At 32.5% G+C, this 59,794-nt stretch overlaps 3 protein-coding genes across 4 annotated transcripts; 2 read left to right on the forward strand and 1 right to left on the reverse strand.

The window, feature by feature from the left end:
• The first annotated feature begins 687 nt into the window (after positions 1-687).
• LOC134700221 (uncharacterized) lies at positions 688-57,797 on the forward strand. The gene is made up of 18 exons (XM_063561580.1): positions 688-797; positions 3,501-3,669; positions 7,975-8,132; positions 10,307-10,436; positions 10,949-11,100; positions 14,319-14,463; positions 14,838-15,004; positions 16,673-16,832; positions 19,057-19,211; positions 19,883-20,167; positions 21,662-21,949; positions 23,035-23,316; positions 50,460-50,588; positions 51,119-51,247; positions 52,398-52,538; positions 53,604-53,732; positions 55,880-55,981; positions 57,532-57,797. The coding sequence occupies exons 4-18, from the start codon at positions 10,351-10,353 to the stop codon at positions 57,738-57,740; spliced, it is 2,559 nt and encodes an 852-aa protein (XP_063417650.1). The 5' UTR covers positions 688-797; positions 3,501-3,669; positions 7,975-8,132; positions 10,307-10,350; the 3' UTR covers positions 57,741-57,797.
• LOC134700262 (uncharacterized) lies at positions 32,668-34,311 on the forward strand. The gene has a single exon (XM_063561622.1). The coding sequence runs from the start codon at positions 32,761-32,763 to the stop codon at positions 34,309-34,311; it is 1,551 nt and encodes a 516-aa protein (XP_063417692.1). The 5' UTR covers positions 32,668-32,760.
• LOC134700219 (uncharacterized) lies at positions 38,291-41,717 on the reverse strand. 2 transcript variants are annotated; one of them, XM_063561577.1, is made up of 2 exons: positions 41,557-41,717; positions 38,291-40,817 (listed from the first exon to the last, which is right to left on the reverse strand). In XM_063561577.1, exon 2 carries the CDS (start codon positions 40,797-40,799, stop codon positions 39,960-39,962), a length of 840 nt encoding a protein of 279 aa, XP_063417647.1. In that variant the 5' UTR covers positions 40,800-40,817; positions 41,557-41,717; the 3' UTR covers positions 38,291-39,959. The 2 variants fall into 2 exon arrangements, with proteins under 2 accessions (XP_063417647.1, XP_063417648.1); XM_063561578.1 differs by having other exon boundaries at positions 38,291-38,963; positions 40,512-41,717.
• Positions 57,798-59,794: the final 1,997 nt, after the last annotated feature.

Raw genomic sequence — 59,794 nt, forward strand, 5'->3', positions numbered from 1 at the left:
CATTTTGGGGAATTTTGATTTTTTCAACCTATTTCAACTGCTATGCTGATATTTCCTTCGAACTGCTTTAATTCATGACCGCAGGTAAGTCTTATAAAACGCTTACTCTGTTTTAGTTTGTAACCCACATTTGTTTTCACTCAGCGAATGATGACTTCTGAACAGCGGTATACTACTGTTGCCGTTATTTACTAGGCGTGCTAGTTAAAAAGCTTGATACCTTCTTGTTAATGAAAGGGTAAGACTATTCCACCAAGGAGGTCATCATTACCGCTGGTTTAAAAGAGACAAACGTATTGAATACTGTGGTCAAAACTAAATCTAAACTAAGCACAAACATGTACTAAAAGTACTTTGATCAGTACGAATACACGCCCCATGCCCCTTTTGACTCTAACCCTCGTCGTTCTGCAGTTTCCCGAGTTTTTGTATAATGAAAACAAAGTAGGTATCGCATGTTTAGTCTGAAACTTAGTGACTTGGTATTATCTTTCTATGTTTTTATTTAAAAAAGTAATCACGAAATTTTCCTGCATTATGTTTATATTTGGTTGTTGGTTTTAAAGGTTAGTGATACTGTATTCAACACTCTTGATACACATGTCATGTGAATACTTCGTTTTTAATTGTTTCAATGGGATAATTATTACATATGACCACTTAACTGACAGTTATGTATGTGAAACTAAATTGTTCTATTATTATCTTAGCTGATCATTGTTAAGACGTCTCTCCAACAGAGATGGTCTGGATTATATTATGTATTGTCTTTTATTGTTTAACTAAACAAGGAGCAGGTAATGTTTTGATTATTTAAATGTCTTGTATACGAATTTTATTAAGTATTTATTATATGTGAAAGAGCAGCTTTAAAACCCATTTTGGCGAAAGAAAATTAGGTTTTTGAGAACAATTCAGAACAATCTTGTAATGTGAAAAATTCCTAAAATCAACCAATTCAAATTTGATATTAACAGCATGTATGTTAAAACGTCATTATTGTATGCAAATATTCCAATCAGATATAATTGTTTTGTACATCCATACTTTTCCAAACCACGATATACCGACAATTGATACAAAAAAAGCCCCAAAAACATAATCAACATATAATTATTTCACCTATTTGTTTTATCATGCTAACTCGTCATATGTGAAATCTTTTTATATTAAGAACTATCTATATATCTAATTATATCATCGGGCAAATTTATGTCGTGTATTGTGACTTTACATTTGCACATACGATTGGCCCAGATATTGACAGCCTCAGGCCTTTGTTAGTCTTGTTACGGGGGGGGGGGGGGGGGTATAACTTCGATGGTTTTTTGGTAGGGGTGTGCCATTTTTTCCTTTAAAAAACGTACCCATTTTAATATAACATTCACTGAATTTCAATACCTATAGTTATATAAAAATTTAAGAAAGAATGACCTATACTTATATATAATATTAAAAATATGACCCATGCTTAAACATGTTATATAAGCACTAACTCATCATCACTCATAATTCATAAATATACCAGCTTCCCTTAAGGTATCCGACCCACAATAGACCACGTGACTAAAATTAGTCGAAGTCTTCCGAGGTCGATCTTATCTTTTCACCTCGGTATTTTCCGGCGATTTCAATAATTTTATTTTTTACATTTAAAAAAATAGACAAATACAAATATTCTTTCAGTTTCCATATTAAATTGATTTATTTAGTTGAAATATCTAATTTTAGGTGCGAATATGTGTTTTGGAAGTAACGTAATAATCATATCCAATGTAAACAATTACACAAAATGGCCGACTCGGTCGTCTGTCGCGAAAAACGAGGGAGGTTTTCAAAGATACTACAAGAAACAAGTGAACCTGAAGGTACAGAAAACATTGAAATTGACCACAATTATGGTGTGGGGCACTTGTGTATAGCCGGAGCAGCTTGACAGGCTGTGCAGTTTGTAAGATTCTCAATTAAGCACATTTATATATGATATGTAGATCATACCCCAAATTAATATAAAGTTATCAAACGTAAATACATTTTAATATAGGATGTCATTAAAAAGGAGGGTCATTCTTATATAAAATGTCGCCAAATTATGACCCATATTTTTGGCACATCCCCGTTTACCCAATAATAGGAAGTTGACCCCCCGTGAGTCTTGTACGGTTTTTAATTCTAGTTTCTTTTGTTTATTTCGCATTTCGGTTTGACGTCCATTATCACTGAACTAGTATACATTTTTGTTAATGGGTCAACTGAAGCACGCCTCCTGGTGCAGGAGTTTTCTGATGCATTGATGACCCATTGGTGGCCTTCGAATGTTGTCTACTCTTTTGTCGGGTTGTTGTCTATTTGACACATTCCCCATCTCCATTCTCAATTTAATTATTGCCCTTTATTCTGTGTATGGGGTTGATATTGTTATATTGGTGTTGGATTATAATGTAATCAACTGATACACTATTACAGAGCTTGTGTCAGCTATCATGAAACATAAGATAAAAGGTTGTTGCTTAAAAAGCATGTTTTGAATACTTGCTAGAACGATTTTACCATTTGAAATGTTTTATGGACGGGATCATAATTTGTTTGATATTAGAAATATCTGTGCCACATATGACCGAGGATTTGTCTTGTCGTAAATTAATTCTATGTTTTTCTTGCTAATAAACTAAACATTATGGGCGTTATATGTGTTTGTTATATTCTGCTTCTTCATAACGTTTACTTATGCCTAATGAGCATCAAACAATTTTGAAATAATGAAATATTGAAACACATTGGTGTTCATTACAAAAAAAAAGTAAATAACAAAACGACCAAATAACGGAAGAAAATTAAAAACGGTTAGTCCCTAATATAATCGAATGGCGATTTAAAAAGCTCAAACACATTAAACGACTCAATTGCAACTGTCATATTCATGTCTAGCTAAAGGCATTTTCTTATGTTGAAACTTGTGGTTTGAACCTGGTATTAAAGCTAGCTAGCATTTTCTTATTGTAACAGACAGTTCGATGAACTTTATTAGTTTTTACCCACATATATGAACTGTGGTGGATTGTTCTCTCATAGGAAGTTTTTAATACATTTTCTAAATCTTTGATACAGATTTCATTTTACATACTAAAACACTGTTATATAAATCATTGAACTCAGATAATGTATTTATGACTTATCCTACGTTATAAAAATGTTGACAGACAGACAGACGTGATTAAATTAATACGTTGCACCACTGATAAATATTCATGGTATTATTACAGAAGTTGAGAAAATGGCAATGAACTCTCAATTCTCTCTTCATATTTTTTTAGTCCGTAACATGACTGGAAAAATATTTACAAGCCAAATACAATGTTTTTATGGGAGTTGCAAATAGTTCCAATTAGCACTCAACTAGTAACGCGCGAAATTGATACATGTTCTACCAATTTCAAAGTAAAAAATACCACCCAGAATTTTTCTATTGGTTTAAAATCAAAGACAAATATGATTTTCAGATGCATCAAAAGTTAGACTTGTGGATGGTTATTCCCGTCACGAAAATGGCGTTGATATCATTGAAGGACGCTTAGAGGTGTACAACCAATACGAATGGGGCAATGTCTGCGATGATGAGTTCACAAATTTGTCCGCTAGAGTGGTTTGTCGAATGTTGGGGTTCGACGGGTAAGCATAAATATCATATTTATCATATTTTAATATATATTTGTAATATAATTTTATCACTTCTGTGCATTTTATTATCTTTGTGAAACGTATTATTGTGTTTAAATATTTTCAAGAGCAGTAGTCAACTGCCTGTTCTAAACCAGATTTAGAATATAAACAAAGAACGTTTGGAAAATTGATTATTTTCTTAGTATGAACCGGGATGTTAATCAAATTCGCTTGTTCCAATAATTCCCAATGTCCATATATAGCTGATTGCCAAAGATGCTATCGAGCAATGTGAGTTTCTCCCCATAAAACACATTCTACACTCTTTTTGGCAAACATTTTCTGCTCTTATATACTAGTAAACGTTGATAAGTTCATATATAACCCATTTCCCCCATATAAATGCAGTGTTATTTTTCATCTATTAAGGGAAATTAATGTTTTATTCTTATGTAGACGAAACGCGCGTCTGGCGTAATAAGTTATAAAACTGGTACATTTGATAACTATTATTCAGCTGCCTATACTTTATTTTTACTTCTGAACATAAGATATTAGTTCACATAATTGTTTTCTGATCGTTTTTTTTATAACTAAATACAACATACACACAATGATGATTAGTATCGATTAAAAATTAATTATTCAAGAATTTCGGTTTTCAGATCTAAAATATTTTTTTTAAAACGAAATTACATTACTAAAAATTTTTGAATTAATTGTAAAAGCACGTAACCTTACTAAAGTCAGTAACAAACACAAGTTGACGTTCAGAAATACGTCATTTGTGTCTGAGGATTCTCGTATGCACAATAAAGATAGATTCTTTTTGTAAGATATTGATTGCCCTGAAAAAAACCGTTTATTAGATTATAATCGGAACAAGATGCTAGTCCAAAGCCCTATTTATTCTTCTCTCGATCAATAGGCTTTCTGTAACTAGAACGTTGCTATCTTGTTACTTTTTTACCTCTGTGGCGTCATTTTCATGGGTGCAAATCAAGATAAAAAGGTTGTTCTCCTGTGAATAATAGGGTTATTCAACGCTGGTGAAAATTTTAAGGGTTATTCGTTCTTCCTTGCAATTAAATGAAAATTAACTGATTTATTCCATGTCACGTGATAATGTTTTGCCCAATAAAATTGTTTTTAATACATGTTAGGTATTATTATATACAATTATGGCCAGTTGAAGAGGTGAATATCCACAATTGTCAACAAGAGAAGGTTATTTCGTTGAGGGCGCAGCCCGAAGTGAAATAACTTTTGAGGGTTGACAAATTGGGATATTGTAGTTCTGTGTAATAAATTTGGATAATGTAGTTCTGTGTAATAGAACGAGGATCTGAAATTGCAAAGTGGTTAATTCCGTATATGATACTCTCTCTCGTTGTGACATTTCGGTATCTATGTAAATGTAAGAAGTGTAATTGCAGTCTGGAGCTTTCATGTCAGTTAACTGCTAGTAGTCTGTTGTTATTTATGTATTATTGTCATTTTGTTTATTTTCTTTGGTTTCATCATCTTACATCAAACTCTGGAACTGAATTTTAAATGTGCGTATTTTTATGTGTTTACTTTTGTACATTGGCTAGAGGTATAGGGGGAGGGTTGAGGTCTCATAAATATATCTAAATATATTTTTGCACCTGTCCCAAATCATCACTAAACTAGTATATATTTGCTAAGGGGCCAGCTGAAGGACGCCTCCGGGTGGGAATTTCTCGCTACATTGGAGACCTGTTGGGGACCTTCTGCTGTTGTTCTTTCTATGGTTGGGTTGTTGTCTCCTTGACACATTCCCCTTTTCCATTCTAAATTTTATTGGTTAAAAACGCCCACGTGGAGATTGTGTATATTCCATTTTAGGTTAGTAGGGAGACGGAGCTTATTTCAATACACAGTAAGTAGTGGAGTTACGACTTTGACATTATTTAGTTATTGCTAATATGGAAAGTTCTGTTTAGAATTCTTATATCGAGGTTTTTGATATTGAATTGTTATTGTTGACATTAGGTCTTTTCTGCAGACCAATGGAAGTAGGTTCGTAAAATTGAACACGTGAACACTTAGATGTAAAAATAAGAAGATGTCGCATGATTGCAAATATAGTCTTAATTCAACAAATATAGATAGCCAGTAACAAAAAATAGTTACACATTGTGCTAGTGACCCTATACGATGTACTTGTATACGGGATCTCTAACCCCATATGGAATATACTGACCCCGTATATAATGTATTAGGTCACTAACACAGTATGTAACTTATAATATTAAATTATTGTAATGTTACTTGTACAACTTTTGGAATGTTTAAAATTTAAAACACATTTGTTGCTGAGTGGTACTATCCTACAAAATATTTCTGGTTCATAGGTATCTTAGTTTAGGATAGAATCCCGTTGGTTGCATATATTAGTATAATAAGAAGCAACGTGTTTCGTTCGTCACTGATGAACCTTATGTAGACAAAACGCGCGTCTGACGTATTTAATTATAATCCATGTACATTTGATAACTATTCACACCACTCGGTCGATGACACTGCTGGTGGACGTTTCGTCCCCGATGGTATCACCAGCCAAGTAGACAGCACTTCGGTATTGACACGAATATCAATTTTATGGTCATTTTTATAAATTTCCTGTTTACAAAACATTTATTTTTTCGAAAAACAATGTTCTTATCCCTGGCATAGATTACCTTAGCTGTGTTGGGTAAAACTTTTGAAATTTTGGGTCATCAATGCTCTTCAACTTTGTACTCTATTTGGCTTTATAACTATTTTGATCTGAGCATCATAAATAAGTCTGTGTAGACGAAACGCGCGTTTGATATATTAATTTGTAATCCTGGAACCTTTGATAACTATGAAGTAAGAAATTGTAAGATTAAGATAACAAACAATAAGTTTTCTTTTACGTTTTAGCATCTGCATAATTATCGTAATGATATATAGATAAAAATCTGTAGTAGAGAATTTCAATGTAGTTAGTAAAAGGAAGATAGGCATAACTAATAGTCTTATACATATTGCATATTTTGATTCTGCTAACCATTTTGTTAGTCTATACATAACTGTTTCGCATGGAAAATTGGAAGTAATTTCCGTTGACACTTCTACTTACCTCATAGTAGTTATTTATGTATACTTCAAGGTACCAAGCCGTCCGTATCTAATACTGTTAGAAAATAATCAATATATTAAGGCACATGTGAGATCTCCTACTCCTCCTGACAAAAACTATGTTTTACCAAAGTTGACTTATATCATAAAACCAGGTTCAACCTAACATGTTTTCTTGAATGTCTTGTACCACTTTCAGGAATATTGCAGTGGTTATCAAAAAAGTTCTTTTCTATGTATGTTGCATTATCGTTTGTTTTTGTTTCACGTCAGTGTTTCTGTTGCTACGTTAATTGTTTTCCTCTCATAGTTGATGTGTTTCTCTCAGATTTATTTTGTAACCCAGATTTGTTTTCTCACAATCGATTTTTAACGTTTGAACAGCGGTATACTATTGTTACCTTAATTTATACAGAATTCAAATGAACTCCTGGTAATAGCTGTGATAACTATCTTGATGTTTATTACCAAGACTTGTTTGACTATTTATCAAACCGAATTGATTCATACAACAAGTTTATAAAACGTGTAAAGTGTAAAAGTACAAATATAAATCAGCGTCTAAACTGTGTAAGGTAGTTCCAACTGGGACGTTTATTTGTCTTATAAAAAATACACTCTGCGAGAAAAAAAAAACAAGGTGCATATACTGCACATTTCTACATAGGTACTTTGTAATACTAAAACTTATAAATGTATCGAAAATACTTTGTTCAGCATATTCTGTTTTAATATACTAAAAAAAGTGCAATAGAAATACATGTACATCATTCAAGCATGACATTACCGGAAGTCTAATTCTTATCTTTTTTTTTGTATTGGTAAAAACTTTAGTTTTTTATTTTCTGTGTTCGTATACTTCTTTTTTAAAATGAGATAATGAACCTTTGACCTTTTTTAATACCATCTTATAGTGAGCAAGATTTATAAACCAGTAAATTCAAACAATAGATAATCATCTGAACACCATACAATAAGCAGACTCTATACGAATGCAAATAAACCATTGCTTCATAGCTCCTGCCAGTATCATTGTTATTTAATACTCCCGATATAAAAACATAATCCTCTTCATTTGAACTTTGGTGGATAGTTGTCTCATTTGCAATCATACCACATCTCCTTTTTATATGATGTATGAAGGGTTTCAATCTTTTATTTGTGCTGTATGTCTTTATTTTCCAGTGATGCGATGGTGATGTTAACTTACCGTAAAGGAAAATTGCCTATAGTTCTTGACCAGGTTCAATGTATTGGATCGGAGAAGGACATAATGGATTGTCCACGTGAAAACTGGCGAGAACATGACTGCAGTCATGACGAGGACGTTGGCGTTCGATGTGGTAAAATTCAAGTGTTCTGTTTTTGTCTTTATAATATTGACAAAAAAATTCGTTTAATTGTATTGAAAATAAACTCATCAAGGACTTAATTTTGTATATGTTACAGTAAATAGGTGAAATTAGGAATTACATGTTATTACTTAAATTTAGTACTTACATATAATCCCCGATGTACTTAGTAAATACAAGTAATTCCTGAAACGGCTTAGTTATTACCAGTAATTACTAATTTTAAAATGAATTTTTACACCTATTAACTAACTGTTAAAACAATGTTTTAATATGGTCAGCTGATTAAAAGTTATGATATTACTAAATATAGAAGATCAGTGAGTACTCTTAAAAAGTGATTAGCCTAAAATGTACCTTTTTGTTATATGAGCATTAGCTAAGAGATATAAAAAAAAATGATTTGTTTTTGTTAAATCATTAATGAAAATGATATAGTGAAATTATAATTCACTTTTAGCAGTCAATCTTGTTCTATTTTACTAAAATAAGCTGACAAACCTGGTTGATGAGTTGTGCACTTGCAAGTGAATAATTGGAGTTCATTGAATACGTATTCATGTGACCTTTAATTCAACCCCTATAGCTAAAGATAGGTCACTGATGTATTCAGATTTAGAACTGTAAGGGTTTCTAGGAACGCAGTCCGTTATAAGGATTATACGAAAAATAATTTTGTTTTTACAAACTTTACTTCTGGATATTATCTTATGATCATACACGTTACAAGCTTCTGTCCAAGTTTGGTAGAAATGAAGGATATTTTGAGAAAGTTATTAAAATTTAAAAAAAACTTTAACCACAGTGTGAATGTAAAGTTAACTGGCATAAAAACTAATTCCAATTATAAGTAAGATACTGAAACACTTGATTTTTATTTTTACAAAATTCGCTACTTGAAAATTATCTTATGATCATATAAGAACAAGCTTCTGTTCTAGTTTTGTAGAAATTCAGGATATTTTAAGAAAGTTATAAAAATTCAAAGAACTTTAACCACATAGTGAATATTTGTGGATGCTGCTGAGGACAGAAAGGTTTGCTATATCTTGCTTTTGTGATAAAAGTTGCAGGCGCTACAAAAAGAAACAGAATGACAAAATTAAAAGTAAAACAAAAGGTTAAGACCATTAAGTTGACTTATTCAATCAACACAAAAGATGATTCTTATACAAGTAAAAACGATGATAACATTTTGTTGCAGGTATATAAGCTTAAAATTTGGGGTCTGGAAAAACTCATAAAAATATGAAATGTGACTCGTAACATCATCAAATTGTAAACACAACAGTCTGACAAAAAAATTTGTTAATAAACCCATTTTGTAAAATGAATTTAACTGATGTCATTTGGGCAAGTTTATGTGCAAATCATGCCTGATGGAGATTTTTATTTTAAGAAATTATGAGATTTTAAAAGGAATTATCAAGATTATTCAACCAAATTTGGCATTATTGAATGTCTATCACCAAAAAGATGTGGCGAAGTTGCCTATAAACTTCTCACAAAAGTATTTCTCAATTTTAAATTAATATCATTGTCTTGCATGATGAAAATGTTTTAGGGAGTTTCAAAACTTTTTAAACATCGTACTATTTTCCAGTTTCAATTCACAAACACTTAAGAGTATACACCTTTGATGTGCCTTATATTCCTTAATCTCTAATGAACTAAGAGCTAAACTACCTACCCTTTTACTTTGTTATTTGGTATCTTGAATTATTTATTTAATTTTGAAACAAAAATATCAAGTTAGTACATGAGTAAATAGCTGGAAAAATGACAAAAAAAATCAGTGTATAGCAGTAATCACTGAAACCATCAGTAAATACATGTAATTACTAAATTGGCTAGTAATTACAGGTATTTACTGATCTGTTTAGTAATTACGTGTAATTCCTAATGTCACCTATTTACTGTAACATATATACGACAGACGCGCGTTTTGTCTACAAAAGACTCATCAGTGACGCTCGAATCCAAAAAAGTTAAAAAGGCCAAATACAGATACAGCTAAGGTAACGTATATATCTTATTCACAATTTTTTGTTATATAAGTTTTCGTAATAGGGAGGTTTAAAGACCCATAACCTCTGGTAAGACTTTTATCTTTAAGGGTTATCTCAGCCTTGTAATGATTATCTGTAATCAAATTTATTTTACAGAGCAGATGTGGAGTATACGCAGGTTTTAGGAAGATTATGTTATTATGTTTAACATAAGTAACTCATATCTACAAGTGTGCAACATAAATATTGCTGAAGAAAATATTTGCCAAATGCTTGGTTTTGAAAGGTAATCAATATCATTCAAGTTAACTGAATTTCGAAGACAAATGTGATATTATGGGGAAAAGGTTGGATAATGATAAAACATTTCCGTTTTCTATAAACTATTACAAAACTAATTGTATGGATTTAAAATTTGTTTAGAAAACGATAACGAAGTAACTTTAAAAAAAATCAGCATGTTACAGACATAATTGTAACAAACGGTAAACATATTAGTTGTCAAAATAAAAGTACGTTTGTAAAAAAAACAGATTTGATATCAAAAATGTATTTTGATCTTGAACATGGTAAATGGTATCGTATATATATGTATGGCATTAGTTTTACTAGAAAGACATGCACTATTTTTTTTCTTCAATTGCATTCCAATATAAAATCATATTCTTTCAAACAAACAATGTGAATGCGAGATTTGGTTTCCTTAAATTCTCTTTTACAGCATTTCACGACGATAGTATTTGAATCATTCGATAAGGTTATATTTTCAATTATTCAATAATTTCAACCTTTTTTCAGCAAATTAATTGTCGCTGATGACATTCCCTCATCCCAGGAAACAGAAGGTTTTATGGATATAAACTGTAGCGGAAACGAACAGCTGTTATCAGAGTGCACAAGAACGTATACTTCATATGGGGATTGTATGGCCAAATGGACTGCTTTTAGATGTGAGAAAAATTGTTTTGTATTTTCTTAATGCATTTAAAAGATTTCAATATCCGAAAACTTCTATGGCCTCTTATTGGAAATGCCTATTCAAGTACGCAACAAGTGATCTTATACTAATAGTAAATACAGCTTAAGTTATCTTTAATTATAAATAAAACATTACTTCATTTAGATACCAAATGACAAAAAAAGCTTTACTATATAATATTGCATAAAATCATAGTAAAAAGTAAAAAAAACAAAAAAACAAAAAAAAAAACTCCGAGGAAAAGTCAAAACAGAAAGACCCTCTTCAAATGGCAAAATGAAAAGCTCAAACAAATCAAACGAATGGATAAAAAGAGTGACGAAACATACCAGAGGAACAGTCAAACTCATAAATCGAAAATAAACTGACAACGCCATGGCTAAAAATGAAAAGGACAAACAGACAAACAATAGTACACATGACACAACATAGAAAATTAAAAAATAAACAACACGAACACCACCAAAAAACAGGGTTGATCTAAGGTGTGCTCCGGAGGGGTAAGCAGATTCTGCTCCAATGTGACATCCGTCGTGTTCCTTATGAGATAACAAATCCGGTAAATAGTCTAATTCGTAAGGTCATTTTTATGAAAGGGAAGGGAATTGTAGTTACGACATAAGGAACATATCCGATATCATTTGTGAAACGGTAATTCCATAAAGGTCAATCAACTCGTGATGGCATCCGTAAAATTTACGAAGAGAGGATTTCAACTTTACCATTTGGAACTCTTGATTTAATTGCTTCTTTGTGAGCAACAATCCTCTTTCAAGAAAATTATGATAGGAAATGCAATCACGGGAATATCGTATCAATTTGGAGATATTTACACTGTAATAGCTGTCAAAATCATGACTTCATACAGGCATTTTCTGACTAAGGTGGATAAAACCTGTTTTTTCAGTTTAGTTAAGTAATACATATTGCACATATTTAGGTGGAACATAACACTACAGGGACATAACTCTTAAAATTCAATCAGCTGAACATTTTAATTACGTTCTATTGTTTAGAAAATATAAAACTTCTCAATGATCAAAATTGGTGTTATTCGAACTGCTATCGTTATCAAAAGTACAAGGATTATGATTTTAAACGCCAGACGCGCGTTTCGTCTACATAAGACTCATCAGTGACGCTCTGATCAAAATAGTTAAAAAGCCAAACATATACAAAGTTGAAGAGCATTGAGGACCCCAAATTCAAAAAAAGTTGTGCCAAATACGGCTAAGGTAATCTACTCCTGGGGTCAAAAAATCCTTATTTTTTTCGAAAAATTAAAGTTTTGTAAACAGAAAATTTATAAAAATGACCATATAATTGATATTCATGTCAACACCAAAGTGCTGACTACTGGTCCGAGACCACCATTGTCGTCCCTTGATTTTCGTTGTTCACAAATATAGTCCCTAGTGTTGACAGTGGGTTACTTGCCATTAATTTTTATACCCCTTCCAAATTTATTTCTCCATGTTCAATGCCTCAAATTGCAAGTAGGGGGATGAAATTACACTTTAAAAAAAATTGGGTCCAGAATTTTTCAAGGAAAGTAGTGATTTGGTCCAGCTGAAAAAGGCTGAAAATGAGCACTTCGGAAGCTGTCAAAACATTTCAAGACGCCCTAAACATAAAATTGTCCATATTTTCAGTCAGAGGCGATGAAGTTTTCTATAAATTTGATATAATTTGTCCCAAAAGTAGTACAACACACTGTAAAAGTTTCTTTGAGAAAGCGCAGGTGGGATTTTTTTTATTTTCATTTACGTTCTCAAAGAAATGCACTACGAATTAATTGTGTTCTCGGACCTACTGGGCTGGTGATACCCTCATATATGTGTCCAACGAATATTTTCCGAAAAAGTGTGTTTCTTATAATTTTGATTTTTTTTATCATAAGCCAAATTAATTTTAGTAAAGGTGTTTGGTACCATTTAACCTTTAATTTGTTCAGATGTATGATTTCATGCGTATATTGCATTTTGATATGTAGTTAATTATATACATTTGAAAATCTAACGAAATTTGGACAACAAATGTCAAACTAAAAGGAGACAATACTAATTAATTTACTTTGGTGTTAGTAATGACATCAAAAGGTATTTCAGTAATATGTTTTGATTAAAGTTTATGTCCCTTTAGTATCGTAAACCTCTTGTACTAGTATGTGGCATCGATAAATGTCAGCTTGATCAACGATCGATATAAACAATTGTGAAATACAATTGAGGATAAATGATACTTATTCGTAGGTTACTACAATGAATAACCAAAACTCCGATATAAATCTATGAAACAATTTTAAGGATACAGTGAATTCTATCTTGCAACAAAACTCTCTTATTTAGAAATCTTAGAAATCTATGATTTGCTTTTCTCCTGCACCGTTATAACTTATAGAAGAGGTTAAATATTTTACAATTTTAATACTATTTGTCGATATTTCCATCTATCTTAAAAAATTACAGCCGCAATTTTCTCAGAAAAATACATCAAAGCTTCCTAAAATTAGTTATATGGTATGACAGCATGCTGTACAGTGCGATGCATTTTCAGATTAACTGTGCAACAAAAAGTGTTTAACGAACATGTTTTCAAAATAATGGCCGTGTATGAAATTTCATTGAACATATTAGCTATGCATATAAAATACACTTCCTTGAAATTTAATGGAAAAACTGCAGCATGCTAAACCATATGACACGTTTTCAATTTCATCGTTCATCATCTTCTTCCTTCTATGTTCCTATGCACTAATTTTTGTCATTTTTCTTCTCGGAAATGACAAATTTAAGTTTATTCAAATACTTTGGACTCATTATTGTTCGTTGGATACCAATTTTTGTGGGTTTCTTGGTTACAGATGAACCACGAATTCAAATGTTCAACAAATATCATATTTTCAATAGGCTTTGTATATAGAGATTGGCAAACCACGAAATTAAAGATCCACAAATATGCAAGTTTTCAGCAATCCACAAAAATTGATACCTACGAACATAAATGAATCCACAGTATGTTTTCAGGCTTCATGTGAACATGTATCATTTTTAATATCTTTTCATTTTTTTTTCTTTCAGATGAATACAGAAAAGCATGTATCATAAAAGTGTGTAAATGCAAACTGTTCTACCTGTTTTTTCTAGTATAATGAAGATATTTGTCATTTTGATATTTAATTACTTTCAGGTTTTGGTCAGATACTGTCACACGGAAACACACCTTACAATGGACGATTAGAGATTTATCATGGCGGACAAAGGGGAACTGTTTGTGATGACGGATTTGGCGATATCGAGGCATCAGTAGTTTGCAGATATTTAGAATTATCTTGGTTAGTAAAGTTCTTGATTTATCGTGTAGAAGCATAAAACTGTCTTAAAAAATGTTTTGAAATACTTTTAATGAAGTTGATCTGCTGATTTCACTTTACAAAAATGACTACTTCGTTCGGCCATCTCTAAACATAGTATTTGGTGTAATTGTATTGCTTGTATTTGTGCTTTTCTACAATAATTTTTTATCAATATGGATTTTTATAGTATGATGTGTTTGCAACAATTATGTTATTTTTCAAATTATCGATTTTAAAGCAGGTTTGAGATTCGAAAATGATAGCACAATAATTTGAAACGATATAATAATCTATTTGGCTAAGAACTTTATAGTAGTACTGGTACTCTAAATAAATGCTTTGAAATACTTCAGGAATGGACGTTTTTCCTACGAGTTTAAAGATTTGAGTGACGGTTCAAACTATATACTAGACGACATTGTCTGTACCGGAAGGGAGTCAAGTATAGTAAATTGCAGACACACTTCCTGGAATACTCACAACTGTGACACCAAACACAGAGAAGATGTTGGTATTCAATGTAAGCGCACACATTTGTAATCAATTTTCTAAACATGGAACAGATTTGCTCTATATACAGTTCATCATTGAACATTCACAGTCGTATTTCTCGTGGTTCACATAATTGTTATTACACGTTTCGATTTCATTTAAAGCATATATAAAATCAAATATTTGGAATAGCGAAAAAGATAAATGGGGATTTTGATTAGTATTGAGGATTAGTTTAGTTTCACAAACCCAAGCAAACAACGAGAAATAACATTACACTAAGTTGTTTTCATTCATTGATTTTAGAAAAAAAATTATTAGTTTTTTTTTCAACTAATTGCGAATTTAAAAGTCATACTTGATTATGTAATAACAGACAAAGGACAATATAAAATATCATCTTTCATATATATCTTAATTTTCGTAGATCCAATACAGCAATCAACTATACTATAACAATAATTTTCTTTATGGTAACAATCAAGTTGTTCTCATAACATAAGGTAAAGGAAATTTGGTTTTGAGCATCTGCTAAAAGCTTAGTTTCTTTTTAACAAAAGATTATAAATAGATATTAATAAATGGATAATGTGAAGATATATCTTTAGAAGTTTTACGGACGCCACCACAATGAATATAACATTTAAGAAATAAATTCTTCTTTTTGTAACTTCATTGGGGTGTAAAAGCGTTGACCGAAGTGCATTTTGTATGAAGCGCGGACGCGCTTCATTCTAAAAATGTGTACACGGTCAACGATTTTACAACCCTATGAAGTTACAAAAAAAGCATTCAATACTTATAATCACATTTTTCAGCTAGGATCATGAAAACACGAATCTTATCAATTTTTTGTTTAATTTACCTGTGCACTTTATTGTCGGACCTCGTGTTATCACGAATGATAAGTTTTATTATTCATCAATAAGGTTAAAGGTCAATGATCATAAAGTTTTAATCTTTAGAAACAAACCGGACAAAAACTGTACACTTTCCGTAATCATGAAACAATATAGTTTGGAAAATGTATGTAATAACCATGAACTGTAAGCCTAACAAACTACAGCATCTATAAATATGAATTCACTGAATAAATTCCCTGGTTATCCAGTGACTAATTCACAGGGATACTCGGACAACTGCTGTAGTTCGAGTAATTTGTAACAACAGCAAAGAAAAGTGCAATAAAGATATTATTTGATAAAAACAAATAAAAAAAAAAAATTATTGAGTAATGCAATTGCTAAAGGAATAACACGTGATGTGCAGTTAGCCAATCACAATAACGTATTATAATGAAACATACATCCAATGTAATTATTCCATAATAAATCTACTGTCTGCTTAATTGCTGGTTTCGCCTTAATCTAGTTATGTAGCGTTTTCAGTTTATTTTCAATTTATAAGTTTGAATTGTCCTTTGGTATCTTTTGCCTCTCGTTATGTTTTCCTCATTTTTTCTTAAAGTCTTTTTTTCCTAGTAAAATTTTTATCTTTCAATGAATATCTAAAAGTTTCTTGTATATGCATTCGCAACTCATTGTTTTGGGGTTAAAAAGGGGGAGGGTAAATTACACTATTATTATTGTTTTTAAACCTCTTGATTTCTTATTCTTCTGTGTCCCTTCGTTTTGTTTAATTGACGAAAAATCGTGATTTAATTATATTTCTATTTTCAACCGTTAAAATAATAAAGGCTCACCAGATGAAATGGCTCTCACACTTGGAGGTGGAAATAAACCTAATGAAGGTATCGCTCAGATTATGCTTGGGAAGCAGAGAACCAATATATGCAGCCTAGAATTCGACAAAAGAGATGGCATCGTCTTCTGTCGAGAACTAAACGGTAATTACCGGTACGTAAATTAAGTCATTTGTCAATTAGCCAACATATTGCTTGAAATCTACAACAGAAACAAAACATGTAATCTCCTTAAACACAAAAATAGTCTACAATATATATGTTTCAGAAATTTTTAAATTTGCAGATCAATTTTATAGAAGATTCTTTATTCAGCTTTTTTTATTATATTATTTCTTAAACGATTAACTGAATTAGAAAATGGCATATTGCTTTATTCTAAACATTTTAGGTAATACAGTATTGTATTAAATTCAATAAGCTTCGGACAATAGTAATGCATTGAAACAATAACCAAGTCCTCATGCAGGTTGGGAGAACACTTTGTCTTTGAATCTTTTCTCATAATGTCCTGTCGGGACCTTTTAAAAAGCATTATCTAGCATATTAATCTATTGCAATAAAAAATCATAATATTTAATAAAATTTGTAGATTTAGCTAACTAAGTCCTTATATTTGAATAAAGTAACATTTGTTTATAGAGGAAAATTGTTTTAAGGTTGAATAAGCTACAATTAAAAATTGCTCGCCGGTCCCTTTCTGTGATTACCATTAGATAACGCTGGTTCATTTGCCAATCAATCCATCATTAAGAGAAGATAATTTATACAATTTTCGTTCATAGTCTTTTTCAAAAGTGATGAACGGTTCTTTATATTGGTATGTAATCATTTTAAACGTTTCAAATTTATGAAATTATATTCGTACATCAATGTTTTTGATACACCAATAACAAAAACTGAAATATATTGAATGTATACATTTTGTAATTATTCAAAATTATACCAGAAACGTAAACTTAATCATAAAATAATTAACCTGTTAAGGGGAGAGAATACTCGCATAACTTTTTCGAATTGGCACATAATACAACGGAATGTCACTCTTGCATACAAATGGCACATCAATAAAATTAATTAACTGCGCAATCGTGCTCCACCTTCAATGATGATTCTAAATTATAAATATAACCAAAAGTTGTTAATCTATAGATAGTGAAGACTAATGAAAGCTAACCCACTGTAAAAATATTTCTTTGCAATTTTTTAAAACTATCTCAGGAAAATGATCGAGTCACTTGACTTTCAAAGCTCAAAATTAATGTTTTTACACAATATTTGAATAAAGTAGTTAAAGATTATTCGCTTCTCAAAGCGTAAGACGCAATAAAAATCGTATGCTTGCACCATCCTACCGAAATACGGATTTAATTAAGCCCTTAACATTTCGACATTTCTCCGTATATTTATAACAAAACCGGTTTAACCAAATCACAAGTACGTGTTAAGATCTGACTAAATACCTATTTCCAAATATGGTAAGGTAAAATTGCTACATTATCGATAAAAAGTATAACAAAAGTACCGCCGCCGTGAAAAGAGGTTGTCCATTTAAACTGACTAAATCAAATTTTGCACTTAATCAACCAAAAGAATGATTGAAAAATAACGTATTATAATATTCCTTACTTGCAATTTGTACATACATTTTTCAAGGAAAATGATGAATTTAACCACGTAATATAGATAGCTAAACTTCCCAAATATATGAAAGATGTTCTGAGTATTCTTGCATTTATTTGTTTTTATTCCTGTAACGCAATATGGTCATTTAAGCGGTGTTCGCTACATTTCCATGTTAGCCGGAAGTTTAGTTAGTCATAAAACTAGGTTCAAAACATCATTTTTTTCATAGAACTACCTGTGCCAAATGAGGAATATGATAGTTGTTTTAAATAGTTCATTTATATGTATGTTGGTTTTCTTTTTTAGTAGTTCATCGTTTCTGTTGTTGGGTTTATCTTCTTATAGTTCATTTGTTTATTTCGGTTTTGGTTTGTGACCCTGATTTGTTTTCGCTTAATCGATTTGACCATTGCCTAAATTTATAGTATTAGATTTTTTCTGTGCGTGTCACTTCACATGTTTAATAATTTCTTGCGTCCGAAACGCTTTTGAATTTAACTTCGTCAGGAAGAAGAGCTATATGTCAAAAATACATAAAATAAATAGCCAAAGCCATCTAAAGCTAACTTTGCCTGAGAGAGTTTAACTATCTAATTGATGTGGAGAACTTACTAGTATATCAAATCAATTGTTTTCGACATTGAAATTGCTTAATTCTTGATCCTATGCATGTTCTACCTTCAGTGATTGTTCAAAGAAGCCGATTGACAGTTTAATTTCAGGTTCATACATTATTCTTTTGTCTAATGAAGACATGTTGTAGTATTATCAAGGCACACATACAATACATCATCAAATGACATCTACCAAGAAACTTTCCACTGTACTGGTAATGAAACAAAGCTTGTACACTGTCCTCGCTACTCTGTAAGATGTCCAAATGACTCGATGGCAGCTATCGTTTGTGGTATAGTATATATGTTATATCTTGTCTGTTTTACTAGGTCAAATATATTCATCTATATTATCACTAGCCTATTCACACTGAGGTTAAGAGTTTAAAACCTGCACTTCGTTTGTGCCTTAGAATCCACTCTTACAATCGTAATTGACTATGATTTTCATTACGCTTGCTTCTGGCTTTCTAAACCAATCAAACAGTTGATCCAACAATGTCGTGATGACATTATATATATAGCTACCTGGAGCTAAAAAAAACTATACCAAACTTTAATAATTCCCTTTATGAACACAATTGGTTAATGACTTCATTTGTTCTTCACTAGTCTTAACTATGTTATCCTTCGTCTGTTTTCAATTGTGATGCCTTTTGTCATGCAATTTACATTTTTCCACAAAGATTCTTGTATCTTGTTTATATTTAAGAAAAAAGAAAAAAAAAGAGAGGAAAATATGATAAATGTGATACGGGGAAAACATCTTCTATTTAATTTAATTACTTTATCATTTTATTACATGCTTTAGATAAATGCCTTTTTGTTATCCTAACGACTTAAAACCGATTACGAGGTTTCAGAAATATGTCAATTAGGATGGTTCTTATAACTTTTTCATGCATTTGTTTGTGTACAATGTAGATGCTGTATACACATTAATTGTAAAACTATATATCCTTAGATCCAACACCTTCTTCAATGAAATTAGAAGTACCATCCCCTATGCTAGTTAATGAACTGGTGAATATATCATGCTCTGCCTCCGGCGGAAGTCCAGTGCCTGACATATGGTGGAACTGTTGTAATCAGGACAACGCTACTGTGATATTATCTGAGAATCAGGTTATTTCAGTTTTAGAATTTATGCCTTCGAGGGAGTGTAATGCAGAAACATGTACATGCATTGTTCATCATAATGAGACGACGTTTCCCGAAATACAAAAAACAGAAATCCTTGTAGTTTATTGTAAGTTTTTAGATGAATCATAGATTTTATAAAGTTCAGATGGAAATATGCTTTAAACATGTTATACATTTAGGAAAAAGTAAGTTGTGTATACACAGGGGCGTCATTTTTCTTATAAATATAAAATATGAATAAAAAGAGTTTAAGGGTTAGTGTAACCAAATTACATCTTGTGATCAAACAAGACATACTTTCCATAAACAGGCGTCTATAACTTATGTCACGAAATAGTGTAAATGTGATTAACCTATACACTCTGTCATAGTAAACCGAAGTCTATATAGCATATATACAAAATTCAATCCTTGTATCTATGATTAGCGTATGTATACACACACTAAAGTATATTTATTGTCTCTATATATCATTTAAATCATGAAAATTATTTACATGGTTGCGTTTATTTGTCATTAACGCGTATCAAGGCGTATAGTCGCATTGTTAATCATTAAGATATAGGAAATAACCAAATTTATTTGCATTCAAACGCTAAAGGACTACCAAAACTACTCTTTGAAATCAATATTTGATTTCATTATAACCAACGATTGCTTTTATATTGGTCTTACAATATGCGAAAGAGTTATGTATAGCCTACAAAATAGTTAGCAGAATCAATATATGCAATATGTATAAGACTTTAAGTTATATCTATCTTTCTTTTACTTATGGGATACCTACATTGAAATTCTCTACTACAAATGTGTTGTCTATATATTATTACAATAATTATGCAGATGCTAAAATATAAAAGCAAAACATATTGAAAGTTATCTTAATCTTACAGTTTCTTATTTGATAGTTATCAAATGTACCAGAATTATAAATTAATACGTCAGACACGCGTTTCGTCTACATATACTCATTAGTGACGCTCAGATCAAAGTAGTTATGAAGCCAAAATGAATACAAAGTTGAAGACAATTGATGACCCAAAATTACAAAAGGTTTTACCCAATACGGCTATGGTAATCTCTGCCGGGGATAAGAAAGTCCTTAGTTTTTCGAAAAAAATCAATATTTTGTAAACAAGAAATTTATAAAAATGACCATATAATTGATATACCGAAGTGCTGACTACTTGGTAATACCATCGGGGAGGATCGTCCACCAGTAGTGACATCGACCGAGTGGTGTAAATAGTTACCTGGATTATAATTAAAAACGTCAGACGCGCGTTTCGTCTACATAAGGCTCATAAGTGATGCACGAAACACGTTGCTTCTTATTAGACTAATAAATGCAACCAAAGGGATTCTATCCTAAACTAATATACCTACCAACTATGAACCAGAAATAGTTTGTAGGATAGTGCCAACTCAGCAACAAATGTGTTCTAAATTTTAAACATTCCAAAAGTTGTACAAGACAAATTAAAGTCATTAAAAGTAATTAACAGTACAATAATTTTCATATTATTAGTTACATACTGTGTTAGTGACCTAATACATTACATACGGGTTAGTATATAAATGCGACTTAATCTATTTACAGATCCAGTAAGAGATGATTTAAATGTAACAGTACCAATTCTTATTGAACATCAACCAGACATTTTGACATGTGAGGTTTCTGACGGCAATCCCTTGCCAGGCGTTTGGTGGACATGCAGTGGAATACCATATGATAATGTTACATCGATTGTCACACATAACACATCTACTTCAATCTTGCATATAACGCCAACTGCCGATTACCACAACAAAACGTGTACCTGCATCGGGAAGCAAAATAACACAACGTTTGAAGAAATTTCCAAAACATCAGTGTTGCATGTGTTATGTGAGTAAATGTTTTTTGTGCTTTTTGTGTACATATACAGTTTTTAAGGTGGTATATTATTGCTTATATATTCATGACATTTGAATTTTAATGGATAGTTTTCAAGGTGGCAATCAAACCGCATCATATTTTGAAATCTTAGGATGTATATGGTCTCTCATAATGTTTAACGCCCTCTAAAATAGAGGCGTGTTTTTGCATTTGTTTGAAATAATTATTTGAAGTATACAAATATTAATTATATCCAAATTGCTATCAACTAATGTAGTACAGTTTCAGTTCTAGTTAAGCCTCTGAGTCCAACATACAACTATGCAAAATGATTTAGAAAAAATATCAAGGGTCATATAGAAATATACTTATTACTCTCATTTTAGAAATACTCTTTGACAACTGAGATTTTCAATTTATAAGTTAGGTTCGCTTTATGTTTTGCAGAAAATATTATTGCATGTTCAGCACAAGAAAATATGACACTAAATAAGGAAAAACTGAGAGGGTTCGTAATCAAATGGTCGAAAAATCGGATTCCTCGACTAGGAAAAAGTTAGGTTAATGATTAATGCAGAGCTCTGTAAACTTTGTATGCGTAGTGCAAACCAGACAAACCATAAACTAATAATGATGTATGAAAGCTCATCGGTTATAACTTTACAAATACTTTAAACATATTACTCAATATGTAATATGAGAAGACAAGTGTCGTGTTCTTTTATAAAACAAGAGGTTGGCGATAAATGAACATCTTTTCAATACCAGTTCGTTGCTAGTTTGAACAATTTTGTAACTTAGTTGTTTTATCAGTTGCTTTGCAATCATTTTTATTTGGATAACATTTAAAATTAGCAGGAAATCTTTTTCATTGTTTTGTATTTATATCAGCAGGATAGTATTTTATAATGAATACTAGTATCAAAGCTTCCTAAAAGTCACGAAAAAGAAATAGTCGCATGTAGTAGCAGGCTTGTCTACAAATCCGATGAACATGTTTTTTCAATTAAATCTTTCCACAGTTCCGTCGAGGGATCTTTTAATATATAATAATGCAATATGGCTACACATCTTATTACTTTTCTGTATTACAGATTCAGTAAGTCAGATGACAGTGTCTTCCACTGACCTTTTGGCTGGACTCCGATCTTATCTCATATGCCGGGTCGCAGGTGGTAATCCAAGACCAGATGCAAAATGGTTTTGCAATGGCGAATTGCAAACATATTTTTCAATTAGATCACCAGATGCCGTCTTTGCACTAATGTCATTTATTCCAACTGCAGCGCATAAAGGCAAGCGATGTACATGTATTGTAAGCCAGCCTGGAACAAATTTCCACGAAATGTCAGAATCATTGGTTCTACGTGTAACACGTAAGTTATCTTATACATTCTATTTCTACATTGATATAAAGTATATACTGTAAACCAACTTAGAGTTGAAAAATAACGCGCATTTAAATCATTTCGTATATTTAAAAAAAATGACATATTCTAAACGAGGTCAATTTAATTGACAATAAGTATGATTGAATTATGTTCAGATATTGTCACGAAGTCTACTGAAAAGAGTGAAATATGAAAAAAAATATCTGCGAAAATGAGGTGGCTTACAGTATTACCAATATGCATGTCTGGTAGTGAGGTGCGATAATTTTAATTCCCATCGTTTAAAGTCGTTGGCAAAATTTTAAGGAATTTTGGTCCTCAATGCTCTTGAACTTCGTACTTTGTTTGGCCTTTTTAACTTTTTTTTAGATTCGAGCGTCACTGATGAGTCTTTTGTAGACGAAACGCGCGTCTGGTGTATATACAAAATTTAGTCCTGGTATCTATGATGAGTTTATTGAATATTGCAATATTCTAAACGAGATCAATTTAATTGACAATTAGTATTATTGAATTATGTTCAGATATTGTCACGAAGTCTACTGAAAAGAGTGAAATATGAAAAAAATATCTGCGAAAATGAGGTAGCTTACAGTATTACCAATATGCATGTCTGCTAGTGTCGTGCGATAATTTTAATTCCCATCGTTTAAAGTCGTTGGCAAAATTTTTAGGAATTTTGGTCCTCAATGCTCTTCAACTTCGTACTCTGTTTGGCCTTTTTAACTTTTTATTAGATTCGAGCGTCACTGATGAGTCTTTTGTAGACGAAAAGCGCGTCTGGTGTATATACAAAATTTTGTCCTGGTATGTATGATGAGTTTATTGAATATTGCAATATTCTAAACGAGGTCAATTTAATTGACAATTAGTATTATTGAATTATGTTCAGATATTGTCACGAAGTCTACTGAAAAGAGTGAAATATGAAAAAAATATCTACGAAAATGAGGTAGCTTACAGTATTACCAATATGCATGTCTGCTAGTGTCGTGCGATAATTTTAATTCCCATCGTTTAAAGTCGTTGGCAAAATTTTTAGGAATTTTGTTCCTCAATGCTCTTCAACTTCGTACTTTGTTTGGCCTTTTTAACTTTTTTTTTAGATTCGAGCGTCACTGATGAGTCTTTTGTAGACGAAACGCGCGTCTGGTGTATATACAAAATTTAGTCCTGGTATCTATGATGAGTTTATTGAATATTGCAGTGCTGAAAGTGATAATTTTTTTTATCGACATGAACTGTTTTCAGGATTAAGACATGACATACATTTACAATACAAAGAGGATCAGTTTTATTGGCTATGGGTTTGACTGTCCCTCTGGTATCTTTTATCCCTCTTTTATGGTTTATATGTTTTGTGAATTTGTAATAGGTTAGCAAAGTGTTTGTCAGATTGGTTGATAATTGTTTTTCTTCATGTAGAATGATTGCTCAGTTTGTGTAAGTAACATAATACCGGAGTTGTTACTCTTTATATACCCCCCTCAAACATCGTTACTCTCAGTAAGAAAATTCATAAAATGTTTTAAAAAAAAACACAAAAAACCACCATAACGTTCGAGTACATTTTTTTATATTGAAAACGTCGTATCAGATAATAATTGAATCACAATACTTAATAGATATAATCCAATATCATTAAATGATTATTCCTTAGTATTTTTGTTTCATTAATTTTTATTTTTCCAGATGATTCAACGAGCACAGGGGGATGAATGCATCAAGCAAATCGTGATAAAAATTAAACTATCATAGATTGAATTTGTTACATAGAGGACAATTAGCAAAGAAACATTTAATGTGAAATTTTATGCATTCAAATGTTATTGTTGTTTTATTGTCAAATGTACTGTATGAAAAATGAGAAGGTTTATTAAGGCTATCTTCTTGGGTTCTTGGTAAAAAAAATTAAAGAAATATTATACTTATATCATAATATAGGGTTATTGCATGAATATTGGGGAATATTGTCCCGAGTAGAATTTTATATTGCACGAGCTTGCGAGTGCAATATATGTTTTACGAGGTACAATAATTCCCAATATTCATGTAATAACCCTTTTGTTGTATAGCAATATAATATTTGAAAGTAAAAATTGGTTTAAACTAAAATTTAAACGTTGCTGACGGCATGAATTTCAAAGATTTATTGCACTAGTGCAATATTAGAATTTATTGCACGCTCACTTTTGGTTACGTTCTGTGGGAAATATTATATTGCTATACAATAATATATCATACTTATATCTTGTATATCTTATTACGTCTTATCTGGTCTTACATTCATCTGTTCACAACAGACATTGGGTCAATAACATGAACTGGCAATTGGTTACATTTCAATTACTTCCTTATTTTCAAAATTTTGAAATATTATTATGTTCCAAATTACATGCCAGTTAAATTTGTGCTAAGGACTTTTTAAAGTCATATCTTATCCTACGGAAGCCCTGGAGTGCCATGCAAAAAAAAAAATTCAACTTGTGCGCACAAGTTACCAACTTGCGCGCACAAGTTACAAACTTGCGCGCACAAGTTACTATCTTGTGCGCACAAGTTACACAACTTGTGCGCACGAGTTACACAACTTGTGCGCACGAGTTACTATCTTGTGCGCACAAGTTACTATCTTGTGCGCACAAGTTACACAACTTGTGCGCACGAGTTACACAACTTGTGCGCACGAGTTACACAACTTGTGCGCACGAGTTACTATCTTGTGCGCACAAGTTACACAACTTGCGCGCACAAGTTACTATCTTGTGCGCACAAGTTACACAACTTGTGCGCACGAGTTACTATCTTGTGCACACGAGTTATTTAATATGTGCGCACGATTATTTGAGCCCTTATTGACATGCGCGTGATTTGTACATTGCGGATTTCTTGCTTGGATGAAGTTTATGAAGAAAGGTTAGTTTAATGATATTTAATCAATGTGACATAATGCATGGATGTTAAATGTCTGCATTTGTGAACACAATCTATGTAGCCACCGTTAGGAGCCGCGGTCTGAGACTTATACTTTTCAACAACCATACTAATTCATGCTTTTTTCGTTATTGGAGATAAAAATGTTTTAAGAACGGTCAAATCATAAACCACAACCTTATTAACCCGAATAATCCAGTCGTTATATTACGATCACTACGACCACTCCATTACCTCTGAGCACAATGATCATAAGGGTGCGTTGTTATTATTCAAGTTACAACCTTATTACAAATTCAACAATTATGGGCTTAAGCTGACAAAATAACATTTTCCAAGTATTTGGTCCAATCGCATTCTTGTCGATTTCACATTGACAAAAAAAAACTAATGCATTAGAGAAATAATGACCCGGGAAAAGTGAGCATAAACTGAATGTCCGAAACGTATTTGGTATGTATAATACTTCTAAAATCATTTCAGGTTATGAGAGTTTACCTCTTACTCTAACCTCAAAAATCATATTTAATCTATGTTTAAACTGTTAAAACGGGTACATATAAAATAAGAGTGGAAATCGAAACCAAAACAAACAAAACGCAACGAAACAAAAAGAAAGGGAAAATGAAGAAACGAAATACAACCGAAATCAAAACTATAGATTAAAATTTTAACCCAATAGCACTTTAAGAATCCAACCCTTTAGTTTTATGCAATCATTCAATTGTGTGGTGTCCTTGATAGTTTTCATTGTTACAACTACGTTAAAACAGTAGGCTGTATATTTAAGGAAATATCCCTATTATCTCTTATTTGATGGTCTCTAAATTGATGATTGCAAATGCATTTACACTTTTCTACAAAACTGTGTGGATGTGCAGTACGTGTAACGTACAATATAACATTTGATATTCAAGAATACTTTTTACGGACTTTGTCTTTGATCCTATCGGCTATCCTTATATGGGTAAATTTGAAGCGTGAGAAAAAAGTTCATGTCTTTGAAGTTTTCTAAAATGTATTCAGCACCAGGTGTTGCACGAGCCTCAGCCGGGTATACATGTATATAAAAGAGATATTATTGTTCAAATGTTATAACTCAAAATAGAGCCAACTGAGAAGGAAAAGGTAATGTACGTACATTTTAGAATTATTTGACGGTGTTTTACACATTTTGATGTTGCGTTATTTCCAGTTTCAGTAGCAAACAAGCTGATATTTGAATGGCTAAATAAATAGAAGATTTTAGTAGTCCGGGTCAATATATATAAATTAACCTAGAATACTTTATAAGTATATTGTTCAAGAAAAGTATGATAAAATCATAATTCATAAATATCGACAAATAATAACAGTGCAAAACTTTACCTTTATATACCTTATATACTTATTTTATAAATGCATTTAATTTAAAACCGATTATCCCAATTTTAACCAACTTGACTCTAACTCTTAACTTAAAACAATTATAGATCCCAAGTATAAATTTTTTTATGTCCCATTTATGGACATTATGTTTTCTTGTCTCTGCGCCCGTCTGTTCGTTCATCTGTCTGTCCGTTCGTCCGTCTGTCCCGCTTCAGGTTAAAGTTTTTGGTCGAGGTAGTTTTTGATGAAGTTGAAGTCCAATCAACTTGAAACTTAGTAAACATGTTCCCTATGATACGATCTTAATAATTTTAATTTCAATGCCAAATTAGAGATTTCCCCCCATTTTCAGGGTCCACTGAACAAAGAAAATGATAGTGCGGATGGGACATCCGTGTACTGGGGACACATTCTTGTTTTCTATATAAAGAAAAATAATGGAATTGCGAACATAAGGTCCACATTGGTCAATTATCTATTGTCTATATAATTATATCTTGGGGAATACCCCGTTATTCTGATACCCCAGTAGTCCGACACCCCAATAGTTAGACACCTTATTGGCCCGACACCCCACAAGTCCGAAACCCCTTTATCACGAATGTGACCTACCGATTTCGACTATTTACCCCTATTTGTAGCATTTTTACTTTTGTGTCTGTTTGTTTTGTTTACGCCTCATTATCAATATTATAATATTTGACTATTGATTATGTACCTAGCCTAGCTGCTTAATAGATCTAGGTAGCAGCTAGGCTAGATACACGTTCATCAGTCAAAAATCTACGTAGCCCTATGTAGCTGTTACGATATTGCACGGCACGCAACCCCGTTAAAAACATGCGGCAGTTTAAAAGGTGTTCCGTTCGAACTAGTTAGTGTCTAGAATCGATAACGAAACAATAAGCGACGACGAGCTTGAACACGGTTGTCGTCCCTTAATTTTCGTTATCCTCGAAAATATTTTCCTTGGTGTGGACAGTGTTACTTACCAATTTATTTCATACCCTTTCACAATTCATTTCTTCACCCCTTCAACATACAATTGTCCATATTGTGAGTTAGATCTGATGAGGTTTTGGATAATTTTGATATAATTTGTCTAAATTTTCTAATTGTCTAAAAGAAATGCACCACGGAATAACTTCTGTTCTCGGGCCATATATAAGGTAGACCCTCTTGCAAAATGGATTACTGTTTTAAAATGGTTCTTTAATATTCTCTGCAAATGTGCAGGTTGATTTCGATTTAATATGCATTTCTTATGTTTCAAAATTGGTATCCGAAATATTTATTTTAAAATATTTATGAACAAAGAATGTACTTGCGTAGAAATTCGATATCAATAAGATTCCCCACCATTTAAGATGAGGGGCAGCTGTTTTAGGTCCGTGATTTTGTTAAATTTTTCGAACCATTTGTTATTATTGAAATTAAAAGAACGGTGAGTAATTTGGATCAAGATTTAGATTTAAAAAAAAACAGTTCTATGGAAACTGGTTAGTAAATTACTAATTGATTATCGTTAGCTTTCACTTCTATAAAATTGGGTAAAACAGACTTCTTTGAGTTTCCTTTCCGAAGTAGGGAGCTTCATTGCTGACAGGTGAACAACAATACTTCAATTATAAATTTATTTTTTTATGTTATTTCAGATGTCTGAACCTGACCTTTATGACTTCATGAGAAGTCGCAATATTAAAGATGATATTATAAGAACATTGATAGAGGAAAAGGTAAACTTATTCATCAAAATGATTTTTTATTTAGTCCTTACATTTTATGCCTGATGGAGAGTTGTCTCATTGGAAATCATACAACATTTGCATCAATAGAGGGCATAACATCCTGATTTTATGTTTGTTTAATCTTAATTTTAGAGACATTTCGCTTTTGTTATACATCGACATATCTCTTTTTTAGTTCAGTTTTAAAAGTCCATCAACGACAAACATATTTGGGATACCTTTGATTGTCTATGTCAATTTCTAACACAAGACGATTTTTGTCTCGCTTGTGTTGAAAGTCTATTATTCGAGACACCAGGACTACTAAACAGTGATGGTGTAAACTATTTTTATAAATCTTTTTTTTCCCCATGGTGCCTCACATTGTAGGATGGTGAGATCGAATTACCGTCTGCTATATGTCCATTCACGGTCTTTGATTTAATTTCATTGTTCATAGTTAAATGCTAAGTTTTTTTGTGTTTTGGTCTGTTTATCATTTACTTAATCTTTAAGCTAGCAATAGGTGAGCTATACTTTTGATATATGGGATTATTGAATGATGTACCTGTTTGTCTGGAAGGTATCATATCTTCCTCATTTTTATGGTTCATTGTTCAATGTTAAGTTTATGTGTTATGGTTTGTTTTTTCAGTACTTTAAGGAGAAGTTCAACTATGAACATATCTGTCTGGCAGATATCAACCTTGGCCTCATTTTCATGGTTCATTGGTCAATGTTAAATTATTGGTTTCGGTTTGTTTTTCAGTTACCAATTAAAGTAATAGGTGGGCTATATTTGGTGTATGGAATAGTTGTAGGGTGTACACTTGGCCTCATTGTCATGGATCTTTACAAATTACAAACGTAACGGTTAATGTAATACTTATTTAAGAAATTTGCACGAGAACTGTATGTTTTAATGCAGTGTCTGTGCGTACCAGCATGCAGGTACTAATAGTCAGATTGCCGTTCGTAGGCTAAACTGGACCCCTGTTGTGTTCACTTATCGCTACACTGACAACAGGTATGGCCTAAATCCCGTGGTCACAATTCTGACCACGGGATTTGATAATTCGAGGAGACTAGTGCATCATGTGCTATGTTTATTATGTGTTATATAGTCTGGGGTCCTGGCTAATCTTGTCAGTATACGACGCGCAGCTAGATTGGGCCGGATCCCAGGCAAGAAACAAGAAATTATCACATTTATAACCCTACTGAGATGTTAAGGGAATAAAAGATACCGGTTCAGTTTTTCAAGAACATGTTAACATGCTTGTTGGTCATTTATCTGCACCACCACCATGGGGATACCAGATACTTATTTATTTTGCGGCATCACAGTAATAACATTTCACGGAGGTCAATTTCCTATCATTATAATTGGTCAATTTTATTAGCGAATCGATGAATTTTTAAAACTCGTCCAATTAATGCCAATGTGACAATGGCACACCAACCTGTTCCTTCGGTGCAAAGCTATAGATGGAACGGCGGACCAGTTTATTCGTAGGCTACGCGTACCCACATCCGGTTATATAATAAAAATGCTATCGGATCGGAAATAAAACGTGAAATATGATTAAATTTATACGGAATTTGTCGTAATTAGAGAATAGATTACAACTAATCATATATATATATATATATATATATATATATATATATAACTCGTCTAAACATCAACCCAACAATGTTAGATCTGTAAATTTGCTTTCGCAAATTTTTGGTTCTTCCCTCGTCGGGATTCGAACCCATGCTACTGTGATATCGTGACACCAAATCGCCTGCACTGCAGCCGTCCCGCTAGACCACACGACCACCTGGGCTCTCAAAAAAAAGAGCTTTCGGTGGGCATGTGTTACCTTTCCACGTCAGTTTTAATCTAGCGGCGTACTACAGTACATGATATATAAGGCATGAAGATGTTATTGTTACAGATCAGCTAAATTATCTATAGTAGAGGATCCTACAAATTAATGTAAGATACAATCACAGAAAATAATTATATTCATAAGTACGTCTGAGTCAGTGACAACCCTACAACAGATGTATCCATCGGATATATATATAGGTACGTGAACAGTTTTTTCTCAGTTAATAAAAATTCTTTAAATGGAAGAGTGTGATATACATGTGGGGAAGACATTTCGTAGTTAGTTTTGAACAAAAACTATCAGTCGATTAATTTTATACAATTATATATAAAAAAAAAACCTCGGGAGTCAATTGCAGTTGCAGAGAAGAGAAGAACGGGAAAATAAATAAATAAAAAGGATTTAAAGTTTAACAGATTTAAATTGTAATGTGTATCAAATGTCAGAAAACCTCAGTTCACGATAAGGACTCTTTGTCCTGTGATTGTTGTTAGGACTGGCAACACTTGAAATGTGCAGGGTTCGGAAAAATGTGCCAAAACAATCCTATTGGATATGATGGTAAAATTTGTTCCAAATCTTAATTAGTTACATGAATCTTTTAAAATTGGTTTATTTTGACACTATTACTTGCTTCTTTAATTCTTATATAGACATCCAAGCTTTAATTTTAGTAGTATAAGATATTTCAAAATTTCAGTTTCTGTTTTACATTTTACTAAAATCTCATATGGGTATTTTTAAAATTCAGATATATATAATTCTTTAAATTCTTTTCATTTACAGGGACTGTACAGTTTCATTTACCATCAGTGTGCATTTAATTTGCAATGTATTATTACCTGATAAATACAATTTGAATTATATTTTTCATACTCTTCACTCGTTCTACACGAAATCGATAATCGAAATCCACATATCATCGATAATTTCCGTTTATATTTCACGTTTCATTCCCGATCCGATAGCATTTTATTATAAAAACGGATGTTGGTACGCGTAGCCTACGATCGACTTTTTGACTATTCGAAAAAACCGACCGTACCCGCATGCGGATACGCGCAGACACTGCCATGTTTTAAACTTGATTATAAACCATCAATTTTGCATACCAATATTTTTATGCTCTTTGTCCATTTCAGATAGATTCCCAAACTATCATTCACATGTCAGAAGAGGAATTGACAAAGTTTGTGCCGCTGTATGGGGATCGCAAAGCAATAATAGCGTTTAGCAGGGACAGAAAAGACACGTCTTGTGAAAAGAAAAAGAAGACAAAGACGTCGTTAATGAAAAAACTTCGGGCAAAAGTGAATGCAATAAAGGGAGGGGCCTCTTATAGTAGTGGAGATGAGGATGAGGATGAAAAAGAGGTACGTAGTTCTTTGAGTAAGAAACTGAAAGGCAACAAGAAGGCAGAAAAAAAGAAACGTCTTGTGGATCTAAGCTGTTTCCATAATGACGGTGATGCATATCATCAGATACGAGGAAACAAGGGCGGTGGCCCTAAGTCGTTTGACATGGAAAAATTTGATACGATGGGACAAGTATTAGACCTTGCCAAACAGCTGTATTTTCCAAATGGACACAACGCAGTGAGAGGTAAAATCACGGAATATGAGATAAAATTAACTGACACATATTTTCAAAACATCGACTTACAGTCTACCGTGGAGTCCTGTTATAATCGTTTAAAGATGAGACAATTGAGGTTCAACTTCTGCACAGAAGGCACTACTAGTACAATTGAGAGTGACGAGTTGCCACCTTTATCAATTCCAAAGAATAGGAATGCAACTGCTCAGAGTGGAGTTATTGAAGTAATGGAAATTATTGACTTGCCTCCAACCTGTTTAAGCAAACCTGAAAAATCAAATGACATTTTTGTCACTAATGATTTTTATAATGCAGAACTTCCGGATATCCAAACAAACTTTGATATTGCTGATTTTTCGTTCGACGGTGATATTGCATTTGGTCCTAATGTACGGGCAAGCAATGTAAGCTTAGACTCGACATTACCATTAGAGAGTGGAAGTGGTGATACTTTGGACAGACCATTAGAATTTGGAAATGCTGGTACAGTGGAGAGAAAAATTATTCGTATACATAGGGCTTCAGCTTTAATGGATATGATAATTCATTTTAAAGATCCAAACATCATGACTGTAGACATTGATGCCATCATGGTATTAGACAATGGTAAGGAAGAAGCCGGAGAAGGAGATGGTGTTTTCAGAGATTGTATAACCCAGTTTTGGGATGAATTCTATGAACAATGCACAGAGGGTCGTATTTTCAAGGTACCTGTACTTAGGCATGATTTCCAAAAGGAGGAATGGAAAGCTGTTAGTAGAATAATAAGAAAGGGGTTTGAAGTCAGTGGTTACTGGCCCATTTCAATTATGCCTGCTATATTCGAAGAGTGCATTCATGGAAGCATTGAATCAAGTCTGATTGAATTGTTTTCAGATTACTTACCTGAAATGGAAAGTCAGATTGTTAAAAAAGCTATTTCCAATTTCAATGATGTGGATCAAGATGACTTCCTTAAATTCCTTGATAGTCATTCTTGTAGAAAATTGGTGAATTCTGAAAATGTCCTGCCAATTATTGGAGAGTTGGCACATAAAGAGTTGATTCAACAACCACGCTACGTGATCGAATGTTTCCGTTCAGAATTACGACAGTTACAAGTCACTCCAGGCAAACTACAACAAATTTATCAAGAAATGAAACCAACATCGAAGGAAATTTTGAAATCCTTGAGTGTACCGGAAAACATGAAAGAAGCGGAAAGGCTATGTGCAGGCTTTTTAAAAAGATATATCAAAGATCTAGATGGAGAAAAACAAAAGGCTTTCTTGAGGTTCTGCACAGGTTCAGATGTCCTGCTGGGAATGAAAATAACGATTGAGTTTTTTGAATCTAAAGGGTTCACACGGTCACCAATAGCTCATACATGTGGGCGAGTATTACAAATTCCATCAACTTATGACACATATCCTTCTTTTAGGTCTGAGTTCAATTATCTGTTGAACAGTAAGGTTTGGGTAATGGACATAGTTTAGAGTTCATATAGTGTAATAGTGCTGGCATTCCAGGATGTTCCGATGAAAATGGACATTAACTCAATGTATGAGTACAGTTCTAAATGATTCAAGTATTCTTTGTTTAATAATTCATGTTTAAAGGAGGTTGTGTAATGATTTTGTGTAATGATTTTATGTCGTGAGTTCGGCAGAGGGAGTTTTTTTCAAGTTTTTTTTTTTAAGTGTTCACAGTGTTGAACAGAAAAGCATTTCAGATTTATGTGAACAATTTGTTCTGTGTTTGTTTATGTCCATTACCCAAACCTTACTGTTCAACAGTTTTGAGAGAAACACAAGCTGCATTAAAGTTTTGCCATAAAGGCAAGCCACTTGATTTTATTGTATTATTGTCAATATTGTTATGTTAAAATGATTTCAGTCAAATAGCAGTAGGTATTACTTTTTATTTACCTTGTCATTAACTATTTTGTTGTTTTATTTCAATTACAAGTTTCAGTGAATCTATTTCATTTAATTGTTAATTCCTCTTGCCATTAACGATTTTTTTCTCACTTTCTTCGGTCTTTGTTTCCCATTATTTTGATTCATGCGTAATCCTAAACATTTTTGAAGATCTTTTCTTACGCTTTAAGATTGATTTGGATCAAACTTGTAAATAATTATCCTCAGTTTATAATAGAAGAAAAGTATAATATACATAGTTATATCACAATATTGTATTGTTATCAGGCAAAAAATAGATAAATTTTCATCGATAAAATGATTTCCTTCTTATGCCTTTTCAGACCTGATTGGCGACCATTACTGAAATAAAATGTTCATCAGAATACACCATGTATCGTAAAAATTGATAGGAGCTATTTAATTCAGGTCTTCGATTGAAATTTTGCTTAGATCAAATGTTTTAAAAGATGTTATTCGATAGTGGACATGACTTTGATACTTTATTGAAAAACATAGAATATAAAAAAGAAGATGGGGTATGATTGCCAATGAGACAACTATCCACAAAAGACCAAAATGACACAAACATTAACAACTTCAGGTCACCATACGGCCTTCAACAATGAGCAAAGCCCATACCGCATAGTCAGCTATAAAAGGCCCCGATAAGACCATGTAAAACAATTCAAACGAGAAAGACTAAAGTTAGTGTTCATTTAGTGTATTTAAGAGCTTCCAAATGAGATAAAAATAAATCTCTCCTTAATTAAGAAGAATTCCTAGCGTAAAGCTTCCTAGCTTAAAACGTATAGTGATATACCTGTATCAACTTGATGAAGTTGCAAAGTTGTGATGCACAATTAACTGGTTACTATCAGAAGATTGGAAGTTATACAAACCCTATCGCTTTTTTATGTTGGTTTAGACAAAGCTTCTTTATGTTGGTTTAGACAGAGATTGTCATTGTTTACATGTATGGTAGAATAAATATATGTCTCTCGTTTAGGGGTACGAAGGGGGACCTTCTTCTGTCATAGGTTTCCTCCTCCTTCTTTCCAATAATTGACCTTTTACAATTAACACTGGTTAGAGGCAACCTAAATTCGACCCATTTCTTCTTTTTATTTTAAGCTTATTTGCGTAGTGCTGTCCTTTGTTTGGTGTCTTGCTTTATTGTTACCAGTTGTGTTTTTGTCCCCGGTTTACTTTTGACACTTTGGTTTTCGCGTACTTCTTTACAATATCTGTTACAAGAAAATCTTTGGTATCGAGCCTTTCAATTTATCAGACAACAAAGACGCATTGCTTCATTTTTAGAAACGACATCAACTGGTACAGTGAAACCTGGTTAAACCGAATCCTGTATAACCGAAAACCTGTATTAACCAAACATGCTCTTAAGCTCTATCGTATCAAATTGTATGCGTTAAGAACCTGACATCAACCAAAACCGAACCACATATTAAGTCCCGAAGAGGTTCTTTTTAAACAGGTTTCACTGTTCTAAGAATTATGTATTTACAGCACAACACAGAAAGGGTTAAACAGATTACCCCTTTGGAAAGGGCACCTGGCCTAAAAGGTCCAGAGAGCTTTGCTATCACTTCAGTATGTGTCGTCGTCCGTTGTTACCGTTTCTGAGATATCTGCAAGTTTAATAGGTACTTCTAGTAATGTGGCATTGCTGTGTAATAAAAGTTGCATTACTTCTAGTTTGAAGACTATGTTGAGGCCCTGCTCCTAGGGCATGATCCAGCGACTTTGAATGAACTACATTTTGCAAGTTACTTTTTCGGCTAACAGTAAAGGTAAAGGTAATATGTTTGGCTAGCTGAACCGTGAAGTCATTATGTTAGATATATCATCCTTCTTTCTGAGTAGTCTAGTCCTACAGACGGATAAATTGGTTTTTTGTCGGACTAGTCGTTTAAGTAAACTTAACTTAATGATGACTTAACGGTTCAGCTAGCAATCAAGCTAACCAAATACAAGTATATAACTTACACACTCGAATGTTTTGCTGTTAGTTAGTTTGATAGAAACTACTAAGATTTGCTATCAAGTTACAACATCACGGTTTGTACATCTCAATTTTTTTAACAGTTTGAGGCTCGAGATTATAGTCTAGTGACTTTGAATTAATAAGCAATAATCCTGTTCATCAGATTGGTGTTTTTTTTTCGAAACATATATCAGTGTCAACAATTTATCTTTAACGTCGAGCTAGAGCTGATGACCAAATATACAATAATTCCAGGCAGAAGTTTAACGGAAGGAGAAGGTGAATGTAATATAGCCACATATTGAGGAAAAAACTACAAAATTACGTTTAATGGTCTGGCAATTAATGATTAATCCTCAAAATCAATCACAACCTTCGGTTTCTTTTTAATATGGAACCTTGTATAATATCATAAAAATGCATAGACTAATACAAAAGTTATTGCCCGGATACCAGAAATTCCTTTTTGTTGACCCCTATTACCTAAACTGTTTGGACCATAACCCCCGAATACAGTCCCATCTGGTTAGTATTGCCGAACTGATGGTACAAATTAATACAAATCCATACACTTATATATACTCAAGTTTGACTACATTACATTCGCCTTCTCCGTCCGCTGCCCCGCAAATATTACCGTTACACTTTTCCATGAAACTTCTGTATGAAATTACTATAGGTCATGGGGATTTTCACATTCAACCTTTTATAGTAATATTCTTTACAAAGCACAAAAATGTCGGCATTAACCTTAAAAGCTATCAAAACCTGTAAACAAGACTTTTTCTATTTTTCTATAGTACAGTTACGATACTGTTGTCGGGTAATTATGGATGGTATATTTTGGCTTTGCTATTCTTTCACTTATAGGGTCTTTGCATTGGAAATAAACAGTTATGTTCTTAAGCCAGCTTTTGACCTGCTACGGGTTGTGTTCTTCTTAAATATTTTATGATGGTATGATACTAAACAAAAAAAAGGGAAGAATTGAGCTTGATATTCATTTGGTGAAAACATAATCTTTCAATCATTTTAATTGAGGTCTAGAGCTGGCATGTCAGTAACTGCTAGTAGTCATTTATGTATAATTGTTATTTTGTTTTCTGCTCTTTGGCCAGGTTATTGTCTCTTTGTCAGATTCCCCATTTCCATTCTCAGTTTTATCAAGATATAGCCTGGGAATCCAAATGAATTCGGACGACTATGACGACACGGTCGTTACATTAAGTCAATTAATGACTTAAATTGTAAATTCATCCCTTATTGGAGTAATTGTCATTAACAGATGCTGTTTACCGAATGTTGCGGTTTTTTGGGGGCAAAAACTGTGATGATTGTAATCATAAAACGGCATGTCGCATAGTAAGAGTATTACTAGTAATTCTATTCTTTAATACTTTGAGCAAATGATGCTCATCAGTACAATGTGCTTTAGGTATCATATATCACAGCATCACTGATGAAAGATATACACACCTAAAATTACGGGTCTTATCTTAATAAAAAAAATACTATTCCGGCTTCTTGTAATTTCAATTGACAAATATCACGAAGATGTCTAAACAATACTTAATTCAGGAAATGAGAAAAAAAATCGAAAGCTTGTAGTCAATTTCATATTATAATACTGTTGATTTTGGAATTTGGTAAAACTTTAATACATTCTTTTCGGTGTCGGGTACGTCATGTGATGTGGTATATAATCTTAATCCGTGTCACCAGATGACCCCATTTTTTTTCATGTTCTATGCTATTGCATGGAACGTTGCCTCATTGACGCATGCCAAATAATCCGATTGTCTGTTCATGCTAAAACATTTTTCAAGTTGTATATGTTTAATGTAGAGAGATTTATTTTAGTAAATTTATAAATAAATATAATATTAATAAAACCAATATTGAATTATAAATTTTGTTTTATTATATCCCTCATTTGTAAATAAAGTGTGGCTCTGTCATAGGGATCTCTTGTTTTTGTCCAGCTGTTTTCCTCCATTAATATGTCAGCCAGGTCCAAAATGTCATTGTCACAGTCTGAATCGTCGAAGTCACACTCCTCGGCACAAGCATTTAGTTCGACATTGTCCAAAGGTAGTGAATAATCCTCGGTGCCTTTCAAGAAAGGTGCCTGGTATAAGACCATTGGACGCCCGTTTATGTCGCAATGCTTCGATTTGCGAATTCGGTGTGCATTCCATGTTTCAACGACATTTTCAAGCTCTTTCTGAAATAGAAATAACTTGATAAAAGTGGTGTTAAAATGCATTCTCTTCGATTAAAATCTAATTTGTTTAATGAAGACACGTGCAGTTAATAGAGACACATCTGGATGTAACTTGATGAAAAAGAAATAAATTACAGAAATAGCAATTGCGGATTTTATGATCGCCAAAAAATGTGTGGTCGTTTTGGTAGTACTTTGAGGCGTTTTTTTCTACATGGCACCGTGAAGTAACTGTATTTCTTCTTCACGGACCTACCTGAAATTATATCAGAATGCATTTATTTTGTTTGTATGACGATTTTGGGATTAATGAAATTAGTGGGATTATTTTCTAATAAGTAGATGTGTATGTTGTTATGACGCGTCATGCGCTTCTTGAAAAATTCCAATGTCATCTAAGATTACAATCATTGAGTTCCTTAACTTGTTTGCACACAAGTTACCCACAGTCAGACGCCAAAGACTGTCTTATAGATAGGTGTTTTTTTCTGGCATGGAACCTTTTTTTCATGAAATTTACGTTTGCCTTTTTTTCTATTCATTTCACAATAACTTTTAAGCAAGTAGATTTAAGCTCGCGCTATATCTTTTTTTGCGAGATAAAAAGGGGATTGGGGTAAATTAGAACAATGCTGTTTATAATTTGAGAACTTATAGTTAAAGTCAGATTTAGATGGGATTATTTTTTGCGATAAGAATCCTTATGAAATTCCTGTTTAAATTTCATTTAACCGTTCTAACATAGCTTTTTTTTGTTTGTTTCAGAGATAAAAGGGTCAAAAGATAATTACAAGGGCCAGTGGTTGCAAATTTTTGGAAGAAAACATTGCCAGTTTAAGTCTTTATGTCTTTACGACTTTTTTTTATATAAAATGTCTCTTTCAAGTACGTTTTTATACTGAAACATATAACATGTTAAACGTTTATCAAATTAAGCGTTTGGAATAGTTCTTCGTTGTTTCGTTTTGATTTAAGATGATATTTATATATCATATTCTATCTTACTCTGATAATATCCATGAAAAAGTATTGTATCAGACTTTTATCGATGAAGTCGCCTGTGAAGTAGCCGTCTTGCTTCATCTGTTCAAAGAATTCCATCCAAAATTGTACACATTCTTTTCTAAGTATTCCCCACCAGCTCTCTATACGTTGATTGTGTTGACTTGTTCCATAGAGAAAAGCTGTTCTGCTTCCGGGACCATTCCTCCTTAAGAATGACTGCATTTCAGCAATATAACTGTTTTCGGTTCCCATGTCTGATCGTATTGAATGTGGTACCCTTTCTAAAGAAGTCAAAGCTTCTACATAAAATCCCGCTACAATTCGTGGGTTATTATTGCTTCTACCAACACGTAACCAAATTATAAACCTTGAAAACCCATCTATACATCCGTTGACACAAATTCCATACGGTTTTAACTTATCATATGAGTCAAGGTGCCATATGTAGTTGGGACCCTTGGATCTATAGTGCCTTCTTTTTAGTTTGCGCTTAACTCTCGCAGCAACGCCAGAAGGATCCAATATGCCTAATAGGATTCTTACCATCTCCTTTTGGACAATAAAACCATTCTGTAAGCATCTCGAATGCATCCAACGGTATCCATGGAGACAACCAGATGACTTTAGTTGTTCGAAGATAAACATAGCAACTTGGAAAATATCCGAAAAATTCTTTCGTCTGTACAATCCATACGAAGCTAAGCGTCTTTTCAAAGTTCTCATAGATAAAATAACATTATGTCTTTGAGCCAACAAACCAATAATTTCTTCATATTGCAAACCTAGGCTAAAGTAGGTTGAAATAATGATAGCTAAATCATTTGTGGTCATGATTATTTGATCTGACACCTGTAATAAAGTAAGCTGTTTAAAATGTGACTACTTCAATTCAAAGATTTGTAAACTAGTATTACTATCGAGCATCGTGGGTCGAATGTTAATCCTAAATGAGTATAATTGATCACAGTGACTAATGACTGGCGATAAGTATCGCTAAAGAAACGAAACTTTGATGTGTCGTCATAGTAATAATCTATTTGTTACGGGTGTGGACCCCCCTTTTTAAAATGTCTGAATCCGCCCCTAGGATAAAATTTGGTATCAATGCCAGACGGCCGTTTCGTCTAAATTGTGGCTAGTTTATACAGCCATAACTAACATGACTAAGGCCATAAACATAGTATTGACTAGTTTTGGTACTCGATGAACATCGTTTCAATATCCTCTCAGTGACGTCGATGGTAATAAGATATACCGCCTATCTAATACACCAAAATGTTAAATGTTTATATGTATCAAGTTAAGCAGCAAATAAGGAACGGTGTAATATGATACCCGTAGCCCATTCACGACACAATAATTTACACGACAGAAATAACATAACTTGAGTGTCAGTGCATTAAAACAAACTAAGTGTACCCCGGGGGGCCCTCTTACGAACAAATAACCCGTTTACATTGGAATTCATAAAAAAGGAATAAGAATTATAAGTTTCTTATTGAATAGTAACTTCGTTTTACACACTGTTCCTAATTACTTTTCTCTGAATTAATACAGTCAGTAAAATTCTACCTATGTTAAAAATTACCTTAATTTATAGAATGTTTGTCCGGCAGGATCGCCTTCCATAAAGCATAGTGTGCCCATGCTATAAACACGTGTAACTATTGATTACAATATACTAACTACGAGTTACTAACTTGTGCGCGCAAGTTACTATCTTGTGCGCACAAGTTGGTAACTCGTGCGCACAAGTTGTGTAACTCGTGCGCACAAGTTGTGTAACTTGTGCGCACAAGATAGTAACTTGCGCGCACAAGTTAGTAACTCGTGCGCGCAAGTTTGTAACTCGTGCGCGCAAGTTATGTAACTTGTGCGCACAAGATAGTAACTCGTGCGCGCAAGTTGTGTAACTCGTGCGCACAAGATAGTAACTTGTGCGCGCAAGTTGGTAACTTGTGCGCACAAGTTGAATTTTTTTTTTTGCATGGCACTCCAGGGCTTCCGTATTATCCAACTAGTATTATAGTTTTTTGCAATAAATTAGTTGTTTATAATCTGATATTTTTTTTTAAATGTAAAGACGAAAATAAAAAGATAACCGCACATTTTATTATTTTTAAATTGCAACAATTAGTAAAATAACATTTGATTGCCTTAAACAATAATTATGTTCAATTGAAGTATGAGAGAGGTCATTGTATCAAGTGAATTCTGAATGGAAAAAAATATAGTTTACATAATAAACTCATCATATAGATACCAGGATTAAAATTTTATATACAAGTAAACGCCAGACGAGCGTTTTGTCTAGCAAATACTCATCAGTGACGCTCGATACAAAAGAATGTTAAAAAGGCCAAATAAAATACGAAGTTGAAGAGCATTGAGGACTGAAAACTCCTAAAAGTTTTGCCAAATACAGCTAAGGTAATTTATTCCTGAAGAAGAAAACCTATAGTGTTTCAAAAATTCAAAGTTTTGTTAACAGTTAGTTTATAATTATGAACATATCAATGATAACTCAAGGCAACACAGAAGTTCTGACTACTGGGTTGGTGATATCTCAGGGAATTAAATCTCCACCAGCAGTGGCATCGACCCAGTGGTTGCAAATAAACTCATCATAGATACCAGGATTAAAATTTTATATGTATGCCAGACGCGTCTACAAAAGACTTATCCGTGTCGCTCGATACAAAAAGTGTTAAAAAGGCCAAATAAAGTACGAATTTGAAGAGCATTGAGGACCGAAAACTCCTAAACGTTTTCCAAGTACAGCTAAGGTTATCTATTCCTGAGGTAAAAAAAGGCTTAGTATTTCAAAAATTCAAAGTTTTGTAAACAGTTAATTTATATTTATTAACATATCAATTGAGTGTAAGATAATAAGAGAAGCAAGTCATACATTTAACTTCAAAAACAAATACTCTACAATTTATTTGAAAGTCAGAAAAAGGTAAAGCGCCATTCCACAAAAAAAAAAAAACTCATTACTTTAAATACCTTGTAAATGAAATATGACCATTTACAATTTTTATAATTACTATTTTACCTGAGATTAATGAAAGGAATTTCATTTCAATGAACCACATATCTTGTTCATAAGGTATAAGTTGGTCATTCATGATATATGTTTACTTATCGTTGTTGCTTCTTGTACATATTTGCTGTAGAGTGTTGAACTTCAATTTATAACTATGTATGTGCCTTTCCCAAGTCAGGTGCCTGTAATTTAGTGGTTGTCGTTTGTTAATGTGTTACATATTTGTTTTTCGTTCATTTTTTTTCATAAATAAGGCCGTTAGTTTTCTCGTTTGAAATGTTTTACATTATCTTATCGTGGCCTTTATAGCTGACTACGCGGTATGGGCTTTGCTCATTGTTGAAGACAGTACGGTGACCTATAGTTGTTAATGTCTGTGTCATTTTATTTTTTGGGGATAGTTGTCTCATTGGCAATCATACCACATCTTCTTTTTTATAAAACAGAGGGAAACGTAGCAAATATAAGAGATCTCCGACGACACAACAGAAACACAACATTAAAATGTAACATACACAGAAACGAACTTTAATATAACAATGGCCATTTTCCTTACTTGGGACAGGGCATTTTAAGAAGAAAAAAATGGTGAAGAAATATATTTTTATGTATGGCATAGATCCATTTTTGTTTTTGTCATAAACTAATGCGAATATTGTTTTATGAGGTACAGATGTGACTGTTATAACATTACAATGAATAATTAAGCTCTAAAAACTCAAAAATAAATTTTAGTTGAATACATACTGTGAATTCATTTATGTTGATCGGTATAAATTTACGATGATTGAGGAAAAAGTGCATCTTCGTGGATATTTAATTACGTGGTTTTGGCAAAGTTTTCATTCAAGCCTTTAGAAAGTATGTAATTCTTTAAACATGTAAATTCGTGCTTCCCCTGTATCCACGAATTCAACGAAAATTGGTATCCAACGAATATTTATGAATCCACCGTAGCATGATTATTGAAGGAATGAAAATTTCATAACTATTCTATTTTAAAAGTGGGTTCTATAGACAACGAAATAAAACATCATTGACCTAGGTTACCTTGCCATATGAATCTGCTATTGAAACATTTTCTGATGCTTATCAAAATCCTATCCATATGAAATAAAACAAAAACAATCATTTTAATCACATTGACCTAATATCATCTTATTTCATCGTCACTAAATGTCCATCATTTTCTACAGCAGGAAATACCTGTACATAGTCAGAAATGTAACTGTTTTTTTTTAACCGTTTGCTTTGTTTAGGCTTATGATTGTTCTTTGGTAAAGGATTTTCTCTTTTGATTTCCTGAGTTCTGTATTTTTCCTTTTCAGCTTTTTAGCTCATATGGCCAAAAGGGCCAAGTGAACTTTTATCATCACTTCATGCACTTGGCGTCCGTCGTCTATCGTTGTCGTTAACTTTTGCAAAAATCTTATAATCTGAAACATTTAGGCCAAATTTTATTAAACTTGGTCACAATCATCATCTAGTTTAGCGCTATAAAACCAGGTTCAATCCACCATATTTTACATTTGAAAATACCTGTACAAAGTCAGAAATATGACAGTTGTCCATTCGTTTGATGTGTTTTATCCTGTGATTTTGCCATTTGATTAGGGACTTTCCGTTTCGAATTTTCCTCGAAGTTCAGTATTTGTGTGATTTTTCTTTTTAAAAAATGCGCCCGACGACCCTACCAACCAACCAGGATGGCCGTCATGGCTTAAATTAGAACGTAGGGATACAATGTAGATTTTGGCTTATATCTTTGAAACCAAAGCATTTAGATCAAATCTGACATAGGGATAAATTTGTTTATCAGGTCAAGATCTATCTGTTCTGAAATTGTCAGACGAATTGGACAAACTTTTGTTGGGTTGATGACCCTGATTTGGTAATTTTGAGTAAATTTGCAGATTTTGGTAATTATTTTGAACAATATTAAAGATTGCGATAATCTGTAAACCGCAATAATGTTCAGCAAAGTAAGATCTACAAATAAGCCAAACATGACCAAAATGATCAACTGACCCTGTAGGACGTTATTGTCAGTAATATTGCTTTTTAAAAAAAAAATGTATTTTTTTGTTATCTTAAAAAAATCTTTTCTTCTGAAACTACGATAGGGTGTGAATGTTTTTGTCTGATATCTCTCAAACTAATGCATTTAGAGCAAATCTGACGTAGATAGAAGTGTTCATCAGGTTAAGATATATTTGTCCTGAAATTGTCAGCGGAATCAAACTGTTGTTAGGTTTCTGCCCCTGAATTAGAAATGTTTAAGGACATTTTGTTGTTTTTGGCTATTTTTTTAATATTATTAAAGATAGAGATAATTTGTAAACGACACTTGTGTTCAGCAAAGTAAGATCCACAAATAAGTCAACTTGACCAAAATGGTCAATTGACCCCATAAGGAGTTTTTTTTACCTCCAAAGCCAAAAAAAAATTTAACCAAACTTTGCCACAACTAATCATTAGGGTATATAGTTGGGTTTTTTTTGCGAACCATGCAACATGACGGACATGGAAAACGGTGGGAAAATGGAGTTTTTTGACATGTATCTATGAAACTAGAGCCAAAGTATAATGGTTGCATTATTTCATGCATCAATTGTAAATTAAAATATCATGTGAGCGACACAGGCTTTACACGTCGTAGAAGCCCTTTAAAAGAGTAAATTGTTCTCCTCAAAATAGAGACTAAAGTTACCAGTGGAACAGTCAAAACTCACAAATCGAAAATAAACTGATCACGCCATGGCTTAAAATAGAAAAGACAAACAGACAAACAATAGTACACATGACGCAACATATAAAACTACATAATAAGCAACATGAACCCCAACAAAAGGCTGGGGTGATCTCAGGTGCTCCGGGAGGGTGGGCAGATATTGCTGTACATGTGGCACCCGCCTTGTTGCTCATTTTTTTTTAACAAATCCGGTAATAGTCTAATTCAAATATGTCCTCAAAATAGATTTGAGACATGTAAAATAAATTTGTAATTTAGAATGTGCTTGTGTATAAATTTTGCTGTAAACAGCTCATACTAACTGTTTGTTTTGAAATATAAACATTACAAGCTCATGGTATTTTCATTTATAACAATGATTTACTTGTTAACCAATTGACAGTTGCAGTCTTGTGGTGTATTTTTATGTCTGGCCGTAATATATGTTGTTTCAGTCATTTTATTAAAGTTTTAAACTCAAATGGAAAATACAAGTCAACTTAACCTACTAGTATACGTTTTACTTGACCTTAACTCTAGATGTAAGGAATAACTGCATCAGATTTGCCTTTGGACAAATGGTGTCTCATAAATGATTTGTTATGCCAATTATTTTTTTAATCAAAACCCTTATTTTGCAAATTTTGACAGTCCAAAAACGATCCCAGAAAGGGAATTGATAGATTTGCTTCAAGATCTGTAAGCTTTAATTGAAAAAAATTCCGTATATGTTTGTAAGCACCGAGGTACAAAGTGCTTTGTTGATAAATCTTTTGGGATCTGAAATCTGTCAGTTGAGGTTAAAACACATTTGTAGTATCAAAATTTACTGCATCAATGTAACTGCACCAGATGTTCATTTCGACAAATTTATGTCTTGTTAGAGATGTGCGGTGCAAACATTTTGAAAGTTCGAAACCATAATCCTATTGTATATATATTATTTGCATATCTTCATCAAAATGTTACGCTTTTGCATGTTCACACTATACTTCCTCTTAGTGAATGTGCAACAGCAAGTAATAAAACATCGACAAAAGGTCTAACCCGTAGTAAAATCAGTATGAATTGAAGTCCCCATAAATTATTTACATTATAATAGAACAATACGGCAATTCTTTTGAAAGCGCTATACATGAATGCAATAGTTGCCGTTCCGGTAAATAAACGCACTATTACATTAACGTAGATAACAGGGCAATCTGAATTAGTACCATGCTCAAACTATTGACAATAACATATAAAATAAGAAAAGTTTTGATAAATTCAAATAAAAGTCCTCAAATGTGCCAAAAAAAATTCATCATCTTTTGTTAACGTCAACTTGTTGTGATAATTTTAGGTTTCAGAATAGAGCATTGTCAGTTTAAAGAAACAAAATGATACATTCAGTATAAGTTGTATTTGAATAGTTATTGTTAAGGAAATGTAGCTTAAAAACGGCTTTAATAGATTATGATTATCACTGTTCTTTAAAATACCAGTTGTCTGAATTTGAAAATCAAACGTCTTATACGCTCAGGTAGTTCACATCTAATATTTTATTGTTATATTTTTACCAAAGCACAAAAATGTCGGTAATTACATCAAAACTTACAAAACTGTTAAAAAGACTGATTGATAACGTATCTATTAACTATACTGTTGTCAGATCATTAAAGATGGCATATTTTGGCTTTCATATTGATTTAATTATAGAGTCTATGCATCGGAAATAAACACATTTATTCTAAAAACATTTGTGAGCTTAATGCCGTTTATGTTCTTCTCATGTATTTTATAATGGTATGGGAGGGATGTTACTTGATATTCAAATGATGAAGACATAATCTTGGAATCAGTTTAATTAAAGTATTTAACTGGCATTTCAGTAACTGGTAATAACCCTTTGATAATGTATGGATCATTGATAGTGTCATTGTGTTAAGTTTCTTTTGTTACCTTTTCTAACATCAGACTTGGTCTTATTTTAATCGTATTGCTGTGTTTTTCTCTCTCTAAAATTGCTAGAGGTAAAGTGGGAAGTTTAGATCTCAAAAACATGTTTAACCACAAAATACCATTATAAAACATTGTTAGACCGACACGATGTTTTAGGGTTTCAACAATCTTATCCCTTCTAATACAATATACAAAGTAAAAACGCTTCCGTTTTTGTATCTTCAACTAACTTATATGTTAATTACGTATAAGATAAAATACAAAGGTAACAAAGAAACAGGCCAGTAACAACCGTTGCCAGATAGTTTTTCTGCACGAGTAGTCAGGTCAAAGTCCGAGGCGCCAACCGAGGACCTTGACCTGACTACAAGTGCAGAAAAACTATTCGGCTGGTTGTTCCCGGCCTGTTTCTTTTGTTACTTTTGTTTTTTATCTGACTTGTACGACGTTTCAAGAAGGTAATAATACATGTTGCAAGACTAAACATTTGAGAAACTTAGATAGCCATAAAGCAGTAAATGTAAGTTATAGTATAAACACATTTTTTTTTCATTTCCCTTCAACCGAGATTTTTTTTCAAAAAAATAAATCAGGAATCTTATAATTTGATAAAAAAAGAACCATTTCAATTAAAAGATGAATGTTGTACACATTCTTTAAGACTTTTTAGAATGCAACTTCGTAAAAAAGTAATATAGAAATATTTTAATGGAAAGTATGATAACGTTTGTTTTTCTATGGATGAAACGGAAAGCGGGGAGAGGGGGGGGGGGCTAATTTATTTTAAAATAAAAAGGCTTTGATCTTAATTTTTGATGAAAAAATGCAGGATGTGCCCAATCACCCCTTAAAAAAATCGTAAAAATCGCGCGTTTGTTGCCAAATACATGAATTTAACATTCAGTGATGGGGGTCCCAGGGGTAGGAACAACCCTCTTTTTGATGATCAATACATTTAAATGGGGACATAAAGTTGGACCCCCCTCCCGTGTTTTGTCCTGGATTTGGACCTGGATCCGCCACTGATATAAATTTGATGAAAATATAAATGTATGAATTTCCTACTTCATTAGTGAATGGAATACTTATGAAAAAATGTTTTTTTTTCTATAAATTCAGGCATATACTTTATTTTTTTTTAAATTCATGCTCGTCTCTAGATCTGCATGTGTTGATCGGGATTAATCACGTTTTACATTAGTATGATCCAACCGCAGCTTACCGCCCACAATTGTTGACATAAGTTGAATGATTTTCTTCTAGATTTGCTGCTTATTTGGACGTGTATTACATAAACACTTTTTGTTTATAGGATCAATCGTGCATTTTTTAGTTGATAGGGATTTTATCTTTTGATAGGATTTGATTTTTATTTACTTATTTCCTGTCTAATTTTATTGATATACAAATCAGTATCATCATTTCTTTACTGTCAACTTGCTTGACCATAATATTTTTTTTCTCATAAAATTTGGGATCGAAATATCTTTTAGGAGAAAGCCGTCCCCCCTTTTTTTTTAAAGTTAAATGTCTAACCCCTTAGTGTACTGATATGAATAGTATTTTACTGGAAATGTCCGAAAAAAGATATCGATGCTAACATAAACATTTTGTTCAATAAAAAGACAGAAAATAAGTCTGTGAACCAAAAAGTTTAAATCTAATTTAAAAAAGTTAAAGTGCCCATGAACTCACTGATCATGCACCGGAGTGATTATATTTGTAAAAAAGTGTCCGTGTAACAACTGAGAAGAGTCCGTGTATAATCGGAAAGAGTCCATGTAACACCCGTTAATGTACTGTTTTCTATAGCTCAGCGGGGGGTAAAGTCGTACAATTTTTATTGTAAGTTAGGTTGTGTGTGTTGTTTGGTCTTTTTATCTCAATGACTCTTACATAATATCTCTTGTATATGTACTTTCCAAATAGATTGTCATGCGCAAACCGTTCTTAAAAAACTCATCTTTATAGTTACTAGGATTATACTTTTACATTTGCGCCAGACGCAGGTTTCGTCTACAAAAAACTCGTCAGTGACGCTCGAATTAAAACATGTGTTAAAGGCCAAAAAGAGTACCAAGTTGAAGAGCATAAGGGCCAAAGAAATCCTAAAAGTTTTGCCAAATATAGCTGAGGTAATCTATTCCTGAGGTAGAAAAGCCTTATTTTTTCAAAAGTTCTAAGTTTTGTTAACATTTAATTTATAATTATGAACATATCAAAGATAAATCCAGTCAACACAGAAGTGCTGAATACTGGGCTGGTGATACCATCGGGAAAATAAATCTCCACCAGCAGTACTGACGACCCAGTGGTTGCAAATAAACTCATCATAGATACCAGGATTATAATTTTATATTTACCGCAGACGCATGTTTCGTCTACAAATGACTCATCAGTGATGCTCGAATCAAAACATGTTAAAAAGGCCAAATTTTATATTTTATATTTGTAAAGAAGCCAATAATGTGTTCAGTTCAATGTTGGAATATAACTTACTATTCCAAGTCGATGAGTAAATACCAAATACAATGTATAAATGAACTGTATAAAAATATATCGGATCTTTCTTTATTCGTTATAAAAAGTTCTACCCCCGTATTTACTTGAAAATGCAAGTTAGCTAACTTTACTAACGTTCTATACAATGAAAACCCCTCATTTCAGATACAATACTGGGACATATAATATATTGACTTTGCATTATTTAAAAAACGTTCCTTCTATGTAATTCATCAAAAATATATTAAAATGATAAGTTGACCTTTTATAGGAGTAAACAATGAAACAACAGATCAATATGTGAAAGAGGAATCAAGCACTCTCGAGGAAACGACAGCTCACCAAAAATATACTTCAAATGATGAGATAATAACCAGATCTGTAACTGAAGGCTATCAAGGTGAATTTACTGAAACAGAAGATATTTTTGACATGTTGAAATATGACGGCATTTTAGAATTGAGCTTAATTTATAACAACAATCATGTTCAGTTACCACAACCCGTATATTTTAACAGTAACTTCATCTAGCAAAAGATCAAAAGATGAGGCAGTTCGTAGTAACAAACATCATATAAGGGAATGTTGTTTTATTATTATCTGTTTTATGTCTTATTTTGATAATTGATTGATTATTAAAGATTTACAGAAAAAACCTTTCAATTGGTTAAAATATTTCTAGTCTCTATTTTTCTCGGTCTGTGTATCTTTAATTACACTACGCCATTTATTCATAGTTTTTGAACATTTTGAGAGGCTCCAAGCGATAATTTTGTGAATTTATCAGTAACTCTGAGGATTATCACTAATTTTACAATGACGAAGTCTGGATGGTAGACTGTGTGCTTGTTTGTTTCAAATCATAGGAATTAAACTTTTTTTTATGATATTAGTTGATGATATATAAAACATTGAAATTATCTCATTAAGGATTAAGCAATGAAACAAAAGATCATTCTACAGAAGATGGATATAACACTGTAAAGCAAACGACAACTTTTCAAACGTATACCATGAATGAAGACACAAAAGCCAAATCTGCGACTGAAGGATATACAGGTAAATGACAGGAAAAAATAAACCATGCATGTGACTTTCTGTACTCTCATTTTTTACCGTTAGTATACATTTTTTTAGTTTACAATCAAAGTAAGCAACTTCTGCTTTGCATGTATAACCCGCCAAGATGTCCACACTCGGTTAAAATGTAAACTCGGAAAAAAATCCAGATTAAAAGATTATTTTGTTATCTAAATGGAACTGTAATGAATTGCCAATAGTGATTCGACACACATACAAACTCGTGTGGGTATCTGTTAAACGTATGAAGTGGTGAGTTCGGTCGCTCTGACGTCATCGGAGCTCCATTAAATATTGTTGTTACACGACTCATGTATGACCTCAATATTGTAGGAACATATTTGAGCATTTCATATCAATTGAGTTATGTAAACACCATACAATTTAGCAGCAGGGATTTATCTAATGTGAAATGGAACGTTGACAATTAGAAATGCGAAATAATCAAGTTAGTCGTATATTGTAGTTATCCATCTATGACAATCTGTGCCAATTTCAAGTACAAAATCCAAGTAAGGAACATCATACGGAGATATGTAACGAAATACTCAGTTTCTTATTTTTCTTCTTTGTTAGATTTGTAGCTGTTAAGTTTAAGTTATGTGCATCTTTGCTAGACACGGCTTTTCTTACCCAAGTTGGTATATAAATTGGCACATTGTTAAGAAACCGGTATTATGCTGAATCTGGAGGTCGACCTTCTGTTGACTTTTTGTTTTTCTTTAATATTTGGTAAATGTATCAATGACAAGTGTCCAAATAACTTACAAATATCATTATCTATCCACCGTTGACGTCTGAATGAGAGTCTGTGATTCATCGGTCATTTTCAAATTTCAAATAATTTCGTAATCAGATATTGGCTTATATTATGAAGTTAACTTTATGTGATATATCTATTAAAAGGATTGATCATTGGTATTATGTGCCAACTAGAACAGAGTTTGTCAAATATCTCACATTTTTTCATAGAGAGAAAGACAATAAAATGTTAAAAAAGAGGAAAGATATAATTTGGGATAAAATACCGACACCATAATTGAGGAATGCTTCATTTATTAAAAAACCTAGACATTTCCTTTATTCTGTAAGTCTATGATATAAACAAGAACTTATTTATCTTATTAAGGATTCATCAATGAAACAAAAGACCAGTCTACAGAAAGTGAATTATACACTGCCAATGGAACAACAGTTCACCAAATAAATACTACAAATGAAAACACTACAGTAGAATATGTGACTGAAAACTATAGAAGTGACTTAAAAGGTATTTCAATCTTAGTCAGTTCTTTATTTTCATCTCAGTTATTTGTTTCTACACTTTTACTCCTTTTCTTACCTTTTTTATTCAAAAATATTTATTTATAGTGGATTGTGATTAAGTTATTACAACTTGAATTGACCCCTTGGCACTTTGCTGGTGCGAGTGATTCCTTGTCATGCATTAAGTTCATTTTTTTAAAATTCTAAAAGTGTGTCTTTTACGTGCAAGAATAAGAATAATAAGAATAAGAATTTTATTAGTTTGAAATCCAAACAATAGGATTGTTACTAAAATACACAACAAAATAAACAAACAAACAGGCAAGATATTGCTATCTCTTAACACGGGTCAGCCTTTTATAGTCCCTTTCCGACGAACCATCATTGTTCTTCAAGACAATGTTTTCATATGGTGTCAAGGGAGGGCCGAAAATTTGGTCCCTGAAACTCTTTCCCCGGAAGGGTGATCGAAGCAGGAACGTTTGTGTTTGTAGTTCGATGCGCAAACCTCTACAACAATGTTCTAATGTTACCTTTTGTATTATAGGGAAAATGAATTATCAAAAATACCCAATTCCAAGATTAATCTTATTCTTAAAAGAAGGCAATCATTAATCTGACGAAATCAAACATGCGACTTGAGATTTGTCATATTCTCTTCCCGTGGCCAAAGGAAATTGTATGTGAAACATTGTTCTATATCTAGCTAAACCTTCTATCAGTATAAAGGGTAAACAGTCAGCATAACTATTTAAATACTCACATTTTGACCAAAAAGTTGTAAAAGAAAAGACATAAATTTTATGACTTATTATAAATGATTGGGCTAGATCATTGAATATGTTGAATGCAAGAAAACAAATGTCTCTACAAAATCACGAACTTTTCCAGTCTCCCCCCCCCCCCACATTAGCATATTCCAAAAATGAGATATATCAGATTAACTCAACAATTTAGCTCCTATAAAGCAAAATCAACACAAAAGAACGCACAACACTATCAGTACTAGGAAAATTGTCCACTCTGTAAAAACGCTTTGCTAGAATGCAAGCAGATTCATTTTTTTTAGTCAGCAGTACGTACAAGACAGAGCTGAGAACAGAAATGACAGTTTCTCTAAGTACTGTATCTAATGAAGAACCATCTATAGCTTACAGTCAATACGTCAACAATACAAGCAATGGCACTCTCTCGGCTGGTAAGTTTTTTTATCCGCCTTTATGATTAAATGACGCGATGCTTTGACGTGTTAGTGCTGACATGCACGTTGGTTGCGTCAAAAATATTTGAATTGCATTCGTGTATTATACATGGTTGTGCTTTCTACGTTTTTTGTTTATCTGTTTTCTTTTTCGCAGAGTCAGGTACTTTTGCTGTGAATGTTTATTGAACTGATAAGTATTATTAGCTCACCTGGCCCACAGGGCCAAGTGAGCTTTTCTCATCACTTGGCGTCCGTCGTCCGTCGTCGTCCGTCGTTAGCTTTTACAAAAATCTTCTCCTCTGAAACTACTGGGCCAAATTATATCAAACTTGGCCACAATCATCATTGGGGTATCTAGTTTAAAAAATGTGTCTGGTGACCCCGCAAACCATCCAAGATGGCCGCCATGGCTAAAAATAGAACATAGGGGTAAAATGCAGTTTTTGGCTTATAACTCAAAAACCTAAGCATTTAAAGCAAATCTGACAGGGTAAAATTGTTAATCAGGTCAAGATCTATCTGCCCTGAAATTTTCAGATGTTTCGGACAACCCATTGTTGGGTTGCTGCTCCTGATTTGGTAATTTTAAGGAAATTTTGCTGTTTTTGGTTATTATCTTGAATATTATAATAGATAGAGATAAACTGTAAACAGCAATAATGTTCAAAAAAGTAAGATTTACAAATAAGTTAACATGAACAAAATGGTCAGTTGACCCCTTTAGGAGTAATTGCCCTTTATAGTAATTTTTTAACCATTTAAAGGCATTTTTCATAAATCTTTGTAATCTTTTACAAAAACCTTCTCCTCTGAAACTACTAGGCCAAATTAAACCAAACTTAGCCACAATCATCATTGGGGTATATAGTTTAAAAATGTGTCCGGTGACCCGGCCAACCATCCAAGATGGCCGCCATGGCTAAAAATAGAACATAGGGGTAAAATGCAGTTTTTGGCTTATAACTCAAAAACCAAAGCATTTAAAGCAAATCTGACAAGGGGTAAATTTGTTTATCAGGTAAAGATCTATCTGCCCTGAAATTTTCAGATGAATCAGACAACCCATTGCTGGGTTGCTGCCCCTGATTTGGTAATTTTAAGGAAATTTTGCTGTTATTGGTTATTATCTTGAATATTATAATAGATAGAGATAAACTGTAAACAGCATTAATGTTCAACAAACTAAGATTTACAAATAAGTCAACATGACCAAAATGGTCAGTTGACCCCTTTAGGAGTTATTGCCCTTTATAGACAATCTTTAACCATTTTTCGTAAATCTTTGTAATCTTTTACAAAAATCTTCTCCTCTGAAACTACTGGGCCAAATAAATCTAAACTTGGCCACAATCATCTTTGGGGTAACTAGTTTAAAAAATGTGTCAGATGACCCGGCAATCCAAAGAAGATGGCTGCCACGGCTAAAAATAGAACTAAGGTGTAAAATGCAGTTTTTGGCTTATAACTCAAAAACCGAAGCATTTAGAGCAAATTTGACATGGGGTAAAACTGTTATTAATCAGGTCAAGATCTATCTGCCCGGAAATTTTCAGATGTTTCGGACTTTCTTTTGTTAGGTTGCTGCCCCTGAATTGGTAATGTTGAGGAAATTTTGCCGTTTTTGGTTATTATTTTGAATACTATTATAGATAAAGATAAACTGTAAACAGCAATAATGTATAGCAAAGTGATACCGTAAAATTAGTTTACATGACCAAAATGGTCAATACACCCCCTGAGGAGCTATCGTTCTTTATAGTCAACTTTTAACAATTTTCATAAAATTTGTAAATTTTTACTAACATTTTCCACTAAAACTACTGAGCCAAGTTCATTATAAATAGAGATAATTGTTAGCAGCAAGAATGTACAGTAAAGTAAGATAAACAAACAAATTACCATCACCAAAACACAAAGTTGTCATGAATCCATCTGCTTCCTTTGTTTAATATTCACATAGACCAAGGTGAGCGACACGTGCTCTTTAGAGCCTCTAGTTTTTCTTCCTGCTAACCCTGTACATATTCTATTGGAATGTATAAATACACAATTCTCTTATATGGAATTGAACTATAAATTAAAGAGATCCTGTTTTCTTTATGAATACAATGTATTAATGTTCGCATTCATATTTTGTTTAGAAATAAAGGTAATTGATGCAGAGAGAGAGTTAAATCAAACACGACAAAATGAAGTTACGACTGACAAGTCCTATCCACAAAATAGCACACACAGGGATATTGGTAATTATTGTGGATTCGTTAGATACTAATTTTCTTATGAATCTTATGTATAGGTGAACCACGAATTAAAATTTTTCAAAGATTTGTTCATAAATAAAAACATCAACTTAAATATATTTTATTCACAAATCAACCAAAATTGTTATCCATATAATAAAAATTGATGTACGTATACAAAAATGGAGAATGGAAATGGAGAATATTCCAAATAATAACATTAACGGTACCAATTTTCCTGCACCAGATGCGCATTTCGACAATATATATCTCTTCAGTGATGCTCGTGGCCAAAATATTTGAAATCCAAAGCTTAAATAAAAGATGAAGAGCTATAATCCAAAAGGTCCAAAAAGTATAGCAAAATCCGTGAAAGGAACCAGATCTTTGCATGAGGGAGATTCATTCCTTAATTTATAATAATTTCTAACATTTTGTAACAGCAAAGAGACAACCATCCAACCAAAGAGTACATGACAGCCCAAGGCAAACAATGGGTCTTGAACGTAATTGGGAATTCCTGCACTCGGAGATCGGCCTCAGCTGGTCCCTAAACATGCTAAATAAATACATTATAAGAAAATAAGGTGTCAATAATTGCCCAATCTTTATTGTCAGTTCATTTTTTACTTATGAGTTTGAATTCCCTTTATATCATGTTTTGCTTCTCTTGACTTCTAGTAAAAATATACATGTTCTCCTCAAACTGCACATTTCCTGATGAATGTAAATCCAGAAAAGCGTTTAGGACGAATTGAAAGTATTAAACGTGTTTTTTTCATTTTTTTCAATTTGAAAATGACAATTTAATTAAACATAAAGCGGAATAAACAATCGGATATAGTAGGCCCCATAATTAAAAAAGCAACAAAAACAAAAAACACCAGATATTGAAGAAGTTCTTAAGCAAAGCTAACTCCGGATACATTATACCATATAAAATTAAAATTGAGAATGGAAATGGGGAATGTATCAAAGAAACAACAACACGACCATAGAAAAAACAACAGCAGAAGGTCATCAACAGGTCTTCAATGTAACGAGAAATTCCCGCACCCGGAGGCGTCCTTCAGCTGGCCCCTTAACAAATATATACTAGTTCAGTGATGATGAACCCATGAAACTAATTTCCAAATTGTACACAAGAAACTAAAATTAAGATAATACAAGCCTAACAAAGACCAGAGGCTCCTGACTTGGGACAGGCGCAAAAATGCGGCGGGGTTAAATATGTTTATGAGATCTCAACCCTAGCTCCCCCTATACATCTAGACTGTTTTTTTCACCTTACAATGTGAAATGCCTTTCATTCTCCAACATTAATGTTTCCAATGTGGCATTGATATATTGAAATAACACACCGTTGTTAATTCGAAATAAAATTGTATTCATTAAATGACGTCTTTCAAAAGTATATCGTCAAATACTTAATGATAACGAAAAACAGAAAGGATTAAGCTGATTTGTTAGTTCTAAAAAAATAAGTAAAAAATAATGTACTTAATTCAATGCGAGGAGCGGTATGTTAGCAATGTGTTTTCTCGTATTTTCAGATGATTCACCTGGACTGACTAGGATACATGTATCGGCAATTATCATTGGAATTATCGGCATAACAGTTATTTGTATCGTCATATTCGTCGTCTTCAAATTAAAGAACAAACGAGCTTTAGCAAAGACAATCGATTATAGTTATGTTAATGCCGCATATCAACCAAGTGGGAGCCAGAATTGTGAAAACGAACCTTTATTCACAGAATAGTTGGTTTTGTCTCTAGTGTAAAACTGTGGCGAACAAGTGAAAGAAAAGTTCAGAACATCTGCATTATATGTTTCCTTTTAATTTTTAATGTTATATGATGAAAAGTTTTATTTATTTGCTTCTTATCTACTGAAAGTTAAAATATATTAAAATAAAGTAAATCATAGTTTTTACTTTATCATGCCAGTAATATTTTGAAACAATTAATATTAAGGCATCAATATAGTTCCAATCGAATATACAAAATGTATTGACTTGTCAATGAAAGCAAATTAAAACACTATGACCGGCAGACTTTCCAACTTTTAAATGATTTGAATATCATATTAATTTATGTTTAATTGGTTTTTTTTGTATTCATAACAAAAGTTCAAGATTTTAGTCATTTTTAAATCACTTTTTACTAAGATTTTTTTTTAAAATAATCATGATCAACTTATTCATCAATATTCTTCAGGTTTTAAAAAAGGTTTGTGTCATCATATTCTAGCTGATGCGTTTAGACTTTACGCCAAACCTTTCACTTTTGACATTTGAAGGCAAGATACTTATATCCTCAAATATTTTTGTGTACACTGAGATATTCATTTTTACACATTTAGATATTCAATAAATTTAACATGATTCGGTAAAACATAAAAGTTAAAGAACTGCAGTTACGATTTCAGTATTGTGTCTAAATGATTTAAAAATGATGTAAAGCACCTACTAGTATATAAACACATGGATATCAACAAAGTCATCTTCATACCATAAGGAATACACCACGCTTGTCAACTTCTTTTTATTGTAAATGTTAATACAAAGTATATGTTAGGTAGGACTGTGACTTAAAAATCAATGACATTATCTCATTTCAATTCAAATCGTCTTTTTTCTTAACTAACTCCATGATCTTACCAGCCTGTTGCTATACTAGCAAGCGAATTGTGTGGTATCGCTCGGTTGAATATTCGAGAAGAATCAGTACTTTTATTTCACGAGCTTATATGATATCAATCTCAATGGCGTTTACATGTAATCTTAAAGTAATATAATTTGAATTTTGTCTAAGTTACACTAACGTTCTCTTAAGCAGTCAATTGATTTGGGATCCTCCGTCAAAAACAAAATACTTGTAAAGAAGCACTCAACTTGAAACACTTAATTTGAAGTACAAATAAGATCATCGGAATTGATTGTCTATAAGACAATTATATGTAACCAAATTAAGTAAAGTGCAATGAAAAATCGGCACATGCTATAATTTGATGAACTGACATATTGTACGTTTGAAAGTCCACGGTAAAATACAATAAACATTAACTATACCCAAACGGAAACAGTTAAATAACAATTTCAACAATATTTGAAACAAGAAACTCCTATGTTTTATTGTTTATTCGACATTAAATTTTAAATCTTACAAGTATCATTTATTGACCATTGACAAGCTATTTGCAACTTGAGACTCAATGATTGAACGTTGATCACTGACTGCGATGCTGTTTGGAATTTAATGTTCGAGGTATAAAATGTATTCTGCATATTTATGATTGTAGATAAGCAAATTGCGTACAAGGTTGGTTTATTGATGATTGCCTGATAAAAGTTTAGTTCAAATATTCTATGAATAATATACACGAAATAAATAATTAACAGAGCTATGTGTACGTACTGCCAAACGGTCAATCAGTTGGAAGACTGGTTATTTGAACTGCCTATACAGCATAGTAAAACCTAGCATGGCTTCACTATCAGAAGGTAGAATTTTGTGGATATCCATTTTTCAAATTCCAGTTAAAGCCCGTTTTTCATTTAAACACTAACATATATAAATATATATAAACTATATGAATATAAAGAAAACAGCATTCATGCCTCCACAATACTTTTTTACACTTTCATCAGATACACTAAATCGGACCATTAACACATTTTGAGACGTTCAGATTTTATGCCAATGTCATACAAGTAGCAAGTTTAGTTAGCTATAAATCAGGTTTCCATCAACATTTTTTGCAGAAGGAATTGTCTACACCAAGTATGCCATATTTATGACAATTATTTCCGTT

Source organism: Mytilus trossulus, unplaced genomic scaffold (assembly GCF_036588685.1).
Source record: "Mytilus trossulus isolate FHL-02 unplaced genomic scaffold, PNRI_Mtr1.1.1.hap1 h1tg000128l__unscaffolded, whole genome shotgun sequence".
NCBI lineage: Eukaryota > Metazoa > Mollusca > Bivalvia > Mytilida > Mytilidae > Mytilus > Mytilus trossulus.

Coding starts and splice junctions, on each gene's coding strand:
- LOC134700219 (XM_063561577.1), bottom strand. CDS start 40,799: ATGACCACAAATGATTTAGCTATCATTATTTCAACCTACTTTAGCCTA.
- LOC134700221 (XM_063561580.1), top strand. CDS start 10,351: ATGTTTAACATAAGTAACTCATATCTACAAGTGTGCAACATAAATATT. Junction 10,437..10,948: donor CAAATGCTTGGTTTTGAAAG/GTAATCAATATC, acceptor ACCTTTTTTCAG/CAAATTAATTGTCGCTGATG. Junction 15,005..16,672: donor AGAAGATGTTGGTATTCAAT/GTAAGCGCACAC, acceptor AAAATAATAAAG/GCTCACCAGATGAAATGGCT.
- LOC134700262 (XM_063561622.1), top strand. CDS start 32,761: ATGGAAAAATTTGATACGATGGGACAAGTATTAGACCTTGCCAAACAG.